Source organism: Orbicella franksi, chromosome 6 (genome assembly GCF_964199315.1).
Source record: "Orbicella franksi chromosome 6, jaOrbFran1.1, whole genome shotgun sequence".
NCBI lineage: Eukaryota > Metazoa > Cnidaria > Anthozoa > Scleractinia > Merulinidae > Orbicella > Orbicella franksi.
In genome coordinates this window covers 14489156-14544155 of record NC_138150.1, presented here as the reverse complement: position 1 = coordinate 14544155, position 55000 = coordinate 14489156, and the positions used below count along the sequence as shown (strand labels likewise).

At 37.6% G+C, this 55000-nt stretch overlaps 3 protein-coding genes across 3 annotated transcripts in view; 2 read left to right on the top strand and 1 right to left on the bottom strand.

The window, feature by feature from the left end:
- LOC145490282 (guanine nucleotide-binding protein subunit alpha-12-like) overlaps nucleotides 1-7819 on the top strand; it is a 12407-nt gene extending 4588 nt beyond the window's left edge. The window contains exon 3 of the mRNA XM_081469409.1: nucleotides 6614-7819. Coding sequence (XP_081325535.1) covers nucleotides 6614-7207 — 594 coding nt within the window. The 3' untranslated portion in view covers nucleotides 7208-7819. The remainder of the gene's footprint in view (nucleotides 1-6613) is intronic.
- Nucleotides 7820-10572: 2753 nt separating this feature from the next.
- Nucleotides 10573-21065, top strand: LOC145490281 (guanine nucleotide-binding protein subunit alpha-12-like). Its single transcript, XM_081469408.1, has 3 exons — nucleotides 10573-11612; nucleotides 12222-12272; nucleotides 19047-21065. Exons 1-3 carry the CDS (start codon nucleotides 11085-11087, stop codon nucleotides 19614-19616), a joined length of 1149 nt encoding a protein of 382 aa, XP_081325534.1. The 5' UTR covers nucleotides 10573-11084; the 3' UTR covers nucleotides 19617-21065.
- Nucleotides 21066-27044: 5979 nt separating this feature from the next.
- LOC145490280 (ankyrin repeat and fibronectin type-III domain-containing protein 1-like) lies at nucleotides 27045-53320 on the bottom strand. Its single transcript, XM_081469407.1, has 31 exons — nucleotides 52368-53320; nucleotides 52156-52223; nucleotides 50314-50483; nucleotides 49190-49326; nucleotides 47170-47219; nucleotides 46706-46777; nucleotides 46036-46208; nucleotides 45526-45570; nucleotides 44050-44128; nucleotides 43627-43730; nucleotides 41450-41568; nucleotides 41088-41166; nucleotides 40877-40987; nucleotides 40337-40434; nucleotides 39983-40073; nucleotides 39321-39479; nucleotides 38736-38853; nucleotides 37911-38046; nucleotides 37176-37289; nucleotides 36239-36334; nucleotides 35464-35610; nucleotides 35186-35229; nucleotides 34317-34439; nucleotides 34011-34050; nucleotides 33806-33904; nucleotides 33118-33289; nucleotides 32247-32347; nucleotides 31874-31939; nucleotides 31215-31398; nucleotides 30877-30965; nucleotides 27045-30222 (listed from the first exon to the last, which is right to left on the bottom strand). The coding sequence occupies exons 1-31, from the start codon at nucleotides 52527-52529 to the stop codon at nucleotides 29935-29937; spliced, it is 3534 nt and encodes a 1177-aa protein (XP_081325533.1). The 5' UTR covers nucleotides 52530-53320; the 3' UTR covers nucleotides 27045-29934.
- Nucleotides 53321-55000: the final 1680 nt, after the last annotated feature.

Below are 55000 nucleotides of genomic sequence, written 5' to 3'. Positions count from 1 at the left end.
TTTATGTATACTCAAAGAAAAGTTGTTGGTTACTTTAGCTGCCAAGGCGAGTCAACTTGCCCACCTGAATTGTCTCGCCCCCAAGTCTGGTTCGTCATCCTCGTGTAAACGGTTGGTTGAATTTTGCAAAGAAATAAGTGAAAAGTTAGCTCCGCCAGGGTAACTCGGGGAAAGGGTTGTCTCTGGTACACAAGAGCTATTCTATTTTATTTCCATTTTCCCTCTTCCTCTTCCAACTGATTATGCAAAATATACTGTCCAAAATCTTTATGGGTACTGATGTTTGAGAGTGTCATCTTTATCACTACTGTGGAATGTACCTCACCATACGGCCACCCCTGTTAACACAGCCACCTAGTTATTATGGCCACTCTATTCTGGCTCAAACAAAAGCTCAGTCGGTCATTTTCTTATTTATTAATTATACAGTCAGATTTTTGTGACCTGTTGGTGACCAGATTAACAGAATTCTGGTACATTGTAGGAGTAATTTATATACAATTTACAGCAAGCAACAGGCATCATTTTGTTAGTGAAGTCCCATGCATATATGTAACTCTTGATTATTTTGAGATTTTATCTTTATTATGTCATCAAGGCAATAATATTTTGATTCCTGCTCCAGCGGTAGGTGGTGGGGGGGGGGGGGGGGGGAACTCTCCCCTATGTGCTATATACAGCTGTGCAGCCCCAAAGGGTATGGTTATTCAGTCGTTTTGGTCATAAATACTCCAGGGTGAGGCTTTTGCCCTTTAGTCTTTAATTTGTTATGTTTTTTTAGAATAAGCTACCTCAATTTTCATCATTATTGATAAGACCATCGACAAAAGTCCTTCAAAACTTATGTTTAGGGCAACTGTAGCAGTCGCAACAGTCATAAAAGGGGTAGGGAAAATCACAGATTTTGGTCATAAATAGGTTAAGAGTTTAACTTTTGTGAAGAGGTCTGCACTGACCCCCACTCAATTTTTCTGGGATGTACAAAACACATTTTCTTAGCAGTTACTACAGTCTTGCTTTAGTAAATCAAAATAGTACTTGCTGCCAGGTGCTTTATAAAAGTATAACCCCTCCAGAAGCCTTCACAAAGTACATGTAATATCAGGTGCTAACAATTTTTTTTTGCGGCTGATTAAAATTTGGTATTAAATTGTACTGAACTGGTGCAGATTTAATATACATTATATTTTGTCACACTTAGTTCACTTATTTTAAGACTACTCAGCAGCAACTAGTACCTCTTGTATGACCATGCAGTAACAGTATATTCCAAACAAAAAAAAAAGTACATGTATATGTATTACTATCCTGCCTGGAAGAGTGTGTAGAGAGAGCACACAGTGCAGTGGCCTACTGTATGTCTTTTGTTAGGTATAATAATCTTAAATTTAGAAGACTCATATTGATCTTAGAATTCACAAAAAAGTTGATTTCTTGACAACTCTCCTTTAGCTGTGTCACTTCATAATAAATTAGCAGTTTGGTATGTTGTAGCATAGAACTTTAATTAATTAAGTTATCGCACCGGTATCACAGAGGTCATGGGTTAGAATCCAGTTCACACCTAATTTTTTTTTTCAGACTATAATTTCACCTTTGCTTAAGTTGTGTATAGTAAGTTGCAATGATCAATCATGTCTTTATAAGTTGATCAATGTATATATGTCCCACTGACTTATACTTCAACATTTTATCTTAAAGTTTGTTTATTTGTTTTATTGTGTGGTTCTAGAAAATGTCCATACCCACCCCAAGGAGATTACTGGAAATTCCAGGGATGGGGAGGGTCTCAAAAGCCAAACTTTTTAAAGAAAACTATTAATAAAAATTGGAATTTTCATAGGGATGGGATGGGGAGATCTCTGTTTAATAAATACATAAATAATATGTACAGACCCATTATCTGATGTGAAGACTGTGCAACATATCCTGGCCAACGAGTTGCCAAGGTGTAGCATCCTTGTTATCAATTTCAAGTACCAAATTAAAGAAGATCAGCATGTTAGATGGGAGAGGGGAATTTTCCAAAATATCATAGACTAAAAATATATATATTTTCCAAACTCAGTCATGTTAGTAGTGTTACTGTCTATTTATTTATTTATTTATTTATTTATTTATTTATTTATTAATGAATACCTGTGAAGAGATAGTCATACATTCTTGCAAATATTCTGGGAGTCTCCCACATACCGGTTAGATCATCCAGTCCCCCAGGAAAGTTATGAAATTTATTGTCCAAGTAAACTACTGAACCATGGGCTCCAGTGGGGACAGTGCTATTACGATGCAATTTGCAGATGTGCTACATAATATGAGCGTAACAGTTTTGTTACCATGGCAACAGACTGCATTTCAGAGCTTCCCTGATATTCTAGGCTTTTCTGGCCACCTCATGTCCTTGATTAATGTTTTTCAAGCTGAAAATCACTGCATTATTGAAATTGGGTTAGAGGGGACTGGAAGAGATTGAGTTGCCAATAGGGAACATTTTTTTATAGCCATATTAGTGTGTTGCTTGTAGAACTATAAGGTTACCAAGTTTCAATGATCTCTGCTGTATATATGGTCTGCACTTGATGTAATAGTGGGTTTGGTGTATGACATCATCAGTCCTCTCATTTGCATATATTTTACACATTTTGAACTTAAATATCTCCAGAATTAATGCAAATATTTGTTAAGGTAAACAACATTTGTAATCTATAGCAGAATTCTATTTGATACTCCTAAAACTTCTGAATCAAGGGATAAACATTTGATGATAGTAGCATGCCAAATCATTGAGTTGAATTTATGCTGCTGACATTAACATGTACTGTAAGGTGTTGAAGAGAATTTTGCAGGGGAATTTGGTGTGTTTATTGAATTGCCAGAGGTTGGTTGACTGGTTTTGTTATTGCTTTGTCATTATCTTCCATGTATTTTTTTTAAAAGCAGAGTGCTTGGTGGCAAAAGCAAAACTGGTAATATTCTCACTTACCTGTGTTTCTAAAGTCCTGTTTTTAGGTTTTTGGGGTCAATCTATTAGTAGTTGCACTGTCTTAAATTACAATAGAAAAGATGTGATATTAATTATGTAAGTTATACTTTGGTATCATTCATACCAAAATTATAGTAAGTTTCTGGTTCAATGTTTGCCTCTGCATTAATTTGATTAAACTACTGTTGTTTATTTTTTAACGGAATTTAATTCTGTCAAAAGGGAGGTGGGAATCTGAGAACAATAGTGAACTAGACCAACAAATATCCAGAAATCTACCACCATTGCTTTCATGGCTGAGTGGAGATGAATCTAAGTCAGACCAAAATTAGAAAAAAAATTACTGATTTATTGGAGGGTTGAAATGGGATCCTGGCTATGGGAGAGTAGGAATCAGGGCTGAGGGGCGTGGGTGGTGTGCTTGTGAATTTAAGAACCTCTCTGAAAGTGAAAACAAACTGTAGGTTTGAAAAGTTTAAAGCGGAGGTAAAAATTATACTTTAATATATCTTGTTTATTAAGGTGGTAATGAGCATAATACCCACTTAGGGTGAGTCATTGAAACAATGACATAATTTATGTTTGTCTTTTCTTAGGTGGTTACCTCCTGGCATATACACCCCACACAGGCATACAATGTTATGATTTAGATGATGCAACCTACTTTCCCATGTTTAACATACACATAAGAGTATTGATCAGTGGACCAGTGTACAAGTGTGATTTCTCTACTGATAATGAGAATTATAATAAAGATACAAAGCCACTCTGGTGTGATTTATTTAATTATTCCTTAACAGTAAAGTGAACCAGTTAAACCAAAGGTTGCACTCTGTAAGATCAGGTGTACAAAAATTAAATAGAAAATTTCACTACATCAATTTTGTTAATAAAGTATACTTCTCTGCAAAATATAGCTGGTATGTTGTTGTACTGGTAAGAATATAATTTGGAAATTTTTTATGGGAAATGTTTCCATTTGAAAATGTAGCTCAGATGCCACAACTATAGTTCTCCTTTCTGTGGTGTTTTCTTTTGTGGTAAATTGTGAAAACAAATTATGTTAACCTACATGTAAGTTAAAAAAATATACAAGTAGTAGCTCTTCAGAAAAAAAAAAAGTTAATTTGTTGTTGTTTCTTCCTGTTCATTTTTTCCTTGAACATTTTTATTTTCCTAATAAGTAGTTTAGCTAGCCATAAAAATGTTTTGTTGTCTCTGAGACCATTTTCAAGATAAAAAAGTGATTTGTATATAAAATTTGAATTTTTTGGGGTGGGGGTGGGGACCTTTTCAGAATTTCCCTACAAAGGTCACAAGGTACAAGGGAAGAGGCAAAAATAGAATTTTAAGTGTTAAAACATATGTTTTCATCATCAGTTTGGGCCTCTCTGTGAAGCTGCGTAGTATACTTGAGGATCATGTTATACCCATTTTAATTCAAAATACAAATGGAAACTTGCATTGACAATCACTTAATCTCTTGGCACCGTTTTGTTTTTTAATAATTGCCTTTTTTCACAAAACAATAATTTGAACATCTTTGTTTCACAAGCTGGGAGGGGGGGGGGGGGGGAAGAGGTATTCTACAAAGTTTTGAATGGAAAGGCCTTATCTCAAGGTCCATTACCCCTTACCCTTTTGTATACATTTGTACCATTTTGATAGAAATGGCACCTCTTTTGTCAACCTTACATTGCAAAAGGGTAAATGTACCCCTTTAACAAACCTATTTAAGAATACTGCATCCCTTTTCTATTCCCTTGGAAAGAAGTTAATAAATAATATTATAGAATCTCTTCATTCTGGCTGAGGAGAGTAAATGAGAGCTTTTCAACAACATTTTAGAACCAGAAGAATGGAATCCCTAAATGACAGATTTTCCTACCCTTTCATACACCTCAACTTGTGAAATCCCTATCATTAATTTTATACCTGAAGCCAGAAAAAGGTACTCATCGTGAGCTGAGCCTCCCCATATAGGTCATTACAGAGAGCCTTCCCACATACACAAGTCAGGAACTCTTGACAAGTACTGTAAGTAGATGCTGGCTTTAAGACTGGTCTGAGCCAGCTTCTTCAGTTTTTTAGCACAAACTTGTTGCTCTCCGTCAATTTCTAGTACAAAACCTTTTCTTTGCTGATCTGGTCCAAGTTCACAGACACTAGCATCACTCTCACGACACTGACTCTATCACTGTCTCTCACAGTCTGATTCTTCAGTTTCACTGCACCATGCTTCTTCATCACTCATCATTGTTAGACATGAGTTCATTAGGTTGTAAAATTCACCAGCCTGGCACTGTCACTGTTGCTATTGCCTGTTCCCAGACTTCCTTCTATGGCTAGGTGTAAAGCCTTGAAATTTCACTACTGTTTACGAACAATTTGTTTAGATGGCATATTGAAAGTGATGAATTACTGAAAATTGTCAGTATTGCTAGTGTTCTCTCGTTTCCTTAGGGATTGAAATATCTTGATGTAAGATTACAAAGAGAAAGCACACTGAAATATAATGCACAATTTTTTAGTAACCTTTCAAAATGGGTTGCCAATATGACAGGGATTAATAGATGAGGAACTTGGTCTGCAAACAGGGCAAATGAAAGGGTTTGAAGAAATTAAAGGTGCATGCTTGACCTCAGTGGGGGGGGGGGGGGGTATTGGAACTTAGCGCTGCTGACGTCAAACACTGTTGAAACGGAAAAATAAATTTGATTATAAATGAGAAAAAACCACGACATGTCCAAATTACTTAATCGCCGTTAAAACTAATCCTCTTGCTTTTTTTTTAAGGGGCTCACGGCCTGCCTGTAACGAAGCGTTTATCAATTAAGGGATTGGTTAGGGATAACATATCTTGTTTAAGGTTCTTAACCAATCGTAACATATTTTATGGCATCAGTTTGAGTCATGAGCAAACACACGAGTTTGTGTTAGTGTCGATCGGCAAGAAAGTTCTGCAAAGCGCGTTATGTGTGTGGGTCTATTCTTGCAGTGATACGATTAACAGCACTCAAGTACTCTCGAGTGTTTGGCAATAGTAAATCTTAAAAAAGGCGCTTCTGTTAATAAGGTTCCCCCATGTCTAGAAACCTGTCATTGTGCATTTTTCTTAGTGTGATGCCTACCTAAGAGAATAGGATATTTGAATTGAGTGCAACTTACCTAGAATTCATTATTTCTACACAAACGATGACTCCTGTGGAATTCAGCGAGGAAGAAATGGCGACATTTCGTAAAAAACACGCCTTCAAAACAGCGTGTTTTTGAATAAATAATTACCCTGTCCTTCAAACAAACTGATATGACGAGGAAGAAGACAAAATTTTGTTTATCGCGGCCAAATAAAACGTTAAAAATATCCGGCCGATTGCAAAATATTACCAGTTTACTTACTGAGAGAACGATTATGCCATGGTCAAATTTGATTTTGCCGCTCAGCGTTCTTTTTTACCGGATGTGACGTCATTTTTTGTTGGATGATTCAGATACACAAAAAGTGCCAGGCGTCGCAGAGTGTTCTCCCCCGCCCCTGCTTCAAACAAGCAAATGTTATTCTTTGGCTGAATTGTATATATCATTTTAGACTTAAAATATACTTACTTGCACTTTTCTTTTTTGCTGAAGGAATACTTGCCCACAAAGGTGGATGCTCACTATGCGAAAGCAGCAGAAGGCCTTGGCGGCATAACAAGGCATGAGGTTAACTTTTACTATACTACGTTGAACATGATCCATATTGGTGACCAGAGGTATTCCAGCCCTAACACTAAGTGGCAGAGATTTCCTTGTTTTGAAAATGCGGAGTCCATTCTGTTCCTCGTGTCGTGTATTGCTTACGACCAATTCCTCATGGACGGAACAACGAATTGTCTTGTGGACTCATGTAACCTCTTTGATACAATAATCAACAGCTTTTTCTTTGCCCATAAGTCAGTCATCCTTTTCTTCACCAAGGCAGACCTTTTAGAGGAAAAGATCAAACACTCGAACATAAAGGAATACTTCCCAGAGTTTCAGGGAGATCCACGAAAACTAGAAGATGTGCAAGGCTTTCTTTTTCAGATGTTTGATGACAGGCGACAAGAGAATTCTCGCGCTCTCTTCCGCGGCCATCACTTCATGACAACCAGTGACCCAAACAATATCACATTGCTTTTTCACATAATTAGGGATACTTATCCGTGTAAGGGTTGCCTTTATAGATTTGCATTGTTGTAGTTTTGACTAAGTGAGCCCAGTTTTTCTTAAATGTGCAAAATCGCTGTAAACCCTGTGTAAAATACAAGAAAATAGTGTTTTTTTTAACTTGAATGAACGAACGAACGAACGAACGAACGAACGAACGAGCGAGCGAGCGAGCGAGCGAGCGAGCGAACGAACGAACGAACGAACGAACGAACGAACGAACGAACGAACGAACGAACGAACGAACGAATGAAAACTTTGTTTATACCACGGTAAAAATACCAGTACATAATAATAGAAAAAAACAGAAACATTTTCTATCTACTAGTTTACATATCTGCCGTGTGTCACATATCTGCAGTGTGGGAGTCCCGATGCAGAGAACCATATATTAATACTTCTTTTGAAGAGGTCTAAGGATTTTGTAGTACAAAGTTTCTCGGGAGGATCGTTTCATAGAGAAGCTCCGCTGTAACTGACGCTTCGCTTTAGGTAGTCGGTTCTTGGTTTCGGTCAGGAGGTAGATACAATTTTTGAGTAGCGTCGCGAATCGAAGATCAAAGGACGAATTTCGGAGTGAACTTGTTACAAAGATAAACTGGGGCGAGCTTATTAACGCATTTGTACATTAAATTTGCCTTTTGCTTCGCCCTTCTAACTGATAAGTTATCCCAGCTAAGCGAGATAAGAAGATAGCTAGAGTTCGTATCATAACTTGATTTATTAATTACTCTGGCACCACGATTTTGTAGTTTTTGAAGTTTCTCACTTAGCAGCTGAGACAAGCATCCCAACTGAACACTGCAAAACGCTGACTTGCTTATGTGCACCGATACTGGAAGCGACTTTTTTCGAAATTGCGTTTATGTGCTCCTTCCAGGATAGGTTTTCATCTATGTTCAGTCCGAGAGCTTTGCTATGATCTGTTTGGTTCATTTTGACGTCGTCTGCAGTAATATTTATTGTCTCGTCATTTAAAGACTCCAGTTTTTGACGCGAGCTAATGCCCATAAACGCACTTAGTTTTAGCAACATTGAGGCTTAACTTGTTGGCTCTGAGCCAGAGATTAATGCTTTTAAGTTCACTATTGATTTGGGTATCAAGATCAGTCATGTTAGATGCAGCAAAAGTAACATTAGTGTCATCAGCATACATTGTAGGGGAGCCTATAGGTTCGAGCGATTAAGTCTCTAATATAGATAAAAAACATAGACGACCAATTATTGATCCTTGGAGAACTTCGGGCTTGGGCTGGAAAGGTGATTCAATGTTTACGTTGCCTCGTTGCATACGATTCGTCAGGTAAGACTTGAACCTTTTTAGGACCCCATATTTAGCAAGTTTTTACAAGATGATTTTATGATCTATAGTGTCAAAGCCTTCTTTGAATCAATGAAAATTACACCATTGAGAAGACCGTTGTCAACATTGACACACCAGTTATTGCTAGTCTCCAACAAGACAGTAAGAATACTGTGTTGAGATCGAAAGCCAGACTGGCAATTGGTTAATAAATCATTTGCATTTAGATAATTGTATAGTTGGTCATAGATAATTTTTTCAAAGATTTTGGCCACAGCAAACAACAGGTAACAGGAATCGGAAGAAGGTGGAGCTCTCATCCAAAACAATCTACTTTATGCTCGTTTCTTAGTCGACTCTTTTTCCGAATCGAAGTGTAAATAGCTTCCTAGGCAGACGGTGTTTTGGAAGGAGTGCGCGATGATCCATAGGAAGGAAAAGTTTTAACTGCTTTGCAAGTACGAAAGAAGCTTTTACATTGTAACATTGTTTGGTTGCGATCTTTACCGGGATGAATACCCAGACTGCTATTCGGTCTCACGCGTCATTCGAATGCTCGGAATAAGTTGTGACAAGGCTGTCTTTGTTGTGACTTGAGATACACAATATTGAGACCCATTGACGACTAATGTATTGCATAATGACTTACGTTGGTAAGCGCGAAACAGGAAAGTGGGTGTATTTAGGAGAATAAAAGTGGGTGTATTTTTGAAAGCGGAAGTGGAAGAAATCGGAAGCAGCCCTTACGAATAGCGGATATGATATACTAGTTTGACGTTGTACAATTACCGCCTTCTGCTCCCGCGAAAGCGGAACTGTTAAACATTATTTCAAACAAACTTGAAAAGTTTACATAACAAAACAAAGACGGCTTTCCAAATCGTACTGGTAACGCGAACAATCAATCATCACCAACCCAAATAGATTCTGTTTTCAGCCTATTGTGAGATAGCAAGGCTATTTTTGTTCTGTCGAGGACTTTAATAATAATATTATTACAAGATTGTTTGCTCATTTATATATCTGTTTATCAACACGGATGTCATTTATCAGCAAACAAGGAAACATAAGTGTGCCCCTGTAATGAACGACGAGATTTACTGATCCGGAATGTTAAAACGTGTATAGATAAAATTCCCTTTATAAACAGGTTTGTGAATGAAAGTTTTTCAAGGGCTGACGCTTTCCATGAAGGAAGTTTGTTGCTAAAACATGGTTTGTCAAAGGGTTTGGCAGAAAATACTTTTATTCTCCTTTATGTCTAGCTAAACTTAGCTGACATTAGGAGCCCATGCTGATGTTGTAAACGCACCAGATTTATTGGAATTAATTATTGTAATGTATGTCAAAATAAATTTAATTGAGAAAGGCTAATTCCCAGTCCTTCCCAAATCCGGCACTCTGCCAAAGTAACCCTTCCGTCATTTCTGTTCATAGCATAGCTTGCTCTGAAAAAAATTCACGCTATGAAATACTCCCGGGGTAAACACTGAGCAGGTTTCAAGTGAACGTCTATATGTTAGCCACGATTTGGTAGCAGTAAAGGCAACTTTATGGGGTTCGTTTACTCTAAAATTGTAAAACTAAACTCGTATGGGAGAGGGCTTTTAGTTACGTCAAACGGATTGGAAGAGATCCTTTAATTCCACTTATTGGTGTTTTCAGCGAAAAAAGATACCAGAAAAACATATACTAGGCAATATATATCAATCTTAGTGTCCATTTCGCAGGTCTGTTAAGTACATTATTTCCCTACTCAGTGGACTTAAGCTGTTCTTTTCTACTCGTCAATTTCTCGACAAAAGAGGTGCAATGGCAATATTTCAAAACGTTACATTTGCTAATTTCTCGACCTGTGACGTGAATTAACATTGATTAGATCATTTGTAAGGTGTCAGCATTTGCGTCCACAGTTATTGTAAATTCCAGTGAAAAAATAATGAATATATGGTGAAAGCCAAATCTTTGCTAATTGAAAAATAATATATTCCAAATGTCAGAAAAAACAACAAGAACAACAACAGAAACAGAAATGCATGCACAATTCCGATGAAAACAAACACTCATCTATATACTTTAAGGCAATGTCATAGTTATGACTAACTATTGAAGGGAAAATTTAAAGTTAATTTTCGTGGAAAGCTGGCACGGAAGGAAATAATCAGACAAAGCGACCTCAAGTTCTAGTTTATCCTCCATTTTAACATGTTCCTATCTTGACAGCAAGTGTACATCGTCTCTGTTTTAGGCTTTCAAGCGGTAGATGTGTTTAATATTCAATGTTCTCTTACTGACATTGATTTAAAATTATTGGCTTTAAACTGGACTTGAAAAGAAAAGGGCAAATCGTTGAGCAATAACTCGAAAATGTTGAGAACTATGTTGTCATGCTTTGCTTGTCTTAGTTGCTATTGTTAACAGTTTAATTGTTTTCCCTTGACTCATTTTCGAAAATATCCTTAAAACCAGTAATTAGCTTTCCTGGAGCTTACCCGGAGCAACAAAAATGTGTTAGATATAATTAGCGACGAAAATCAGGTCTCGAAACGTGTTAAAATACGTGTTCCTTCCGGTAAGCTCTTTTATTGGTCGGTCTGATCAAAGGCCATGTTCTCCATAGCTCGCAACCCTCAGTGGGTGTGGATTTTGCAGTCAGTTGCAGCCTCAGTGTCGGCCATAATGGTGTTCGATGCGTGCTGCCTCAGCCAAGAGGAGGCTGAACAGAAAGCCAGATCAAGAAAAATAGATAGGCAAATCGCTCAAGAGAAAGTTCAATATCGTCGTCAAGTTAAAGTCTTGCTTTTAGGTGCCGGAGAGAGCGGGAAGAGCACTTTCCTTAAGCAAATGCGCATCATTCATGGCCAGGATTTCGACAGCGATGCATTGAATGAATTTCGCCCCATCATTTATGGTAACATCCTCAAGGGGATGAAGGTCCTGGCTGATGCTCGAAGGAAGTTGAGACTAGAATGGCAAGATCCCTCGAACCAAATGTACGCAGAAAAGATCTTGAATTTCCAAGCGACGCAACACATCGACACGGATATGTTCATGAGTTACTTCGATTGTGTGAAGAGGCTTTGGCGGGATAAAGGCATTCAAGATGCGTACGACAGAAGAAGAGAATTTCAGCTGGTGAGAATAGGCATTTAATTTTTATTGATCTGATCTGTAGGAGATTGAATTAGTGATCGTGAACTAAATGTTACGTTTGCTAAAAAGCGGCTTCTGCGAGCCACCACAAACAATGTATTATGCATAACACAACTCTCGCAGATTTCAACAATGCTAGCCCATGAAGGAAATTAAAACTGTATTTATTATGTTTCTTCGGTTGCACACACACTCTTTCTATTTTCTACGTCGTTGTTTTGTGTTAGATTTTACAGTATACCTGAAGTAAAAGCGAGGCCTGAAGGCGTTTTCGTGGGGATAAAAAATAAAGTTGGTTTACCGACTCATAATGATATCAGAGCGACATAACTATCGCATCTGATCTGGCTATCTTTGTTCTTTGTTTCATAAGCCCAATTATTTTGGAAGGAAAGTCGGAATGGGAGACTTTTGTGTACTTCCATCAAAGTAACTTGCAAAAGAAGTTTTAATTTGTGTTATACTGTGGACAGGCATTCGAATACGTCGTTTGCAGTTTTGGTTTACAGAATTGGCGACCGTTTGGGAGGGTTGAAATTGACATTCTTTCAGGCTTACTTTGACTCAATTGTAATCATTCCTTTTTTACAGGGCGATTCATCTAAATATTTCCTCGATCATTTGGAACGGGTTGGTCGGCCGGTGAGTTGTTTTAACCTTAAAATTTCTTCCCCTCACATGTGTATTGCACTTTAGAACGTTCAATGGACGTTAAGTTTTAGATGGAGATGTAAACATACCGACGAACTTGGGACTCATTTAGGGCAAATATCTCTTTCATATTCTTTCTCCTCGTATTATTCGCGAGAGCAAACAATCCTTCCTAAATGCAGTTCAATTTTACCCGTGTCCAGTTCCCGGGGAACATTGTAAATTTAATGGCATAAAACCATCCCAGTAAATTTCGAAGCTCTGTCTATAGTCCTGAGGAGAGAAAACCACTGAGTTTTTATTGGTTTTCAATCGATTGCTCTTTTTACATGTCTGTTATTATCTGATGTTTATACAATAAGAACCACAGGATTGAAATTATTTAGTTTTAAAGGTTGTTTTTATTTTCATGTTTAGACACGTTTAATAATTCGAGACTTCGATGAAGTAATCTGTCCGTGCTTTCAGCAAATACAAGTAAACAGAATCCAAAATTTCCTCATGTATAAAATGCGCACTCCTGAACTTGGATTTCCGTTTCCCCGTTGTGAAATTAACTAAAGAGCTCGGTTGGCTGTGTTTCAGGGAGTTTTATGCATCAACCCAATGTTAAGTGATTGATGTCGAGTGTCAGAAGTGGCTATACAAACTTATTATATATACAGACTCTTAAAACTTCGTACGCGCAAAAGTTAATAAATATACTTTTCAGAAAAGATCTGCGAAGTTTTGTGGTTCATTCGTTTTAGATTTATTTTCGATTTCATTTTGTCCGGACCTGTACGGGCTCAAAAGCTTTGGGTTTTGTCTGTATAATAACAGATAGAGCAATCACTAAATATAGATTGTAATAATTTTATTTACACAAAGGGTCCCTTTTAAGTCGCCTGACTGTGTCTCCGGTTATCTTCTTTTACAATCATTTGTTAAAAAAGAACACATAAGTTTTTGTGAACTGTTTGTTGAAAAGTTTGCTCAAAAGCTAAAGCTTGCTGTGAAGAGAAGTTTGATGCTGTACAAACAATGAATGAAAGAACGAAAAATTCTGATTATTGTAATGCAATATCTACATAGCCACAATAGTTCAAAACTTATAAAGTCAGTCATTTTGTGGGTCTGTTTTTTTCCACTTATTTATTTTCAAGCCACGGCACAATTTTGTTTGGGATTGAGGGTATGGAATGATCACAATCAAGATTTATGAACCCTGCAAAAATGGTTTTGAAAGGACTTTTTTTTAACTGAGCAAAAACACAATGTGGGGTAGGCAATGTTTTGATATGCACAGACTAACTGGTGGTTCTGAATGTGAAATTATTCACATACCGATTTGTGGCTTAAACAATTCTATTCTATGACTAAAATGTCTAGCCCTGCTAAATTTTAGCAATGATTGAAGAAATTGTGTGAACAAGGTGTATTTCTCTTGTGATACTGGCCTTCTATTTATGATATCAGTTATGTTTCAACAATCAGTGCTCCTGTTGACAATGACCTTAGTTGTAATCATTGCCATTTAACTCTAAGGCATTGCTGATTTACAATATTTAATAATGTGATAGGAATGGACACTCCAAGTGATCTAAGTATTAGTAGGCACCCATTGCATTCTATTGCAAATACCCAAATCTGTTTGGTTCCCTCATCATTGTGTACTTCCTGACAGAATATGATAGTCTGAGTGCCTCTTTGAAAGGGAAAGTGTATCTCTGTTTTTGGCTTTAACTTCTACCCTGCTGTAAGCATAAGAATAAACATTGTCCCTCATCTTGTTTTACTGTATTGAGGATGTAGGGAACCGATAATAAGGCAATTATCCATTCTCTGCATGCTTGCATGCTTATGCTTTTGTTTTGGGTATCCCAACACTGCCGTTATGCTTATGCTTGCATGCTTATGCTTGTGTTGTGGGTATCCCAACACTACTGTTATGCTTATGCTTGTGCATATGACCTAGTGAAAAACAGGTTTTATAGTTTATTATTAACTGTCCAGCCATGGGCCGAGCGCGGTTCATGATTTACCCGTGTTTTTTTTTTTAACCGCGCGGCCATGGGCTGAGCGCGGTTCATGGTTTACCCGTGGTTTTTTTTTTTCGCAGTTTTGTCTGCGACCAGACCCAAGCTTCCACTCGGCCAAATTTTGAGTCACGCAACCTGTGATGTTTACTCGCCAAAAGCTGTTGAAACATTAATAAATCTGATCTCCGATACTGACTTTCGCGAGAAAAAATTAAAAACCCAGCATTCGTCAAAAATTATATTTTTTCAGCAGAAATTTAGCTCGGAACATATACATATTTATATTCCTTTGAATCGTCGATGAAATGACCTTTTCCGGATATTTTTTCCTTCAGGGTCAACAAAAACCTCCAATTACAAAATCATGCCGAACCCACACGTTGCAAAAAAATCTCTTCAAAACCCTGACTTCGAAGCGATATAACACTTCAGCGTTAATAGCTACCACACATCGGCAGGCGGTAAATCTATCCGTTAACAATCCAGCCTTATCGTGTTAAAATTTCAGCGAAATCGAACAAAACCAGAATTAATTAGAATTTTTTTGTGACCTCACTCCCCAGACTTGACCTGACAAAGGAAGCAACGGTCGCCCATAGCAACCGAAAAACATGAACATAACAAAGCCGAACATTTCGGCCAAAAATCTCCAGAATTATCGCCTGAGAGCTTAAACTTGAATGGGAACATCTTTTTCGAACTTTTTTCAACTGATTTAGACGAAAGACTGGCCTCGGCGGGCTACAAGAAAGACCAAGAGAAAAACAGAACAAGACAGCAGAACAAGCAGATAACATTTCATTGCACGGCTTTCGGCACGAAAACGAAAATACAGCTTACTTCTGGATAAATTCAGCCTTAGAAGCCAGTAACCGGCCCCAAATTACTTTCTGTATCCTTACAAATGTCCTGATTTCCATCTCCGAAAGATTTTGCCCCAATTTTGAGCAAATAAACATTTCGTCGACGGTGACCGCCATTACGGTGGCTTGCATACTAAATTAGCTAACTTGACAAAATTCTCCTGAGGGGGGGATATGACGAAAAGAGCTGAAAGATGGCCTATAATTGGCTAATAATGAGATCATCGAAAGTAATGCCAATTTTCTGTCACGTTTTCAATCTGTGGTCACTGGAGTGACCAAAATCGATACATCGGTCGGGATAGAGTTTTATTATTAAATTATATGACTTGTGTGACTACTTTGCTAGCCCTTTACTCGTGGAAAACACCAATTAAATTTAATCATGACTTTTAAGAAAGAAAGCTGTTGTTAATAGTGTTATTATCATGTCATTCATATCGCTCATGCCCATACATATCCCGAAGAAAGTTCTACAAAGATTAAGACCATTACATCATCGGAGATTTGTCAATGGCTACCACTGATGGTGCAATAATACAGTTTGTGTTGATCAAGTGATGTGATGTCTACAGTAAGAAAAGAATCATCAATAACTGCTTTGGAATGTGCACTGCGTTCCGACGGTAGTGCTAAGCAAACAGTTAAATTTTAAAAGCGCGGTTATAAGATCTAACAGATCTTCTTCTTCTTGCCCATAGCAACTGAAAAACACGAACATAACAAAGCCGACGTTTCGGCCAAAAAAACTCCAGAATTATCGCCTGAGAGCTTAAACCTTGAATGGGAACATCTTTTTCGCACTTTTTTCAACTGATTTAGACGAAAGACTGGCCTCGGCGGGCTACAAAAAAGACCAAGAGAAAAACAGAACAAGACAGCAGAACAAGCCGATAATATTTCATCGCATGGCTTTCAGCACGAAAACGAAAATACAGCTTACTTCTGGATAAATTCAGCCTTAGAAGCCAGCAACCGGCCCCAAATTACTTTCTGTGTCCTTACAAATGTCCTGACTTCCATCTCCGAAAGATTTTGCCCCAATTTTGAGCAAATAAACATTTCGTTGAAGGTGACCACCAATATGGTGGCCGCCATTACGGTGGCTTGCATACTAAATTAGCTAACTTGACAAAATTCTCCCGTGGGGGGGATATGACGAAAAGAGCTGAAAAATGGCCTGTAATTGGCTAATGATGAGATCATCCCACTGTCCAAATTTGGTGAGAATCGAAAGTAACGCCAATTTTCTGTCACGTTTTCAATCTGTGGTCACTGGAGTGACCAAAATCGATACATCGGTCGGGATAGGGTTTTTTTTATATGACTTGTGTGACTACTTTGCTAGCCCTTTACTCGTGGAAAACACCAATTAACTTTAATCATGACTTTTAAGAAAGAAAGCTGTTGTTAATAGTGTTATTATTGTGTCGTTCACATCGTTCATGCCCATACATATCCAGAAGAAAGTTCTAGATTAAGACCATTACGTCATCGGAGATTTGTCAACGGCTACCACTGATGGTGCAATAATACAGTTTGTGTTGATCAAGTGATGTGATGTCTACAGTAAGAAAAGAATCATCAATGACTGCTTTGGAATGTGCACTGCGTTCCGACGGTAGGACTAAGTGAACCGTTTCATTTTTAAAGCGCGGTTATAAGATCTAACAGATCTTCTTGTTAGGATTATACTTGCACAGTAATGCAATTGCTGCAGTCTGATTGGCTGATTGTGAGGAAGATGAGAAGTTCAATTTTACAAACTTGAAATTGCAGAAAAAGAAATCGATAAGCACACTTGTATATATAGCAGGAAGTTTTGAGTGACAGTTCGGTTTGCATGAAGTATACTAGCATATCAAGTTTAGTACCACTAAATACATTGTATGTATAGAAATAATCAGAAATCTCCATTAGGGGAAAATTTACTTGGAATTTTAGCAAAACTAGTAGATTATACATTCTTGATTTCTATGAAGGCCTAGATCAACATCTATTGAATCTATTTGTTAAATAAAACAACAGGAATACCAGTGGCTGATCTAGGGGAAGGGCCCGGGGGCCCCAGGCTCCTTCTATTTTGGTTAGAAAAAAAAAATCGCAGCAGGAAGAAAAAGCCCGCAGGGCAAGCAAACCCCCCCACCCCCCTAAGCTCAAGGTCTGGATCTGCCACTGAATACATAACCTTGTTTCCTGTGAGCAATAGCAGGGCTAAAACTTGGCAGTTGCCTGGTTGCCAGTGGTGACAGGGCGATTAAAAATTGAGGTGTAAATATTGCTTGATACGCCACTACGGTACAAAATACTTAGGGTGTGATGTATTGTGAAGTATGAAGTTAGAGTAACAATAAATAACCACTGGTTTAATTGGATTAACTTTATTTTCTTTTCCCCAACTCTAATATCACTAACTTCAGTGAATGTTTAGTTGGAAGGCAGAAAATTTCAAGGGGATTTAAGCCATAAACAATTCCAAGTTGATCCATGTTTAGATGCCATTGTGATTTCTCTGTTGTTGCCATTTGACTCCTGCTTCACCCAAAGAACTTTGCAGACTGTTTTCATTGCACATGTTATTGCCTCTACAATGGTTTTGGAAAATTAACATTAACAGCAAATTCTTGAGATTTCTTTCTGGTTTGGGGCTGTTACCAACCAAAAAACAAGGAACAACGAAAGTGTTCAGAAAGCCAAAGTAATAATACGATAATAACTAAAGATCACAAACATTTCAAACCAGTTGGACAAAAGGGATATCCAAGAAGATGCCATGTTTTGCTCCATATGTTGAAAATTCAGATATATACTCATCGCTACCTATACCTGTCCATGTGATAGGACACACAAGGCTTTGAAAAAAATTCAGATAAGTGGAATCCTGATTTTCAAACACACTGGATTTTTCGAGACTCTACATTTAGATTCTTTGAAGCAAAAGTTGTGTCCCTCTATTCAGTCTGACACTAAGTTTACCCCCAACTTTTCAAACCAATTCTTACTTTCGGAGCTTCGAAAAATTGGAATTCCGCTGTGATTATGGGAGCTGGGCACAATATTTCAACTTTCTGAATTCTTTGACTGTCATGATAATATAGTGTTACACTGGTGTACTACTGAACATACAGGACCACTTTATTTGGTCCTGGGCTACTAAGAAATCAAGGATGCTGGCCCAGCTGGCCACCAGACTCTGAAGTTATTTTAATTATTAAGTTCATGTTGTGGCGATAGTCAACTTGGCTGCATCTTGTAGAAAACTCATGCTTTTACTCTAATATTTTTACCTTTGACTAATGCCTGCACTTACATGTAGACCAGATGGGCTTATGCTGTGAAAGCCTAAGCCAGTTTCTGTAGCATGAAATGACTAGGGGTTATTGCTACTCCTTCTGAATTGGATGTTAGTCCATTTCAGTTTAGGGTAACTTGATCTATATGGGTATTTTCAACAAAATAGTCGTCCAGTAACCTCTATTGATAAATCACTCGAGATCTTAGTCTTGAAAGTGGCAATTTACAAAATTATCAAACAGAAAAACATACATGTACTACCAATATTATCAGTATTAAATGTATCAGACTTAGAAGATTTGATTGCCATATCGATTGAAAATTGCGGACTGCGATAAGAGTTTTTTTGTATACCTTTTCAGCAATGATTAGTTTAATACAGCACCATGATAAAATCTTGGATCAATTCTAAAGCGAAAATGTTTTTCCAATACCGATACTGCTATGAGGCAAAACAGTTTTTGATTTAAAAGCAATGGTTTTTGTTGAAAAATTGACAATTGATGAAGAAGCCACCACTTACATCATTGATTAAAGGACGGTTTGTTAATTTTTCATAACTTTGTTTCTTGTTCTTGTATTTAAAGGATTACTTGCCTACAAAGCAGGATGTTCTTCATGCAAGAAAAGCGACAAAGGGTATTGTTGAACACGAGTTCATCATCAAGGGAATCCCATTCAAAATGGTTGATGTTGGTGGCCAGAGATCACAAAGAGCCAAGTGGTTTCAGTGCTTTGACGAGGTCACATCCATTCTTTTCCTAGTGTCATCAAGTGCTTATGACCAAGTTCTAATGGAAGATAGAACAACGAATCGTCTTGTGGAGTCATGCAACATCTTTGAGACAATAGTCAACAACAAATTCTTTGCCAATGTGTCAATCATCCTTTTTCTAAACAAGACTGATCTTTTAATGGAAAAGATCAAATATGCAAACATAAAGGACTACTTCCCAGCTTTCCAGGGTGATCCCCGAAAGCTGGAAGATGTGCAGAACTTCATTTTACAAATGTTTGATAGCAAGCGACGAGAGAGGTCTAAAGCTCTTTTTCATCACTTTACGACGGCCATTGACACAGAAAATATCAAGTTTGTTTTCCATGCAGTAAAGGACACTATATTACAGGACAATTTGAAGTCACTGATGCTGCAGTAACTCAAAGTCACAAAGAACAGTGTTGTGTGTTCAAGATATTGCAATTTAAAAAGGGTATTATGTTGGGGTAGAAGGGATAATGAGATGCAAACAATGACAAGTTGAGGTGTTCATGTGCCAAAATCAGTCATTAGGCAGCAACAAGGCTACGACATTTCAGTTTGTTTGATTATGCCTGTAAGAATACTTAGATAAGAAGAAAGCAAAATTGCTAAAGCATACACAACAAGAGACACTCTTGTAGACTGCTAAAAAAGCAACTTTTTTTACTTATTTGTTAGAGTAATTTGAAAATATTCTGGTTGATATGTGTAGGCTAGGCTTGTTTAGGTTGTGAATTTTTCTATTGTAATTGTGTATAGTCAATATTAAAACATAATATAGTCTGCAGTGATTGTCACAGAGGAACGGGCCAATATTCATTGAAACTGGTTTTCATCAGTCGTTTGATAATAGTAACATTATATAGTTTGATAAAAGCTATTATAACTTATGAAGCTTCCCTGCAGTGAGTTGAGACCAGCACAAAAGTCTCAAAAATATATTAAGGATGTACATTGTTGCAACATAGTGCACAGGCAAAGATTATATGGATTACAGGAAAGTGGAGGAGATTCTTTATGCATCAAATTATCTAGCTTGGCTTAGTCATGTTTTCTGTGGAGACATCCACCTAAGTTCAATGAAGAGAACAAATATTTATAGTCAAACAGTAGGTTCTTCTTAGATTGAACCTCTCACATCTAGAAAGATAAATGATCAACAAGAGCTGTTTTATGTTTGAATTCTTCCATGTTCTTCCACTTTTCTCTAATGTTCTGCTACTTTGCCAAGACAAACTGAACACTTCCAGTGCTTATAGGGCATTCTGGAAGTAGAAAATGGCTGTGCATACTTCAAGAAGGGATCAATTTATCACTACATGGCTTGAAGTTGAATCCACTGTTGAATTATATTTGCAACTGCTTGAAAGGGAGAGAACTTTCACATATAATGAAGTATCACTGGGAGCCAGTGATTCAATGTGTGTCAGCATATTAACCAAAATTAACAATGATTTATGATATAATTCAAATTAAACTAATTACAGTAGTAGTAATAAGGACAAGTTGTTGACTTTTTATAGAAATGACAAACAAAAGCCTCTTATATTTTAAGAATCTAGAACAGTTAGTAACAGCAAGAAGTGTATGTAAGGTATTTCCTAAAACAAGATAAATTCATTGATTTAGGAAGTGTACTATACAGTGTAAAAACAAGGGTGAAGCTTTAAATGGTAGACATCACCCTAAGAAAGAACATGTTCAAGAGACTCTCATTGTAATGCTCTTAGATGTTGAGTTAAATGTCAAATACATTTCTACTTAATATTTGTTTCTCTGCCCAATTATAAGTGACTGTGATGTGTACCAACATAATTTTCATTTGCAACAAATTTACAGTACAGAATGTGCCTGAAATATTTCTTTGATAACATAGGAATATCCGGGTTGAGGGGGTAGGGGGTGGGGGGTGGGGAGATTCATGCAGTTTGGATGATTGTACATAAAGTGCTATTTCAGATATTGTTAGTTCATGCCAAAAGTGTCTCTTCACACAACACAGTCTGTACTTTGTTGCCAAGATAGTCAACTCTTTCATTGCAATTTTCTTTTGATGATTATTAAGAATGGATATGTCTCTAGCAATTCATCTTTCTCACCTCAGTTTCTTAACACATGGTAAAATGATGATTAGTAATGCATTGTGTTGTTTAGGTAACCACTCCCACAGTTAACATGTCACTAAACTGCAATTCATTTTAGGGAAAGCTTCAATCTACTGCTTTTCCAGTACTTTGTGGTTAACAATTGATTTTTCTTTCAAAAGTTATTTTATATATAAAAAGATATTTTTTGATTTTTGTAACACTTGTGAAGTATAGTACATGTAAAGTTTGATACAAGGCCCTGTGTCTGAGTAAAGTGTATCATTTCATGACTGATGTTTTTCTGTAAGGTAAGGTAATGTGATAAATTATTTGCATGCATCAGTTAACACATGTACAGTGTTAATGACCAGCTGCAGCTGATGTTAAGGTAACCAATTACACTGCTTAAAAACAGCAGAACAAAACCAAGCAAGCTGCCCAAACTAATTACTATTCACCAGTGACAATTTAAGTCCCTTGAGAGAGGAAGGAATATCAATATCTTTGACCTTGGCTGGTTTTCATGCAAGCCCTATATCCTGGCTGAATGGGAATTTGAAGATGTTGGTTTTTGCAGAGGGAAGGAAAACTGGAGAAAAACCCTCTGAGCAAGGCAAGAACCAACAAACCCAACCCACATATGGCACCGAGCTGGCATCAAAATTGGGCCACATTGGTCGGAGGTGAGGGTTCTTACTGCTGTGCCATTGCTGCTTCCCATTAGATGTTGATCTTGCTTTCAGCAATATGGAGCTGGTTGGTGTTTTTTTTTTAACAAAAAGAGATACACTGATAAAAGTTTAGCCTGTGTAAAGTCATCAGCCACTCTCCTCAAGAAAAATCAGAGAGTGGGCATCTGTGTCTTACTCTTGCTAATCAATTCAAAGCTACATGATGTTTCCCAGAAATTGTGTGGAAAGTGTCTTCATTGGTTGATTGGTCATTTGTGGTTTAATACTGTAACGTTTGAAGATTGTTTCATTGGCTGGCAGATATTTCATGAGTAGGCTGTGGGAACAATGGAAATTTCTTCCATTTTGTAAGGGAGATCTACATCTTAAAAGTTTGACGTAATGGAGGGGTAAACATTTCATGGTAAAGTGAGTTTATCTGTGACTGTAGCAGAGGTCATCAATGGTCACATGTAGACTGCAATTTCTTTTGTTGTCTCAGTGACATGAACCATTTATGCGAGAAACACAATTTTTGATGCCCTCTCCGAATTTTCTTGAGAGCAGGTAGCTATACCCATTAATTTGACAATCTTCTAAGTTTCACCAGGCATGATTTTTAGCCCCAATTCGACCCCACTTCAAATTGCACTCAACTGCTGTCATGACTACATAACAATGTATTGTTAAGACAAGGTGTTTATATAAATAATTCACAGAAATTATTACTCAAGTTTGGAAGTACCAAGCCTGAAAATAGTACTAGATCAGTTAGTTGACCTTTTAGAAGGTGGTATGCATGTGTAGAAGATGAAACTTCAGCCCTTGGCATTACATTAACAACCAGGGCAACTTGAAACCCAACTATGTTGCTAAAGGAAGATTGTTATACTGAGTCTCTTTGGAGGCACAGTAGCCTAACGTCAATGGTTAGCCAGCTGCTGGACTCCAGATTCAGTGGTCTGGGGTCATGCCATGGCCTGGGTAATCACATGGTGTTCTTGGGCAAGATATTTTACTCTCACAGTGCCTCTCTCCACCCAGGTGTATAAATGGGTACTTGTAAATTTAAAGCTGGGATAACCCAGTAATGGACTAGCATTCCTTCCAGCTTACAGAAACTGGGACAAGCTCTGGTAGTGTGGACCACTTGGTCCCTGGCGGACCAAACCTTTTTTAATTGAGTCTTGTAGATAAATTTAACATCAGTACATCAGATACACAGTTCAGTAACTGTATGAAAACCAGGAAATCCAAAAGAAGATGCTGTGTGGAAATAAAGCAATATACAAATTGCTCTAATTAATAAATACATGAATAAATAAAATATAAAAAAAAATTACACTCTGATGCAATGTCCAAAAATATCAACAATAGCATTATAACTTAAATATAAGCCTTGAAAAAATTTACTCCTCAAAATACATTGCTTAAACTGTTGTAGACTACTTGACATGCAATACAAGCCCTCAGATTTTGTTGTTTGGATCAGTAGTCACATCTAAGCTTGGGGTCAAGATGAACTTAACGGTATCAAAAACACTCAAGGGCAACAAAAAAAGATTTTTCATTTTCCTTTGTTGGAAATGAAAGGGCCAATTATTTAAATCATTAAGATTTTGGGTTTGAAATTAGCAACTCTTTGCAGGCATAAAAATTCCCTCACAGTTTTTTTTTTTTGGGGGGGGGGGGGGGGGCGGGAGGGAGAGCTGTGTTCTAATACTTAGGTTTTTCCCTTCTTCCATTCAAGTGTGAGATCAATTAACCTTAGTTGATGATGCAGAAAGAAAGCCATGGGTTTGACCCCTGTTCTAGCTGTGCCACTACTGATAAGTACTATAAGCCTGAGCTCAGTTAGCTTACAGAGAATATTTTGTGATGTCCATTATCTTGTACTTCCTCTTTCCTTTTTTCCTTGAGACACCATGCAGCATTGTACAGGAATCTGTTAAATATTTCACCTTCACCTTGCTGCTTTACATTTTATAGTCTCCACTGATTACTAGCTACCTCTTTCTCACACCTTCTGAGCCCAGTTGCCCGAAAGCAATACCAGCCAAAAAAATCTGAAGGTGCAACTCTTAGCTTAACACTGGACACCAACAAAAGTTAAAATTTTTAGTGACCGAATTAGTCAGTGATTTTAAAGAAAATAATTAAGTTTTTACACTCCTGTTCAGGTAGCATTTGTTTGTGTTTTAGTCTGATCTTGACTGTTCCACTGCTGAACAGTTTTCCAAAATTTCAGTCATTGATGGAAAAAAGTAACAAATAATTCCTTGCAACTTCTGAGCCAAGCTGTAACCAAGAGCTGCTGAACTCCAGGTAAGAATAAGAAGTGCTGTTATGCAGATTGAAACAAAAATGACGAAAAATATGACAGCACTGAGCAGAGAGACGGCAATCATCAGTAATGTTCCTTCCACTAATGCAAATCCAAAGATTGTGAAGACGAAGCTGTATAGCACGAATGAAACAAACAGCACAATAGGCAAAGCCGACAGACCTGCAAAGACTGTTAAGAACAAGGTGGCCATGGGGTATTCCATAACAAAAGCAAGCACTGGCGCCACAACAACACCAATGTTAGTATCCTTCCATTTCTGGAAAATACGTAAACTCAAGTCTCCTCGTCTATTGACTTCTTGTGCCATGTTTTCCTGAGGAAAGGACTCAACAGTTAATATTCGATCAAAATTTATCAGAAATGCAAGTACCAGTTTAGATGTAGTCCCTCTTTTGCTTAGTTCATCATGCATGACGCAAAAGAAAACTGAGAAAAAAATTTTGAGTGGCCATTTCTTTCTCGCAGTTTTCTTTTGTGTAATGCGCAACGGATGAAGTGAAAGAGGGACTACTTGTAGTCTAGTACCAGTTTGACATTCCCAGTTTCATATAATCTTGAACATTTTGCGAAAGAGCACAGCCACCATCCATCAGATGTATTAAATCTACAGTCAGTGTAAAAGGCAGACTACAGACTTGAAACTGGGGGTAAAATAATAATTGAAACTATGTCACAGGTCTTTCACTGGCAAACCTTTGGAAACTGCTCATAGATTCTACGCTGGCACACCTCAAGTACTGAAACTTTTTTAGTTACCCAGAAATTAGATTCAAACACCCTCAATGCTCATAATCAATCACTTTAGAGTTACAGGGTCTTTGGCCCAGTCCCTGAAACCAGGTTTAATAAATAGATTTAGCCAAGCCTAAAAGTGGAGCTCCTCATTGCAATAAGTTAACCATAAAGGAAAACAGGATTTGTTTTTCTTGGATCAGAAACTCAAAAAAAGATCAATTGTGAGCATTGCTCAGCGTGTGGCTTCACTATTTTTTCCGGTTAAAACTTAACATACTATACCCAATAATGGTACCCATTGTTCCAAGATTGTGGAAATTACATACCCAATAAATCAGGGATTTTCTAAGAGACGACTGTGCAAGGAATATCTGTGAAGAAAAGTCAACGATGGGACAGGGGTTAATTCCCACCGCAATTTTGCCTTTGCATGTACCCCCGCCTTCTCCTCCAGAGTAAAAAACTGGCTTGAGCCTGCAATCCAATCAAAAACCAGCACATAGGCAGCGGCAAATTTTAAAACGACACACAACCTTGATGAGCTCTAAACCTGAGCCCGTAAAATAGTCAAGTTGACACCTTGTTTTAACAGCTGTCAATTAACCATAACATGGATGTCCAATATCAAAGACATACCTATGGTAACAGCACTACTCTCTTATTTTTCCAAGGTATGGGGCTTAGCTCATGCGCACGCAGTGCAAGTGGCGTATGGACGTACATATGGACAGATACACAGAGAGTCACATGACAACTGAAATTTTTTAGATTGATGGGTTACCAAATTTCCTAAGGTATGGGGCTCCGCTCCCATGCCTTCGGCACGCAGGAGCTGTGCTATTATGGTTGTATACCTGTCAGCTACAGTGTAATGAAGTATGGTGAATTCTCTCTTGTTTTCACTAGGTTTAATCTTCATATTGTACTGATTTACTAGTTTTCTAGTTATCTTGCATGTTTTGTCCAAACTTAAATATTGCCACATGTGTAAGTCAACCTCTGATGAGATTCGCAAATGTAAACTTTGGCAATACCAATCAACTACATCATTGGATTTGAACACTGGCATTGGGTTACTACAATTCAAAACAGTGGTAGTTACAGTGCAAATTGCGAGAAAAGACTTGAGTGTAATGAGATGCATCCCAAGAGAAACAAGAAACGTCTTGAGAGAAATGAGACAAGTCTGATGAGACGGGGGTAACTTACTTTTGGGTGGTACTGTTCTCAAACCAGGACCACCAGAATGGCAGTATATCACTAACCGCTTACTGCTAACAGCTGAAAATATAGCTGCTATTTGTAGAAAATTATACTGAAATCAAACTGTAAATTTCAACCTCCAGATAGCATATTGCAAGTGCAAAACAATATTGTGAAAGGTGCAAATATTTCAACAACTAATTCCCCGGCTAATTTACTTTAAGATGCCTGGTCTACTGTGTGCAGTTTACCCTCAGTCTGCAGTCTATGTTCTACACTGACCGACACCATATCGTAAATGAGCTTATTACTGCTTGAATAATTTCTTTTCGGCTCATAAAAGGAACGACTAGATTGTAAAATACCGGACCACTCATTTACGTCTCATTGAATTTGAATAGTTACTTTTGTTTCCATATGCTTCGTTCTTAGAAGCGTTGAGGGATATGTTAATAAGTGGCCCGGTATTGCAGAATCGCTCCAAAAGAACATACTGATAGAAATATCTAAAACAAATAGCTAAACATCTTTCTCCAAGCCATCCTCAATAACAAATGAACATTATTAGTGACCTGGGCAACAAATAATAACCTTAAATAGCTAATACTGGCAAAATTAGACAAAGTTCTTGTCCGGCTTTAGTACAAGCTTATTTATTTATTTGTGCTATCACAGCCATCATGCACGGAAATACAATTTTGTGGTGAGTAACTAGTAAAAACTTTTAAATACAGTTATGGCATCGAGTGACGGGTAGTGTAGGCCTGCGATAAATTACTTACAGTTTACAGGTCTTTGGTTTTCAGCTGAGCACTTGAAAGAATCAACTGCAAAACACTGTCTTACTTTTCAGCGACAACCATTTCACAAAAACTCGAGTGTTCCACCAGCGATCTGGGTACGATATAATAAAGAGAGGAATTATGGGAAAAAACGGAGGCAGGCAACACGTGCCAAATGCATTTGAGACGATTTTGTGTCATAATTTACATGATCACTATATCATTTATTAAACAATTCCTCCGTTATTTAGCGGCACCGATATCCAGGTGACTCCACAAAGTGAAGAAAACGAAAATAAAGAGCACTTGGGAACGAAAACATGATTTACACCATCCAAAATGTTCTGTTGATTCCCTCAATTTTTCAACGTTGGCACATCGACAAAGTACTTACGAAGAGGTATTTTAACCATTCAGCTAATCAGTTACTTGTTACTACAAGGCATTGCGATGCCTTCTATTTGAAATACTATCGCCAATTTTAGCCGTTCAGACCAGATAGTAGTAATACTGGCATGAGTGACCTTATCAATCATTTGGTGCGATTTATCCCCCATTCAGCTGTCCGGTTGGTTTGGAATGTACTGTAACGCATACATCCTTAGAGATGAAAGATGCCTACCGTGCCAAGAGAATGAACGTTAACGTGGAAAGGAAAAAAAGACCACAAAGTAGTCTTACTGTTTAATTCTTTCCCAAGAACTCACAAAGAAGAAAACACAAAATACTTGCGAAATAAATTTACGTCGTTTATTCCTATGCAGTCATTCTATAATCATACATCATCATTTCTCCACGCGTCAAAATCGAACGTAAACATTACTCAAAAATAACTAAAAAAAATTGAATCCTTGCAGGAAACCTTTTCGAAAGGACCTTTAATTTACATCACATGAAGTACCTTCTGAGAACTTCATTCAGTCAGTGTTCCTTAACTTAATTACATACGGTCTATAAACTGAAGCCCAATTCCAAAGTTGCTAGAGGAAAAGAATATTGCTAATGACCTATAAACAAATTGACACCTGTTTCAAGTAAATAGGTACAATAATTCTTGATCACCTCCATTAAAAAAAAGAAATCCAAAAAAGAAAACCATCATTGACGCTCAAAAGATGAGAAAATGCAAACTCCTGTCACTAGAAGTTCTGGATTCCTTTTTCAAAACTCAAAACACGTTTTGGGAATAAATAAAAACACTTGTTATTGGCGATTATTATCCGATATCAGTTTGGCTGGGTTACAAAAAGTATGAAGTACACTACAACGTTAACCCCTCCAAAAGATAATTACACATTTGGATACTTTGTCAGCAAGATACAAGGGTTTTCAATTCCTTTTCGATTTCAAATTATTCCCTTTTTCCAGTCCTTCAGATTCTGTAACATTGATCAAATTTGAAAACATTGTAGTGCGCTGCTAAAAATATCGCGATGTAAAACCGGCTAATAAATATTCTTCATTGAAAAGGGAGCCAGCCCTTCTAATTATTTTTCACGCGTATCTTAGTAAGGTCAAAGCTATATTCACACGAGGGAACAAGCGAGTTAGATTTAAACGAGGATGAACAAAGCTCATGACACTCTTTCATTCACGACTGTCGTAAAACAAAACAATGAACCAATCAAAACTCGAAGCAAAAAGGTGCAACCGGTGCCAAGCGCGGGAAAATGCACGCAAATCTAGTCGCGATTGGCTCAAGTTTTAATCCTGATTGGTTAAAAAACCCTATAATTTGATTAGCAGTAAAACATAACTTTGCTCTGACTGGCTCAAAACAACACGTTTGCTCTTTAACGGTTGAAGAACATAAATAAACGTTTACTTATTTGCTGCAGCAAGTTGTAGGATTTTCTAACTAGTTATATACATCGTACAGTGTATCTAACGCAAAACCAGGGTCAACTACTAACCAATTTACACATTTTATAAATTTATAGCAAACTAATCTGTTGTATTTTTTTCTAGTTTTCCCGTACATTATTTGATAAAGCAGGCTAGCGCGCTAGTTTTTGGATAAAAATAAACATGGCCGCAAAAAGAGAGAAAGTAAAGTCGTGAAGACTCTTGTTTTAAATACTACGCCCTCAGCTCTAGAAGTAATTATTTGAGCAAAGTTAAATCTTCTGAGCATCTCTGCGAAGGTAACGATTACTTAACATTAAATATGAAATAGAAATTTGACACTAAAAAACAACCGAATGCTCTTTTTGACATACACCACCTTCAGCTATGTACAATATTAAATCTGTACTATATAATCGGTTTCTTTTGGTAGCAACCTTGTTATTTGCCTGTTAAATAGATTCCATTTTCTTTTGTACCTAAATATCTTAATACTTACCTATAATAAAATTTGTTGCTATTTCCACGACGGATTCACCCATCTTGTTTCAAAAACGGAGACACACTAAACAGAAATATGGCGATGCAGCAAACAATTTTTGCGACCTGATCTGTCACTTGACTTCTCACTTGGCATAATTTCTAACACCGGTGCTATGCCAGTTTTGTCAATTCCAGGGAAACGAAATTCTGGTTGTGACGGGACATTGCTTATCACATGAATGAAACCTGCTAAACTAGATTGCAAATCCAACTGAGCACAGCACAGATGTTAACTCGTGCGCTGTGTAAAATCTAACACACATCTTTGGCGTGACGTTTGAAATTCTAACAGCATACAGGTTCTCCTAGCTGGTTTCCTCTCTTTTACCAGCTACGAGAATTTCTTGACGCATGAACAAAATTTCTACCTTTTCATGATCCGCACGTCTCTCTTTTTGTTTGACTGACAGTGTTTGACGCACGTTTTGGAGTTTTCAAGGAAAAAATAAAACGCCGATGAGATTTGGGAGTCACATGATGACAATATAAGAATTCGCTCTTGTCACACACTCGTAAAATAACCCGAAGAAGACGCAGCCAAAGCCTCTGAGCGCAACCTGAGGTAAAGCTTGCCTCGTCTCCACGGATTTTGAAGTTGTAGTGGTTTAAAATCGTCTCTAAAACACTTTTCTTGACCGCCTATTACCGCCACCAAACACAAGTCTTTAATTTTCTGCTCGGAGAGATTGTGCCAACGTGCAGATTTGTCTCTATCTTGGCACTTCTTGTGAAGTTGTTGCACAACCATTTTGACAACTTCACCCGCTCTTGTGCTGGGCGTTATGTGAAGCTACAACAACAAAGAAATAAAACACATAACGGTTAATTCAAGAGTTAGGTAACCCTTCTCAGTGGTTTTCCCGCGCTAAAATCCCAAATGGCGGATGGTCTTCAGTGATCAGCCGACATATTTGATTGCTCGCGGAGAAGTCACCAGCGGCTGGGGACAAGTTTGAGACAAGGCACAGGCTGATAGAATCTTTGTGCCACGAAAAAAAGTAAAATGCAAACTTGCCTTCCAGTTCCTGATCAGGATAAACAGCCCGGGTCAACTTTTACGCAAAGAAATAGAGAGCGAATAATCTAACTGTTTTAGTATTAAATCCACTAGCCAAAACTTAATTGGAAAACTAGCTTCGAAAACGCAAAGAAGCGGCCGCCATTTTGTTAACAACCGCACACTGCTTGGCTATTCACTATCATCAACAGAGTAGATAGTGAGTAGCGTGGCCAATCAGAGAACGACATTCGTGGTAGAACGCTTGTATATTTATACTAATACGGAACATAACATTTCTGAAAGGTATACAATACTACATTGGAAAACAACAAGAAATTGATGTTTTTTCTCCAATATTTTGATAGAAGAGCTCAATGTTGACTGGTTTTCCAACCCTCTTTTTCCATTTTCCATTTTTAGTGGTGTTAACTGATATTACCGTACCGTCACTGTGGCTCCAGGGGGGAGACTGGTCTCTCCTGCTGTGTGAATTTGAACCACTCCCTCTCTAGGACTACTGCTGGGTGAAGAACCTGACGAAACATAAATCACAAATCATGACACTCACAGCAGTACTGCGATTGGTCTTCTGCAATTTGGCAAACCCCTACAACTGGTTTTGACCAATCACAACGAAAATGTTTTCTTCTGAGCCAATCACGAGAGGAAACTAATCCAGACATGACTTGGCTCGGCGTTAAGTAAGGTTTTTAGTTCAATCTTTGATTGATTTCAGTGATTACAATATTTTTGTATGCAAGATAAGGTAGCTATGCCCTTACTGTGTCCATTGCAGAGGATTTTTCCTTTCAAATCCGACGAACACACGCAACACTGGCCATCAGGATGAGAAACAGTGTATTCGAACACCTCGACCAGCGGTATTCCACCGCGGATTTGACGATCTCTGGCATAATGGAGAGCATCTAATATCCAACGCATTCCTTGCCACGTCTCGTCCAGCTCCTGTGAAAATGTCAAGTAATTTATTAGGCAACACAAAATTACGAAAAAACAATAAACGCAAATTCGAAATGGTTGGCAAGTTGGAATAGAACGTTGTGAACGTTGATTCAAGCGTGACTCAAACTTAACTTTGCACTTACTTGCATCTTTTTAAGAGTGAATTTTCCCGCGCTTAGCACCGGTTGCACGTTTTTAGTTCGAGTTCTGATTGGTTCATTGCGTTATTTCCGTTCCCCATGATTGGCCATTTGATCGGCCAGCTATGAAAGCTTTGGTTTTACGATAGTCATTTAACCAATCTCAGAATCAGGCCCAACAGTAAACTTCACGTGACTTGGCCTACGCGCGTATTTCCGCGCCTGACGCCGGCTGTACGTTTTTGCTTCGCTTTTGTTATTGGTTGCACTTTTACCTGAAGACAGTAACTGCAAAAGCATATGTTTAAAGAGAGCTTGTACCTAGCTTGTCAACTCACCCGCTGGAAGTCTAACAGCTGCTCTTGTCGTGCTTTTGCTAACTGTACCTCGGGTGAGGAGAAGGCCTTGATGGAAGAAAGAGAACAAATTGTTTCAAAGTGACTTCGGAACCTAGTTTAAAAAAGTTAAAATATTGACAAACGAATGAACGAGACACAGGAACAGGTTAAAACAACAACAACTCAAGAACGTTTTTATAGCTGTTTTCGTGTTCATTTTTCTTCAGCCACTTTAATCAAGTATTTGCCATGTTGTACTTTTAGAACCGAAGAATCATAGGACAAAGTAATTAAGAAGCCTGTTTGACTATACGACATGCCTTTTGACTTGAATTGCCGACCCTGTCCAGTACAGAAAACAAAACCAACTGACCTCTCTAAGCGACTGCTGTGATATGACAGAGTCCATATCGAGAACAGACGACAGACGAGAATAATGGCAAATAAACTCTTGCTGATAGGTATACATGTGAACTGAAAAAAATAAGAAATAACACCATTAAATACTATCACAATGACTGCCAGCGTGCCTACTCGCGCTCAGTCACATTGCTATATCCGGACTCTAAGGTAGGAACCCTTTAAAACTTCGCTAATCATAAGTATCTTTTTAGTATGAGCAAAGATAATTTAATCGAATTCCTTTCCTTTCTCGGTGTCTCTATCGAAATGTAGAAATAATCATGAATGTCCAGGAGGACTCGAAAGAAAGCTGTGGAAACACACTCCTACGGTTCGTAATCGCAAAGCCTTTCTCGTTCTCTCGTACCTTCGGCCTCATCAACTATCACCTCATAGAGATCTCGAGCTCATAGTCTAATTGTTTTAGTAGAATTCTAACTGAAATTTAGTTCGATTGATGTATTATTAAACTTTGCGCCTTAGAAAGATCGCTCTGACTGAATTGCCATTTGAAATTGCAGTTGTGTCCGCGCGCGCATCATTTTTTCAATAATTTCAGGTTTTTTAAGTCAAGAAATCGCAAATGTCCTTCTTTAAGTCTTCTCGGAAATTTAATTATCCGTTTGCATCAAAATGTTCTTTAACACATTGGAAAAACGAAAAAAAGCGTCGCCATTACGTGGACAACCTCCAGCCACTGCACACTAATGGCTGATAATGTACGGCCACTCAGCCAATCAAATTGCAGCATTTGCATTAGTGTACTAGTAGAATTCTACTGAAACTTGATAGAAACACGAAAATGGTTTATTTCTTAAATATAGCACCCAATGGCTACTTACTCATTTCAAACGTTTGTACAGATAGAGATATGTAGCCCTTCTGATGAGTGAGAGAGTCCACTTGTCCCGGGGCGCTACACACTTCCTCAGGGGGCGGGAACACAATGATAAATGACACATTCTCATCTAGTTCCACCACCTCTCGGTCATATATTCTGTGAAGTTTTGACGCCTAGCAAAGACAAAGAAATCTCGTGAGACAACGCAGAAAATGAAAAAGTTCTGAACGACAATTTTCTGTAGCTTGAAGCTGTCAGTAACATTGATATTCTCCCTACATGGAATGCTAGTCTATCACAAGTTGCCCCTAGCATTTTGCTATTGCCGGGTTACCCTTCTATTCCGCTGAGTGGAGGAAGTTATTATGAGAGTAAGCTGTCTTGCCCGAGAACAAAACACAGTGACCCCTGGCCCTGCACTGTGCCCTGGGTCAGTTTCAGATAGTACTGTGGATTTGATGCCTGCTAAGTATTTGTTTTGCTTGTTTTCTGCGTGTACAAGTAGTGTGCTCCAAATAAACTTTCAAGTTATAATATCAGCTACCCAACTTGGTTTAGTTGGTTTTCAATTTTACAGTTATCCTCTGTGGCTTTTTAAAAATTTGAGGCAAAAAATCCAATGCCTGTGTGTTTCCATTAACACACTCACTGTTACAGTGCTGTACCTAAAGATAAAATAATAGGACTACCTCTTTATTAACTCCAACTTTCTCCATCAAGGTTTCGGCTGCTTTGGCCACAAGCACTTGAAATTCATGTGCAGTCTTCGACGGCTCCTGAGTGTCCTCCTGTACAAACAATAAAAATAGTAATAATAAAAATAATGGTTGTCAACACATAAACACTTAAGTGGTAAACTATGGAGAGTGATCCATGAGAAGAGCAAAACCTTACCTTTAGAGAGTCTAGTGTTTGAAGCCATTGCCATTCCTCTCTGAAATGGAAATCGTTTAGCAAAATCAGTTAGGATAAAGTCGGTTCTGAAAAGGACTGTTACTGTTTCTTGACGTTTTGACAACCTGAGTGAAAGACTAGAGTTGACCTGGTTCAACTCAGGTTGTATCAACGTTGGTCACCAGCTACATCTCCTTTTCAGATTACCTTCTCCCAGACGACCGAAGAAGACGAACTAAAATCAAATTGATTAGAAAGAGTTACTTTCGAAAAATAACATGTAAATCACACATTCATTTTGCTTACCTGGACACGTTAGGGTTATCTCGTAATTTGACATGCGGCAGGACGTTTGGACAGTTCTCTTGTACCACAACATGAATAGCATCAACAAAGGTTCTGAGCTTCAAATAACCAATGTATAAACCCCTAAATACACATGTAAAAGGAGAAGACATACAGGTAAGGTTCCCTTACTTGCAGGGCTGTTATCTTTAGTGTCCTTTACTGTCAGGTTTTTTTGGTCAATTAATCATCAATGATCAAACAGCCGCAACTGCATGATTGCGACAGACGTCAGTTTTTAAAACTTTTCTGATAAACGTCAGACTTTCCTGATTAAATAAATATAAAATCTCAAATAATAGGTAAAAGGACGTTCAATCAACTCTATTAAAGCGGAAAACAAAGTATGGTGGGCGCTTAATTACACAGACATCATAGCTGTCTCACTGGTCCTGACTAAATATCACATCTTTCTCTGCAATTGAACTTTCTTCAAGGCAGACACCTCTCTAAAGTGGACAGCAGGAGCGGCTACAGAAGATGTCCTTTTTAGAGGGTTACTTATTTTTGTCAATACACTTTTCTGACTTGAAAGTTAATTCATTAAGATAGTAAAGTCCATCAAGCAAGAAAAGAAGAAAAGGATGATGCATGACTCATTCTAAAATATATCCCGGGACTTCACTTTATATAGTAGAAGTCTACAGTTTACTCTTACAAGACATACAACCGTCCTTTCCACCCATTTATTCATGTCCAATGACATGTAAGTGAATTGGCAATATAAAATCAGTGTTGTTAAAATTTCAATTTTCCCTGATCCTGAAGGACTTGTCTGTTAACATTTCCTAACCTGTACCAGCCGTGATGTTTCTAGTGCAAACTCTTACCTTTCAAGGCTTTTTTTACTGTTTTCATAGTAATGGATCTTTTCCTAAAGATGAAATATAGATCAAACTTTATTCACTAAGGGTACATTAATGACGGTAAAGAGCAACGTAAACCATAAACATTACATAAATTAAATAATCTCGTGATGTCTTACAGTCAGATAATTTAACACTAACGAACATTTCTTGTTTCAAATCCCCACAACATTTAATTCCTAGAGGTTTGTCATGACATAACAAAACAGTTGCTAGTGATGTCTACTAGCTTTCCGTCTTACCTGAATGGAGGACACAAGCATCTCTGATGCAGAAAACAACTCTTCCTGTAATCCAGCTTGAAGCGGAGTAGTCTGAATCTTCTTCTGAAGTTTGCTCAATGACAACCACTTGAGAGACATGATACGTGGCTTAAATGAACTGGCATGCTGAACACAGTGAAATGAAAAAAAAAAAAAAAGAAAAAAAAGAACATCCTTTAATCTCCTGGGCCAGGTTGTTTGAAAGCCAGTTAATGCTAACCCAGGATCAAAAGTAAACCGAAGTATTCCTTTTTCCTGTGTACAAATGTTTTTGACTGCTTATGTTTTGTGTAGATGGAGATTACTCCAGCCCAAAACTGTAGGACAAACAATACAAACACAGAACCTCACCGAAAAGTAACAAAACTGAAATCAAAATGCTCCCTAATCCTGGTTTAGCTTAATCAGATTTTGAACAATAAAGCCCAGCAGTAAATTCGCAGTACCTGCTTAGAACATATTTAAGAAAATGCAACTAGTGAGATCAGTAATGAAGTTCTCCCACACTGAAGGTGTCAGGTTTGACATTAGCATTCAGTGTGTGAAAACTAGTCAGAATTCAGTATATTTGCTAGTACAATTAACAATAAATTAAAAATAGGTACAATCTGCCAAGAACACAGTGAAAGGAGCGCACAAATCCCTGACCTCTCCAGCGCTCCCACTCCTCAGATAGCCTACAATGTTTTATTGGAACATGGTTTATTGGTATCAACACAATTACACAGTATTATGATCAGCAGAGCATACTTACAATAACATTATTGACAGCAACAATCACAGTGCTACCATTTCGATCCTTGACAGGTTTATAATGCAGTCTTCCAAGATCTTGCTTTCCAAGAGCACCCTGGAAAGAATACGATGGGTTTGCGGCGAGGAATTAAATACTTGAAAAGGGTTTTATTATTGTTTATAGTGGCCCAATGAACTATTATCATTGTCATCTTCACTATTACATGTAGTTTTCATTTGGTCAGACTAAGATCCTAAACACTTAATTGTGATCTGTTAAAGACACTGCAAATAGTGTATAACCAATTAGAAATAACACACAAGGCGCTTGTGTCTACAGTGCAGTGTTATCAATACAGAATTTTCACTGCTCAATTTTCAGATGTCCTTTTTATAGAGGATAGGAAAATGAAAGATGTCAACCAGGTTGGCAGAGGCTTCCAAACATCTAGTAGTTGCACTATTTTTCTAACTTGTACATGATATTTGTGGTTGTTTCTTGTACAATCACAGCAACAACACTATCAAGCCATATTGCCATCAGTATGGCTTGAATCTTAGACAGCTTCTCTCAGCAGGGGTGAGTCATTCTAATGTTCCTTTCTAGTCCTTCCTTGCTGCTTCTCTTCTTTCTATTTTGTAATGTATAATTCATTTGCTTGATGCATGTTTTCATATGGCTGATAATTTGTGTAGTGAAAATGGATTAAATTAAAAAAACTAAATTAAAAAAAAAAAAACTACTCAAGCCTTTTCTTTTCTCAAGCTTTGTTTTACTGAGTTTACTTTGTCCATTGTGGCCCTTAGTACAATATTAGTAAGAGGAAAATATTTCCCAAGGCCTATGCCTCTTTTATGGTATATCCACAAGGTGGTCTGAGTGCAGCCTTTACTCTTCACCAAATTCACAAAGAAGCAGTAAAAATAAATAATTAAGAATATATTAATATGAATACCTGCAGAGAGTCAGCAGCTTGGAGTAATTTACATCTAAAGAGGACTGAAGTTGACGATGACTTTTTCTCAATTTCCTGCTTTAACTTTTTAACATCTTTCCAAGTGCATGCAACCTAAAATGATAAATTCAGTCAAAACAATTATGATCTATTAACAAATACTGGCTGACAGTTGAAGCTCACCCTGCAGTTACCTATAAGGATAACTGTTCACTTGACCCAAATGACTAAAAACAGACATGTACTCCATCACAACACTTAAGTTTGATCCATATAGATTTCTATCCCTTCTGAGAGATTTTAAATGCCAAGGCAGGGAATGTGTTGGAATAATAAGAAGTACGAGACATCACATGTTTATACAAACTCAGCACATTTTACTAAAATCTTAGAAACGAAATAAAAACTGTTAAATCATGGTAGTTCAAGATAAAAACTGTTAATTTGATATACATATATTTTGCTCTTCAAGGCTCTTGAAGTTGTCTGCCATATATATATTTCAAGTGTATCAAGTATGAATAAAGATGTGACATCTTGTTCTTCTTGTTAGTTTTCTTGACTGTTTCCATTGGTTCACTCTGTGATTGAAGTCTTATAGCATGTGATGACCATATCTATTAAGCAGTGCTTTCCCATGAAGCTATTTATTTTTAAAATAATATTCATTACTCAGGCAGTTTAGAAAATTGTCAAATTTGCATGGTATGTTTGTGGTTTTAGGAGGAAATCTACCTTCATTAACCAGCAGAAGTCTTGAAGGAAGGTACTTGGGTGATTATCATCCACTTCAATTATGGGGATATTTTCATCCAAGGTCACGAGCAGTTTCTCATCGTCAGTGAACAACAGAGAAGCCAGGTATACACCTCTGGCAAAAAAAACAAAGTTTGCCAACCACAAATTTTAAAATAATCAATATAATTACAAAGTTCTGAAAAAACAAACAAACAAACAAACAAACAAACAAACAAAAAAGATAATGTTTGTTTTCCAGGAGTTAACACAGAATGGTGTTAACTTCAGTTTCTGTCCAATAAAACAAATAGATGTGTGGCTTTTCCTCATGAATGGCATGCTAGTAACAAGTTACTGCTAGCATTTTGTCAGGTAGCCATAGCAATGTGCCAGTATATATTTCTATTTAGGCATAGGTGGAGAGAGATATTGTGAGAGTACACTATATACTGCCTAGGAACATTATTTTAGAAAGAAGCCCAAAGAAAATACGCACCCTGATTGGTCTTTAACACAGAACTAGTACAAGCTGTTGACGTAATGATGGCGTGAACAAAGAGAATTTACATTTTGATGATCAAAATAAACAGGTTGTTTTCTTTTTTTCATTACAGAATTTTCTGAAAGAAATAAGAAAACATGTTCTCTGTGTTTCTGTCAAGTTATAGCAACACTTGTGGAAGTTTGGAAGAACTCAAAAAAGCTGTGAAAACACTTGCCTGTCAGTTCCTGTTCTATAACTCGATAGAAACACAGTGCAAGCTTTGCGAAGATGGCACTGGACTAGAATCAAAAAAGGGGAGTGAAGGAACTTGCTCTTACCTTTTCAGATGTCTTGCAAATTTTGGGGTAGAATGGAAGAGCAGATGAGTGTATTTTGTTAGACTCTTTTTCATTGCTGATCTCCGACTTGTTCTAGGGGATACACCGCTCTCACTTGCTGTAATCACAGAAATTGAAAACATATGAAAATCACAAAGAAAGAGCAGCCCTGAAACATGATATCAGTATCAAAGCAATATTGACTTTGTCCACTTTCTAATTTCTTTACATTTTACATCTCTCATACTAGGCATAGGATCATTTCTACTCAATTAATTACTAAAAGTGCACTGTTTGGTTTAAGGAAGTACTTATTCCAAAATCAGGAATGTCTTGAAATCCTTTATAATAAGCTATTCCAAAAATATGATGGATTGAAGAGGCTACTTCTTTTCAAATTTCTAAAAATTTTTAATACATCTCTCTAGAATGAATTTTATTATTATACAAGTTACATAAACCATGCATTCTATCTGCAGTATACTGATATGACTTAACATGCTGAATGATAATGATGAACTCGGAGCATAATAATGGTCATCATAAGTAAAGAAAATCACTGCATTTAAAAGCTGCTTTCCTCACCTGTCTCATTGCCAAATGTGTTACTACGTGGTCTGTGTGCTAAAACTGGTCTAACTGGTGAGAACTCTTCATGGCTTTGCCATACTCGGCCAAACAAATCATCTATGACATTTAATCGCCCTTGGAAACGAGGTTTTGAGTCATCGACCTCATGCCATGCTGTAGAATAAGATAAAAAAATGTTGTTAAAATTCATATCACAACAACATACACAACTTTATATAATTATCATAATGAGGTCTACTGAATATCATGCTATGGATGTTATGGTCATACATGTTACTATCTGATTCACTAAAAAGCCGACATCAAATTAATTGATTTGTCTGAGGTTTTGGTCAGATTTTTAATAGCATGAAAATGCAGACAAACAAAACTGACCAGTAAAAACTCCTGGAGTTACTGATGCCAATCAAACATCCAAGTTGATGACTTTCATTATCTCAATTTGTACTCTCTTGTTATTGATTCATAAAATACAAAATCGATTCATAATGCGTTGTTATTCTAGACATTGTAATAATGCTGATCAGTCTAGAGAACTTAGGGAATTATGCAGGTACAAATAATATCTAGCCTTCTACATATGTTACAGGGCTAAGATGCTAGACATTCCACAAGGTATTATTACCAACAAAATACTGAAAATCTGATCAACATACTTGAGGGCATTGCACAGGGAGGACTAGATTCTAGCCATGGTCCAAAGCCTTTGAGATTTCCACAGCAAACGCGTACATAGTATAACACAGACTAGAAAAAAGCAACAACTTTATATAGTTGGTAAACACATATTAACAATGAAAAGGTAGAATAAAACTTTAAAAAGGATGGAAGAAAAAAGATAGAAAGAAACTGTGAACAAACAAGCAAACACAAAAATAAATCACTGCAGCTATAGTGTAAACTTAAGTTTATCTTGGCTAAGGAAACTGCTCTTTACACGCACCAACACGGCATCTAGATTTTGTGCGCTAGTGTTGTGAACATAACAACGTAAGAGGGATCATGTTTACCTTTTGTAAATTACATATTGTGTACTCTAGGGATCTTAAATCACGAAGAACATATTCCCCTTCTAATAACTTGAAGTCTAGGGTCTTGCTCCATTGAACTAAAACGAAGAACATACAAGTATATCACCAGCTGCCATAAATTTACAACACAGCTGCATATACAATGAATGTAACATGAAATAAACAAAGTAATGTTAATAAATTATTTTGACACCTTTATGGCCTGGTACAAGGTGAGGTCTTGAACACACAAGGTAAAGAACTGAGGATGTACAGTGTAGCTAAGAAAAAAAACTAAGCTGGCTCATTGTTGAGCCAAACCAACCTTTCTGGCTTATCAGCTGTACCTTCAAAGTTACATGTACCCCAAGTCTTCGTTTTGTTGGTGAAATTTAAACTGGGGATAAGATGTCTTTTAACCAGTGAAGTCAGCCAAAAGGATAGTATCTTGCCATCTTTACTTGCAATAAAATGAATTTTCTAATGCAATGGCTGATTAGATTAAAAAAAATATGATTAGAAATTATGTTTTATACTCACTTTTATATTTAGATACAATAACTTTTTCACAAAGTGGTTCAATAAAACGAACAAGCAGTGAATCTTCAGAAGCAACTGATATTGTCACACTGCTTGGCTTGTCAGGTGGATCTGAGCAAAAAAAAAACACAGTTATTTTGGAGTTCACAATTGCAATTTGATGTCTTTGTGAACAACTTTGGCATGATGTTGCCCATTCAGAAATCTTTACCTATTTTTGAAAGTCCTTTCTTCAGTTGTTCAAGCAAGTGTTTCCTCCATAGCCACTCTTGAAAGAACCTTTCATTTTCCTGCAGGATACATGAATGATTAATGCCATTCTATACTGTGCTATACTGTTAATAGTTCAGTCTATTACTCTTAATAGTCATTTTGCAGTCTCTCCAAGAAAAGGCAGACAACAGGGAGGCTCTCATCTTCCTGATCTCAGTCCAAAATATATAACTGCTGTTAGTGGATCCAGGAGGACTTTGTCTCAATCTTGTGAAGAGCTTGCCATGAAAGAAGCTGTCAAATGAGAATCAAAAGTGCCATAGTTGCATCTAATGTGTAACTTTGTAAAAACATGTGTACCTTTACTTCAGAAGATCCAGTATCACTGACATGTACCACTGCTGTGGTTAGATCATCCACTCTCAGCTCTGCTTCCTTCAACAGCATGTTAATGTGCTTAGCAAGATAAGTACTTGGCACTGAAAGATAAGACATCAGATAATGTTTAAGCTTCCATTTTGTTTCATGTATGAAACAAAATGGGCCTAATCAAATGAGAGGAAGAAGTAGAAAGCAGGATTTCCAAGATGAGGTGATCAGGGAAACATTTAAAACATGAAACAAGCACAACACCAGCCAGAGAAGAGGCACAAGTCACTTAACCCTTTACCCCCTAAGGCGAATGGCAGTTTTTTCCAAGTCAAATAAAGACACTCTGCCCAGGGCTCGAAATTAACTTTTTTGTTCAGGAGCCAGCTGGCGACTAACGGGAAAAACTTGGTCGCCAGATCGTAAGTTTTGGTCGCCAACTTATTTTATATATAACTCACATGAGAACACTAACATGATTTTGTATGTTACTTTGCATGCAAGAAAGTCACAAATGAAGAGCTAAAACTTTTGAAAACAGCACGAGTAAGACTTATAAACTGTTATAATGCTACCGTTGTTCTCAGATTATTATGGGGAGCTTAAGCACGCGCGTTTTTGAGACGCGGACGGCAACCGGAAGAGAAGATTTCGCATGCTTGGACCGTATTGTCCCCCAGATTTTTATACTACTCATCTCTAATGAAGAAAAGATACTTAGCAATGTGAATATGGTTGTGTGAGGACAAGTTTAAAGTGAAAAAAGCTCACTTCCGGTTACCGTCCGCGTCTCAAAAACGTGCGTGCTTAAGTTCCCTGATGTCTCTGGTTCGCAGGTGATGGTTTTCTTCTAAGTTATTTTAGATGGGGCGAAGCACAAAAACTTCTACGTCCGTGGTTTTCGTAATGACACAAACACGGGTCCTTTCGTATTTCTTCAAAACGCAGTTCTTTATTTTCGTCGCCTTTTGCCACTGATAAACAACACTGTGCTTGGTCTAGGCTCCTACACAACTGATCACATCTGCTGCCATTGTTCTCGCGTCAACTGAAAAGCGCATGGTGTTGTAGTGTGCCCGTGATCCCAGTTTTGGAAGAGGCCGCTGAAACAATATGGCACCTGGTAAATGCAGTTTCGACGTGTCGAAGTGATTTTTACAATAATATTACAAGTAATTTTTACGATTTTCTTGTAATACTCAGACATTATTTTAGTGGGGACGGAAAGGTGAATTGTCTACTAGCTACCAGATCCGAATAATTTCCCTATCTAAAGATTTAAAAACAAAAGTTGTGTTGTGGTCATCTTTACTTATCGTACAAATTGCGAGTCGCCAGCTGGCGACCAGTTCTGAAAATTTAGTCGCCAGTGCTCAATTTTTGGTAGCATTGGTGACCAGTGAGTCGCAATTTCGAGCCCTGCTGCCTGTGTACAATATGCCATTTGAAAGCCACTAATCAGCTTATTTAAGAATTGACATCAGCTGTTATGAAGGAGGTAGACATTTTGAGAGAAATTGCTTTAAAATGGGAAAATGAACGACTTCAAGAATGTATCAATCTTCTACAGTAACTATATTAGGTATACCCCTAAACTATAGCTTATTTAGCAGCTCTTAGTGCATAGCTTGATATGAAACAAGTCTTGTATTCAATTTGCATCCCGAAAAAGGAACTAAAAACTTCTGGGGGTGGTCAACCATGTCTTGGATGGGAGGGGGTCAAAATTTTATGACTTCAATGAGCAGATCTTCAAAAGACAATTTTCATGGCAAAATTCATAGAAATCTATCAAATATTCACAAAGTTATGACCTTGTGTGCCAATTTGCACTCTTAGGGGGTAAAGGAAGTGGGTACCTGGGAGTTAAAGTGTGAGACCTGGAAATCTCAGACCACCTTGTCCCCCTCCCCCCCTCCCCTCTCCCCCACCTTTACTATGAAGGAAAAAGGCTGTTCATGTCCAGGGATCACAAGAAGTAAACTTAAGACATCTACTACTGCATGGGAAATGTTCATCTACCAGTCTGGTTACAACAGGTTCCTCAGAAATGATGTTATTGGCAGGGAGGTAATGGACTTATCTTGAAGCTTACATGTACTTGTGAAGTGTAGCAGATAAGAGAGGGTCCCAAATCCCCAATGAAAACCAGAATACCATGCACTTACATTTTGAGCTTTCTTGAGCACCATACAACAAAAGCATTTTGACAATGGAAAGGGCACCAAGCATGGCAGCCACATCTAGAGGTGCCAACCCATCATCATTAACCCTGCACAAAATAAATAAATAACATTGATTGGCAATACAGGCATATGAGAGCTAACAGAGCATCAAAAATGATGATTGCTAAAAAACCTAATTTTGGTTGTTTTATATTTCAATTTTTTTAGTTATTATATCATGTGTAAGTAAAGATGTACAAAATTTAACATCCTGTGACCCATTAGTTAACCCCAAGCCAAGTCCAAAAGTACACCATGTATTTGTGTCAAGACAACAAGGATAAGAATGACCAGAGTGAAAACCATGATCATGGAGGCTGCCGATCTTAGGAGGAATAGTTTATATAAAAGATGTGGCATGTCTACCCATTGATGTCTACATCCTCTGATTCCAAAATATTCCTAATTTCATCAGTTTCTTTACGGACAATTGCATCAACAAGTGCTGTGAATGGAAATAAAAATGTAAGTAATAATTAAAGTAACAGCCAAATTCAATAGTGTACAATCAATGGTACATAAAAAAGGTAAAGACATAGTCTGCATATGAGCCTCACAAATGTATCTGCAGCTGGTGCTTACTGTATCTCCAGTTTCAGTAACATGAAGGGACTAGTGGTATGTCTCCTACCCCCTGGATGGAAAGCTAGTCTATTGCCAGGGTTATCCCCCAGCATTAAATTCGCCGGTACCCATTCATACACATGAGTGTACAGTGTCATCCCCAAGAACACAACACAGTCACAGTGCCCATCCAGGGCTCGAACCTGGACCACTTGATCCATGAGGCCACTCTACCCTCCAAGTTGCGACCATTCTAGTCGCCATGGCGACTAGAATTTTGGAGCTGGCGACTAAATTAGAACGCAAGTCGCCAGCTTGGCGACTAAAATTAACGTGACCTATGTGTCAGGAGCTTGAGCGGACTATCATCCAGAGCGAAAAGAAAAACGTTCTGAGCATTAAGAATTCACTTTGCAAAGCTAGTTGTTGTGGGATTTTAACCAACAGAAATGGAGACTGAATAAAATGAAATGTTACATGGTAAACAAAGATCAAAGAATTGCGTTCAGTTGAGCTTGGGACGTGACGAAATTTGTTCCACTCGACTGAACTTTGGCACATGTCAATTTTACCTGGAAGCGTGAGACAATGCGCGCAATCCGGTCATTTGCCATCGAAAAGAAGAGGAATTGTAAAAGCTTGGAAAGCTCGACGGTGACAGGATCCACAATATATTTGAGAAACATCCAGATGTATTTCCAGGGTATTTTAACTTGGTATAATCTGTGTTGTTTGCACTGCTCCTGTTGTGTGAATTACAATTGATATACACAAATATTTCTGTGTTTTGTGAAGCAACTTTTTTTCTTAATTTTCATTTTCATTTGATCATCAATCATTCCAATAAAAGCATATTTGAATCAAAATTAGGTGGTTCTTTCACTGAACGAGACTTCAATTTACTTGGTGGTTCAAGGAAAATGTTATTAATAATACAGTTAGATAATAATAAGATTATTATTTATTATCAATTAATTATTAATTTATGCATATATTTTGGCGACTAAAATTTTTCACTGGCGACCAAACCTGAACAGTCAGTGGCCAAATGGCCACTAAGGAAAAAAGTTAACTTGGAGGGTTGCCACTGTGCCTCCACAAGGTGCACAATGGATGCTGAATGGTAATGAAATAAAGAAACAAGGAAAAGTTCTGGTGATTTAGTCTGTGCCAATCCTTGCTGGACATTTCTAAGAGTTCCTTGATAAGTGTATCATTTTTCAATGCTTAAATTGAGGAAATGGAGCAAATTAACTCTGGAGACATTGAACTACAAACCATCTAAAGTGGTGTCCCTTTTTTTCTTTGATTTCTCTCTGAGATCTGAAAATAACAATTTATAAGAACTTGTTTATTATTACTAATAATAGCTGCTTTGATCATTTAATTTTAACTCTTTTATTTTAGTCATGCGTTTTATACATGAGCCTCTGGCTCGGATACTGAGGGCAACCTCAATCCCACCCAATGACTTTAATAAATTGATTGATTGATCATGTATGTGTGCTGCCTGTCTCCTTTTAATAACAGACCACTCTTAGTGTCAGTCCTTTGAATGAGGGGCTACTGACTACATGACTAAATGAAGCTAGGAGTCGAGCCAAATGGATGAGTGATGGACTCAGAAGGAACAAATGACTCTCAAATGTGAGAGTAATAAATTTATTAGGCTTGAGTTGAAAATAAAATTATAATGGTTTATTTGTCCCCAAAAGATGTTGGAAAGTTGTTTGCCAGCAGTCCCAATGCAGGCTATCAGTAAACAGCCTTACATGTATTAGAACCCACCTCTGTTATTGAAACTGAATCTATTTTCCTGGACAGAAAGCCGCATGCGAGGAGAAGAGCGTTGATTAACTGACATAGCACGCTGTAACCTTGGTGATTTGCTGCTTCCTTGTGATGATGCTGATCCTAAAGGAGATGCGAGATCTTCCAAACTGTGTGATCTTCCTTGGTTCCTAAAGGTAACAAAACACCACAAAACAACATTTCCAACTGACAATACTTTTGTGAATAATCAATAAGTAAAAAAAATCCTGAAAAAAATTTCCCACATCAGCTAGAATTCCTACCACTGATCTGTTATAAAAAAAAACTCATCAAAGTTATGCAACTTGTAATGTGTGAGAGAGGGGCAAAACTTGTCACACCTTGCACCTTCCCAGACAGGATGAAAGTCCGCTGAAGCTAATCGCCCACGTAAGCATTTTTTAAGATTTCCCTTACAATTTGCAGGAACACACTCATGCTGTTATATTTAAAAAAAGTAAGTGTTTCTTCAGCTGTTGCATGTGTATACTGTATGGGAAGACTATGACAAACAATGTTAACTTATAAGTGGAAGGTAGAGCTTATGGTGTGTTATTTTTAATTCTTATAAAATAATAATGATTTTCAAGACTAGGACGCTTCTTTCCCCCAGCTAAACTGGCATCTTCCTTAAATCCTGCCTCACCTTATGCTTCCTTTCTCCCTTCTCTGGCTAAGTCGCCGTGCCAGTTTGCTTATTCTAGTATGCTTTAAGCCACTGCAAAACAAACCAACCCAGTACAGTGTCACTGTATGGTACAAACTAGCTTGGGTTAAAAGGTTAAGCCTGCAGTCAAGTCTAGAGACCCATCAGGCTTACACTTATCTTTGGTTTCTGAGAGGCAGGAACTTACTACTTCTCTCTCAATGGGATGCTAGTCCAGTATGGACATGTAACTTGCTGTTACCCATTTATAAACTCGGGTGGAGAGCTATAGGTGAGTGTCTCTCACTAGAACACGATACTATGAGTTGGTCAGGGTTCAAAACTGGACTGTTTGATAAAGAGTCCAATGAAGATCCATTGGGCCACTTCACCTCTGGTGAGGGAGTCGTGCATATCGTTTGGAGTGACGTACATTTACTGATAAATTTTGTGTCAAACCCCACCTTTGCTTCTTCTCCTGGTCTGTTGGAGTGACAACTTCCTCTTCATTACCCTGGTAGGAATAACAAGTTTTGACCTACTTATGAAAAAGGACTTCACTCTGATACAAAGCACTCCTGTGGAGGGGGGCATAAGGGTTTGCGATGATGCGTTTATGTGTTATTTTTGGCGTGGTTTTCTGGAAATATTTATTGTAACCTGCAGCATTGCGGTTTTATAAGAATAAGAGGTTTGTAGCTTTCCCAATATTTAAGTTGAATTGCGACCAAAAAATGGGTGTTCCAAGCTTGTGTTCAGGATATTTTAGCTTGAAAACTAGCATCTTGATGACTTTTCACAAAAAAATTGTCAAAAGTGTGACCTTTGTACCACATTTGAGTGGTTTCCCTTGTTGAAGTTGTAAACATCAAGTTTTTTTCATTGGCTAAATAAATAAGGTGGTACAGTGGAACCTCGATTTAACGAAGTTGCTGGGGACCGGCCAAATTTGTTCATTAAATCGAGGGTTTGTTATATCGAAAACCTCAATATGACGAATTTGAGGGGAAATGGCCAAAATGTTCGTTATATCGAGGTCATAGTTAATGATTGAATCGTAACACAGGTGACTTCTCTCACACAATTCAATGCAGTTTTCATCACTCAGAAGTGCCGCGTTCTGAGATGCAATTCATTAAGTATGGTGGCTTTCAATATCAGTTATTTTAACTTTTAAGCAGACGTGCAGCTTTTGTTTGCAAAAGAACGACACTTTCAGAGTAGCGATTTAAAAATGTTGCAACATAGAGGTTATGCCATATATCGAGGTAGCTTTTACGTTTGGGCTTCCGGAATATGTTCGTGATATCGAAGAATTCGTTATATCAAGGTTCGTTATATCGAGGTTCTATTCCATACATTTTACTGTAACTTTGGCCAGGACATAGAATATCGTTTGTTATATCGAGGACTTTGTTAAACAGAGGTTCATTAAATCTAGGTTCAACTGTATTTCTAATAGAATGGCAAACCTGAAGTATTAATGACAGCATCTAGGACATTTTGTAACTACAGTACATGTATAATGGTTTCGGTTGCTTGAGCTAATAAATCATTTTGATGGAACATTGCTGGAGTGTTTTTACGTTTTTCTATAGGCTTTTGTGGTTTTTGGAACTCTTCTCATGCCCTCCTCCCTGGCCTGTAGGTCACCAACACCTGCAGTTTGTTTGATGCAGAGCCAGCTGAGGCAGGGCCAGATTCCTCCTAATAATGTTATGTGAAAGTGAAGAATGATCATTGCAGTAAATTTTCCAATTTAAGCAATTGGAAAGAAGAAGGCTGAAAAAATCAGGGCTTCAATGGGATACAAACCCGTGACCTTTGCGATACCGGTGCGATGCTCTACCAATTGAGCTATGAAGCCACACATTGGGAGCGAGGTCAATTGATTGAGCTCATGTCTTCTTATGGGGAGTGAAATGATGTGAAGTATATATGAAATAATTCATATTTGAACTGCGGTTGTAGATGAAAGTGAAGAATGATCATCGCAGTAAATTTTCCAATTTAAGCAATTAGAAAGAAGAAACCTGAAAAAAATCAGGGCTTCAACGGGATTCGAACCCGTGACCTTCGCGATATCGGTGCGGTGCTCCCAATGTGTGGCTTCATAGCTCAGTTGGTAGAGCATCGCACTGGTATCGCAGAGGTCACGGGTTCGAATCCCGTTAAGGCCTGATTTTTTCAGGCTTCTTCTTTCCAATTGCTTAAATTGGAAAACTTACTGCGATGATCATTATTCACTTTCATCTACAACCGCAGTTCAAATATGAATTATTTCATATATACTTCACATCAATAATGTTATGTCTTAGCTTGGTTTTTTATGTGCAATAACTGGGACATCTTAGATAAAATTTCTTGTTTCTTATATACACACACATTTAGACAGTAATTTGTGCTATATATTATGGCATTCCTAATACTAATTAATGAAAGGCTACATGTCGAATGCAAGTACACTCATAATGTAATTTTTACCTCTAATGTATGCAATGATTGAAGACGTACATCAGTTGAATAATATAACCCTCCTGTTGTGTATCCAAAAGGAACTCCATCAGTGCTACCACTTGCTACTCCACTCTCGTCATCCTCTTCAAGATTCCAAGCTGCCGCTAAGGAAAAGAAAGCATGTCTGTCTTCAGCAGTGTTCAGAGAATAGTCAACAATGATTGAGTGACCTTAAACATTCAGTACAATATGAAATTGAACTGTCCTTGAAAGTTACACTCGAAGAGTTAAGAGATACTTAACAGTATGCAATGTTTTAATGTATTGTAAATTGAACCACCTACTCAAACCTTGGCTCATTTGTGCACATAAATCTAGTGAGACAATCTCAGATACTGCAGACTACAATGTGCAGCACTGATACATGGTAATCACACAGGTCCCAACCCCCTGTAACTCCTTGGTTGTTTGTATTGACTTCCTTTTCCACTTGCAGAATATCCACGGATAGAAACTTTGATTAAGACATTATCTTAGCAGTGTACATGTTTCACATGCGTATTTTCATTAAAAGTACAAGTTGGCGATAAACAGGTTGCCTCAAGGACTGATCGAATTAAGTCATAGATTCAGTTGGGAGCATACAAGTACATCTTCTGTGTGTTTTCAAGAAAACAAGAGAGTCACATTACATACATGTACCTTTGCGAGGCAAACAAAAGTATCAAGTTACAGACGTTGATATGACGAGTAAAATTTTTAGTTTTCTGCTTAAACTTCTGATAGAAGTTAAAATGAACAACACCACAGTAAAATTGAAAACTGTCCTGGCTGCAATTATTGTGTTACATTTAGACTTGAAAGAAAATACGCTCAAGGCACAATTACATACTGCTAAGATTATGCCTTACACAAGACTTATCTGTCCATTCATATTCTGCAAGGGGAAAAGGCTAAGCTGAATTCCCCCGACCTGTGTGACTAACAAGTGACAGTAGCTAATGTATTGCACTCTGCACTATCTGAGATTATCTCTGTCACTAGTTTTTAAATTTGCTAAACAAGGAATGCTCTGATTCTTACAAGGAGAGAAAGAAGACACACAGCATGTAGTTTGTTACAAGTTATTAAAAGTAATTTATAGTAATTACCCCTAGAAGACAAAGGAAACTTCAACTTAAGAGGAGCCTTGGAAAAATTCCTGCAATCTTTTGATACTAGCGGCTTGTTCACATTCTCTGAGATAGAGGAAATGGTTAATGCTCTTGCCAACGAGGGTTGTTTAGTCACTGGGCTGCGTAAAGGATGTGGCTTTTGCAACCTGTAAACAAAACAAAAGGTTACAACAAACAACACTGACAACAACTTATTACGCTACAGTTTGTTGAGGACACTTCGTATAAGAGTAAACTACAAGACGAAGGAAGACAAAGAACCTGAAACACATAACAAATTTTCCAAAACTCCTTTATACTTTGAGTCATAAAAACAAGGTCTAATACTACCGGTATATGTTTTCATCAATTTGGCAACACTCTGGTAGAAATTAAAATATGAAAGATCAATCTATATGACTGTTCTAGATTAGCTGAAACTTTGAAGCAAATGCTGAAAAATCTCTGAAGTTAGGGCAATGATCTCTTTGTTTGCTAGTCACAAGGGATTAGAGATAGATTTCTAAATTTTTTACTTTTTGTTTTTATTTTATTAAAGTCAAGCATTAGTTTGCACAACACTGGATTTTTAAGAGTAAATACAACAATATACACTGTAACCTGTCTGAAGTCAGAATTTGTTATTGGCTTGTTTTGTTACATGAAAATTCTGAAGCAAATATCCTGACGCACTTTATCAAACCAATAAACCATTGATTGCATGGTAAATTGTATTTACGTCATTTCCTTGCGGTTTACTGACACAATAGATAATAGCAATAAATAAACCAAGTGCATGCATGATTATCAGTCACTTTATAATCAAAAATAACTTTGTCCTCAATTCAAGCTCCACATCCATCATTATTAACCAACTACGGAATATTGCATATATGCAAATACTTATAGAGTCATATACACTGATAAACAAATTGACCAATTTAGTTTTAGGAATACAATTAAAGGACCTGAACTACCAATGCAAAGACAGACAGCTTTTAATTCAGTATCAATCAAGTGTCTTTTAATTTTTTTCAATGATAGATGCATTTTTTATCCTTCACACCTTACAGTTAATCAATGAGTCTTTGCACCAATCATTTAACCATTTATTTGACATTTACGAGCTTGCTCATCAATCACCCTCTACATGATCTTAAGATGCTTGTTGATATGCGAACTATAGGATTACTTTGACCTGATCTGTATGACCTGACGAAGAAAATAAATATCAAAGAAAAGATAGATATTACGTAATAATCCAAAAATAGAAGAATTTGTTATATATTTTTTGGGTTCCATTGATTTTTTCAAAAGCATTTTCACTACATCTGCAGGTCTCCTAATTAAGAATTGCTCTTCATTTTAGTTTTTAATTTTATGTTATTAGCCCCATAACCAATTTTCAGTATGAATCTGAGTATGAATATACCAATTTCAATTTATTTTATCACTAACAATATAATGCAAATAAATAATGTGACTTAGAAATTTAAACTCTTCTTTGGTTTTCCTCAAGACTTGCCACTACATGCTGATAGTTCTGTATTTCTAGTTGTATAATAGTAATATTTCATTAAAAAAAATCGAAAACGGCAAAGTACCAATTTTTAGTTTTCTCATTAAGAAATCATTAAAGTTTAATTGTTTTCCTTTCCTAACTCGCTGACAGCTTTAATTCAGCTACAGAATATTCAGTGCAAATTCACATGAACAACCGGTGATATATATCCTGTGACTACATAGCCTGAAGACATTTTATAAATAGAGCACTTTTGCTGCTCAGTCTTCCCCCGAAATAAAATGAGACTAATTATCATAACAGCAAATAGTACTTACGAACTGCTAGTTTCGTCGCATGAAAAATTGCCATCAATTCCATTGAAAAAAGTGGCGCTACATCTTCCCTCTTTCCTGTGCATTGAATAGAAGAAAAGAATAGTTGATTGAGATCCGAATTCGCTCGACTAAAATATCGAAATCGCAAAGAAAACAGATCGAGGTCAAATGGTGTCGGAGTTTACCAACAAAACTACGAAAAACAAACTCACGACTTGCCTGAGCAGTCCACCAAGGTCTTGTTGTTGAACGGGCAAGTCACAATCGAGCTCTCCAGACGGGACGAGAAACCCATCAGTGGTACATGATATCCGTCGAGCTGTTTCATTTAATCTGACAGTCTCTGCCCTGGCCGCTGTCGTCTCTTCAGACATACTCACTTTACAATTCACCCATAAAACCGCAAATCTTGACTACAGAACGTTTTCGGTCAAAACCATTCACCAAACAAGCACTCGACGATAAAAAATGTACAGTTGATGGCAAGTTACCGAAATTTAGTCGGTCAGGCATACCGTCAATACGAGCACGAATACGCAATTATCCACGCCAATCTTCGTTGTATGTAGACTTGAAGTGAGAGTGTACACTGATCAAAGCCTGAAGGAAGAAATACTGCATATGTATTGAATTTGACGTCCATTCGAGTCGATTGATAAAGACATTGACGAAGCAACGCGCTTTCTGCCTCAATCAAGCGTGTTGCAAGGTCTCACGCTGGCGAAATAACTGGTGCTTTATTCCAAACCACCAGTGCCAGAATGATCGTTTCGCAACTGCCAAGACTTTGCTACACAATCACCCACAAATTGTATATTACCTACAAGAGGCAGATTGTCGTTGTAAAACATGTATATCTGGTTCCGCTGGAGGTAGACTGGGGAGAAGTGAAATTGGATCCAGGATTTCTCAAATATCTTTCGAAAAGGCGCGAAACTGAAAGATGAAGAAAGAAGCCCACCCTCACCCCCCACCAAAAACAAACGAACAAACAAACAAACAAATAGGCAAAAGCAGCATATCCCTCCACTAAAACGGACGGGATTGAGTGTTTAAGTGAAGATGGGCTCTTTTACCTGTAATTTTTATTAAGAAAAACTGCAGGGAAGGGTGGTCCCCTCCCATCCCTCTAGACCTGCAACCTATACAGCGTAAGTCGTATATCAAATTTTGTCAACGTCCAAAAAACACACAACGACAACAAAAGTCAACTAAATTTTCGTGCGCAAAGCTATTTCAAAGTTCTGTTTCGTTAATAACCTTTCAGCATTTTTTCATGTATGAGATTGAAAGCAGAAGCATATCAGGTGATATGCTTCTGATTGAAAGTCATTATTTTGTTTTTCAAAGTGAAACATTGATACAGCGGTGATTCGCCATTGAATAGCAAGAGAAAGAAAATATGGTCTTTTGGCTACTAATGGCTTAAAGGCTAGCTACGCCCCTGCACTGCCTTTAATGATTCAATCAGGATATCACTTCAATTATTTTACATTTTTAGTGTCTCTGTGTAGACAGCGCAGTTTTCAGTATCTGGACAAAGTCTAGTTTTTTTGGTTACAACACAGGTAGCCCAAGCTCGGAAAGTGAGCATCCAGTTACATGCAGTAGTACTGAGTTAAAGCAATCAGTCAAAATAAATATAAGGATTTGTATGGGAAAAGTGTGGCCCAAAGGTTAGGGTTTTCAGCCAGTTTGGTCAATGCTCTCTAGTCTTGAACTGGGTATATTTTTTAGAAGAAGCTACTTTTTCAGGTCATAAGTAAATAGAGGGTTTTGGGTAGCAGGCCACACACCCCCACTCAATTTTTCTGGGAGTACCGCCCCCCTCCAGTATTCTATTAAGCCTAAAAATATGAATGAGTATAAGTATTTGAATGAAAATAAACTTAACTCAATTATTTCTCTTGAGGTTTTGAAGCATGGGCATAGCTAGGGGGGTCCTGGAGTGCCAGTGACCCCCCTTTTGTAAGCCATTTTTAAGCAAACAACCTACAACAGGTGGTGAAACTGACATGACAATCTGGTGAGTACCCTTACTTTGACACAGTGTGACCTCCCCTTTGAAAAATCCTGGCTACACCCCTGCTAAGCCGTTTAGTCCGATTGCTCTGTCCTCTATATTCCAGGGGTGGGGTTCGTTTTATGGCCATTTATAATAAGGCGGTGTTTAGTTCCACTACTCTACTCTCTATATCCCACAGGGAGGGGGGGTTCGTTTTATGGCCATGTTGTTGATGTTTACTTCCACTCAGGCTCTGCTCTCTATATCCCACAGGGAGGAGGGGTTCGTTTTATGGCCATGTTGTTGATGTTTACTTCCACTCAGGCTCTGCTCTCTATATCCCAAAGGGAGGAGGGGTTCGTGTTATGGCCATGTTAGTCCATGGGCCAGACCACTTTTCGGTACCAAACCTAAGGACAAAACCTAAGTGTTATCAGCAGATACTACTGCATGAGTTGTTTTCAAATTTGTATGATAACCTTTCTGAATGAGTAGCTTTGTGCGGGATTTTTTAATTTAAAATTTCGCAAAAAAAAAAATGGCTTCAGCATGGAAACGAGGCTGAGAAGAAGATCCTCTTAATATATGGTCACGATCATTTTATCAGTACTTTAGATATTTGAAAAAAAGAAAACATTTGTATTTCTCCTCGAAGTTATTAGAAGTAGAAATTTGTGTCAGGATTACACCAAAAAACTAACAAACAACCAACGGTGTCATTAACATTACATCATGGGTAAATCCAAGATGGCGGCATTCTTGACAGGTGTGTAGGGCTAATTTGTGCTAAAATTTTGGTTCCTTATAGAAACGAGAAATGTTTTCAGGGGATAAATAAAC

Excerpts from the sequence above, each read along its gene's own strand:
- LOC145490281 (XM_081469408.1), top strand. The coding sequence starts at position 11,085 with ATGTTCTCCATAGCTCGCAACCCTCAGTGGGTGTGGATTTTGCAGTCA. Across the intron at positions 11,613-12,221 it reads GAAGAAGAGAATTTCAGCTG|GGCGATTCATCTAAATATTT; the intron begins GTGAGAATAGGC and ends CCTTTTTTACAG. Across the intron at positions 12,273-19,046 it reads TGGAACGGGTTGGTCGGCCG|GATTACTTGCCTACAAAGCA; the intron begins GTGAGTTGTTTT and ends TTGTATTTAAAG.
- LOC145490280 (XM_081469407.1), bottom strand. The coding sequence starts at position 52,529 with ATGTCTGAAGAGACGACAGCGGCCAGGGCAGAGACTGTCAGATTAAAT. Across the intron at positions 35,230-35,463 it reads TGCTTGTGTCCTCCATTCAG|GAAAAGATCCATTACTATGA; the intron begins GTAAGACGGAAA and ends TTTCATCTTTAG. Across the intron at positions 33,905-34,010 it reads AAACACTAGACTCTCTAAAG|GAGGACACTCAGGAGCCGTC; the intron begins GTAAGGTTTTGC and ends TTGTTTGTACAG.